This window comes from Microtus pennsylvanicus, chromosome 11, assembly GCF_037038515.1.
Source record: "Microtus pennsylvanicus isolate mMicPen1 chromosome 11, mMicPen1.hap1, whole genome shotgun sequence".
Classification (NCBI taxonomy): domain Eukaryota; kingdom Metazoa; phylum Chordata; class Mammalia; order Rodentia; family Cricetidae; genus Microtus; species Microtus pennsylvanicus.
In genome coordinates this window covers 29,309,946-29,382,034 of record NC_134589.1, presented here as the reverse complement: position 1 = coordinate 29,382,034, position 72,089 = coordinate 29,309,946, and positions in this window count along the sequence as shown.

The following is a 72,089-nucleotide window of genomic DNA, read 5'->3' as shown; positions in this document are numbered from 1 at the left end:
ACTTTACCACAGTTCCATGCCTGTTTCATACTTTCAGTCATTTCTGAATGAATATCATCAGTTAGTAAATGAATCCTGCTTATCATGGCAGCTTTAGTTTCTCTATCCAGTTTCTTATAATGTTGTCCCTGGGCCAGAAGCAGCAGCAATACCTTGAAATTTTTACAAATACTAAACACAGACATAATGAAGCATGAATGAAAAGTTTCCTGCGGTCTCCCAGAGACATGGAGATGAAGTAACAATTGGAAGCCAATGTTGACAGATAAAATCTCTGTATATCCATTAGAACCATCGGACTCATTTTAAAGAACACAGTGTCTATTATCTCATACTAAGTTCAGAACAATAAATTTTAAATATTTGTAGGTTTTTGGTAATTTAAAAACTTTAGTATAATTTGATTATGTGTATTATGAGCATGAAGCGTTGCTGCCATCCAAACTCTGTGGGGTTATGTGTGTGGGGGATGTCAATAGCCAGACCTCAAGGACTAGCAAGCAAGCCTAGTTTATTTCTGAATCTTTTTTTCTTCTCTTGTGATTCTTTTCTAATAACTTAAGAACTGCAATTTAATTTCTCTAGTTGAAAACTTAAAAAGGTATATTGATGAAAGATATGGACATCATGTTTCCCCTTCTTTTTGGCTTGATCACTAACTTCATCCACAGTCTTCTTTTATCAGTTATGATACCGGCTGTAATTAGATTTTGTTTATAAATTTCTCTACACATAGCACATCCCAACTGGTTCAATTCTGTTTCTGCGAATATTTCATTATGAAGTACTGTATGGTCTAAGTGTTTCATTACCTGCAAAGATTTCTAGAAATGCATGATCCTGTTACTATTAAATGTAACTAAGTTCCTAGAAGGTAGAGTAACTATTTTCTTTTATATATCAACAAAAATTACTACACAGTCATTTAACTTATTTTTTACTTACATTTCATTGATTAAAACTACCACAAAAATAAGGTCAAGCAAAAATTAGGGAAAGTTTGACTTTTCATAATTAAATTGCAATGAAATGGTAATGGGATCCTATAGAAACTATATTCAATATAAAAAAAAACATAATACAAAAGTTTTTTTTGTCAGCAACCCCATCCTTTCATTTTTTTCTCTTTTTAAATGGAGATGCAAGCTCAACCAGCTTCCCTTGCCTATCCCCAAGTCCCCAATGTGAGGAGTGACCACAGGTACCAGATCTTGGCTTGCTGATAGTACAGGTTTCAGAAACTCTCCTCCAGCCCTGCTGTTCCAGCTGTTTGTGTCAGTAAATCAGCACCCCTCCATGACCAGAGGGCTGGCTCCATTCTGAGTCGCAAGAATCTTGAGACAAGTGATAGTCTTAACTTGGCTGGAGAGGATCCTCCACAGCAAAGATCAGCTCTATCTTTACAGAGCTACTGCAGGCAAGCCAGCTCAGCTATCTGGAGAAAGCAGAACACAGACCTTCATTGGGAAGGACACCACCCACAGCGATGACGTCACACACACCTCAAGGCAACACTCCCTTCACACCCCAGGTGTCTGCAGTCAGCCTCAGACACAGACAGGCTGCTAGGTGGAAAAATGGAATGGAAGAGACTCAGCCACATGAATTTACCTTTCAGGAGACAGGGGAGCTCATTCACAAGGTCAGTTGACCATGACTTCACCCAGGGTTGCCATAGCCTTCAGCTTGTAGTCCTCAGAGTCCTCATTGATCTAGTTCTCACTCCACTGCTCCGCTGCCCACAGCTGGCATCTGCTGTCTGTGAAGTCATGACAAGGTAGCAATAGAGGTCAGGAAAATAAAATATTACTCTGGAAAATAAATTTTAAAACTTTAAGAAGTATAATACTTAGCCTTGCTTATCATTCCAATGACAGAGGATGATGAGGTGGAGGAAGCTGAAGAGAAGGGATTTGAAGAGAAGAACACAGTAACAGCTACTGCATTCTACACTCTAAACTAAATCTTTATGTCCAGTAGTTTGTTTACCAATAGTTTCCCCTGCCCTTAAAATATGAATGACTCACTTATTTAAACATTCAAGTCAGAAGCGCTTGGGTTATATTCTATTTCTGTTCTGGTCCTGCTATGTGACTCTGTGTAGGCTATGCGATTCTTGAGATATCTTCCACAGGTTTCTGTGGAATTTAAATAAGGCTAAGCAAATATTGTAAAATGCCCTGCCTATCGTCGATGTCCAAATAATGTGAGTTTCCTTCCTTCATTTCTGTTGACTCTGTGGATATGTACATTTAAGGAAAAATACTTTGTTTTATTTAAAAATATGACAGTAATTGTGCAGAAGCAAAGGTTAGAACATACTGTCAATCTTCTTCCTGTAACATTCCTATCACAGGGCTTCATGCACCTTTGTCCTGAGGAATGCCTCTGCTTTCTCTTCAGTTTTGTTTTCTCCCGATTGCTACGTCTCACCTGTCTGAGGAGGAGAGCAAGGCTTGTGAATTGAAGTGAAGCTGAACTCCACCTTGTTCATTTAATATTTGAGCGGTCAGGGCACAGCCATTATCACTTGCTATTTCCTAGTAAGTAACTGTAGAAAGCTTTAATCCTCCTTATCCCTTCGTAGAATATTGTATTTGAATAAGCACAGCAATTCAGAGTCAAGTAATTCCCCATTTATATTTTATCAACAACCCCTTTGACCTTCTCAACAGCATTAGTGCTCTGGAAGAAATAATTTCCCCTTGCTTTGATGTGTAGTACAAGTTGTCTCAAACAATTTGTCATGAAGGTCTTTTGGCAGGAACAAAGCCAACACCAAAAAAAAAAAAAGGCCATTTTCCATTATCAAGGTGGAATGACTGGCCCAGGAGATGAGAAAGTGATTTATATAAATGAAAGGACATACCTTGGCCTCAGAGGAAAAATAAATAAATAAAATAATCAGCAACCTTCTGGACAGATTATCAGGAAATGGTTGTCTGTTCGGTGTTCCAGAAGAAATAAAAAGTAAACTGTTTTCTAATTCTTAGCAATATTTAAAATATAAACTACAAAGATTTTCTTGTGCTTTGAAATAAAGAAAAGCACTTCACTGTATTCTAAATATCTCCACTTGGTCACTATTATCTGGACTTGGGAATTCAACACTTAAGAAGAAATTTAGACTGGAAATGAGAATAAGCGTTTTAATTGGCTCTACTCTATGAGCAGGTCACCTAGAACCTCATTTATATGGTTTCATGGATATGGAACTATATGACTATTTGATCTTAAACAGCACTTCTAAACTTTACCTGAAACGCAGTAACATTTAACACAACTGGCTCATTTCTGTGATTCAGTATTTTGATTTGACAGGCCATCAACCACTGATAATTATTTTGATATTTCACCACACCTGAAAACCCACCCTCAGGGCTATTAAATACTAAATCTACAGGTTTATCCTATTTAGAGTTACCATTGCAGTGATGAAAAATCATGGCCAAAGAAATTTAGGGAGGAAAGGGTTTATTTCAGCTAACACTTCCTGGTAAGAATATATCACTGTGGGAAGTCATGGCAGGAATTCAAACAGGGCAGAAACCTGGAGGCAGGAGCTGATATAGAGGCCATGAAGGAGTGTTGCTTACCAGCTTGAACATCATGCCTTGCTCAGCCTGCTTTTCTATAGAGCTCAGCACCGCCAGCCCAGGGTTGGATCCTGCCCCATCAATCACCAATTAAGAAATGTCCTACAGATTTACCTTCAGGCTGATCTTATGAAGTCATTTTCTTAAGTGAGATTCCCTCCTTTCAGATGAATTCAGCTTGTGTCAAGTTTACATAAAATTAGTCAGTTCAACTTTCATGTCTGAAAAATTGCAAAGCTAACAAACCTGTTTAACTTAAAATAAGTGTGTGACTGAATATCACTCACAACACTGAAGCAGAAATGAAAATGATGGTTCAATGATCTTGAACTCACCAAGAAGGGATTACATAGACTTTTCACGTGAAAGGATAGAAAAAAATCAATGTCCTCTTACCACACCCTCCAGAGAAGAAGAAAATGCCCTCCTTGAATGCTTATTGGATTCTGAGAGGTGAAGAGCAGAGGTCAAAGGATAATTATCAATGTCAAGACAGGAAAACTAAGTAGGTCTATTGAAGCATCGACATAAAGGAATGAAGACTCCATCCTAATAAGCATGGATGCCATAGAATAATTTCTTTGAGATAATAGAAGATTTGGAATTCTTTATTGATAGGTTATTGCTTTTTTACTTTCATCTTGCTTATGGGAAGGAAGGAAGAAAGAAAAATGCTTTTGTCTAGAACAAAAATTAAAAGAAGAGAAAAATGGCTATATATTAGAGTCCATAAATATTGTATGAATGTTCTGCCAAGACAAAGCAACTTATCATTCATTGTACAGTCTTACAGACATTTAATTGCACAAGAGCAAATGTAAGAGGTTGGTAAATTTCTCAAAAAACTCCAACAGTCTTTCTTTATTGAATCCATGAGGAAAGGAGATAGAGATTATAGAGATTCCTAAGGGGATTGTGAAAAAGAAGGGAAATGACATTGTGCAATAATTATGAAATTATTTGTATACGATGGGGCTAGTGGGACTAAACATGGAAAACTGAAGGATATCATTGACATTTCAACCAACATATTAGGCATTCAGTTAGTAGCCATCTCACCTTCTGAATGAGTTCCTTTCATACCAGAAACTTAATTCTCTTGAAGTCAGGTTAACATTCATAGAAATATTGGTAAATTGGGAGGCAGCACATAAGACTTGTTTTGCACTGCCAATGCCATCATCACTTCTCTAATTTATTTGCCTTCATTCAGTTCTAATGTCAAGAATGACCTAGAAGCCGGGCGGTGGTGGCACATGCCTTTAATCCCAGCACTTGGGAGGCAGAGGCAGGTGGATCTCTGGGAGTTCGAGACCAGCCTAGTCTACAAGAGCTAGTTCCAGGATAGGCTCCAAAGCCACAGAGAAACCCTGTCTCAAAAAAAACAAAACAAAACAAAAAAACAAAACAAAACAAAAAAAAATGACCTAGAGAGTTCAAAACTCCGCTACCTGTGACAAGGACAAATGTGAAAGTTCCCAACAAGTTTGATGATTTCTACTTAGCAATTATTCTTATCTCACCCTTTTTCTGAACGCATGTAGGAAGGGGTTGCTTCTGTCCCTTAAAAAAAAAATTCTTTTATCTTCATTCTGGTAGCAGTTACATAATACTGTTCAAAACCATTGAACTGTTCATAAAAACCACATTTCTGTACATTATACACCAATAAGCATGATGTTTCTAAAGTCTAGGAGTCTAAAATAAGCATTCAATTATATTAGTATATTTAGACTAAATAATTTATTTTAAAATTAGATCATTAAGAAAATCACATGCCACCAAGCCTATGACCTGAACGCAGTACAAGGTCTAACACTGTAGAAGGTATAATGGATATTTTTAAGTCAGTCTTCATAAATTATTCCCAACAAAGAAATAAAATATGAGATAGCAAAGAGCATTCAGTAAAATGTGTCTTTAATTTTATCTCCAACAACCTCTAAGAACTACAATTTTTTCTCCCTTGAAAATAATTATAGTTCATTCATATCACCTTAGAGAAAGTCTTCCTTATGGAGGATGGTTTATATAAACCCTTTCCACAAATGGACATGTGTGTGTGTGCCTCAGGAACACGGTGGGAACACACTCTATTCTCTCATTTCTCAATTCATTTGGGAAATGATTTTGTAGAACTATGTGCAAAGATTGTATTTCTTTAAATGGCAATTAAGTATTATATTTTACCAATCTACTAGAAAAAAATTATATATTCATTTTTATTTGGTATTTAATATTTTGTTTTAGTCCTCTGTCATTGCTACTATTATGAACAAACCCAAAGTGCTTACACTTAACGGCACTATATCTATCTGTCTGTCTGTCTGTCTGTCTGTCTATATATATATAATATATATATATAAGATATATATATATATATATATCTTCTATATACCTACCTATTTATCTATCATTACTCTCTCTGTGCATATGTAGAGTAAATTTCTAGTAGAGAAGTCAATAGCCATATACATACTTAATAATAATTTCAACATTACATCTCTCTTATAAGATTCATAGTGTTTTTATTACTACTCATAGTATCAATCACCTCTTTAACCATTTTCTTTTTTTTTTCATTTTTTTATTGATAAAAGGAGAATAAAGAAAAGAAAGAAAAAAAAAACAAATTTCCACCTCCTCCCAGCCTCCCGTTTCCCTCCCCCTCCTCCCATTCTTCTCCCCCTCCTCCCACCCCTCTCCCTTTCCCCCCACTTTTCTCCCCCCTCCCTCTCCAGTCCAAAGAGCAGTCAGGGTTCCCTGCCCTGTGGTAAGTCCTAGGTCCTCCCCCCTCCGTCCATATCTAGGAAGGTGAACATCCAAACTGGCTAGGCTCCCACCAAGCCAGTACATTGCATAGGATCAAAACCGCGTGCCATTGTCCTTGGCGTCTCATCAGCCCTCATTGTTCGTCATGTTCAGAGAGTCCAGTTTTATCCCATGCTTTTTTTGGTAACAGTCCAGCTGGCCTTGGTGAGCTCCCAGTAGATCAGCTCCACTGTCTCAGTGGGTGGGTGCACCCCTCGTGGTCCCGACTTCTTTGCTCATGTTCTCCCTCCTTCTGCTCCTCCTTGGGACCTTGGGAGCTCTATCCAGTGTTCCAGTGTGGGTCTCTGTCTCTATCTCCATCCATCGCCAGATGAAAGTTCCGTCCTGATGGGATTCCTCAGCCTAACCATTTTCTTGATAGTAACAGAATGCTATACACTCTTTCTCCTGTCGTGTGATGGGTAAGAATGTCACAGCATTCACTAAGTGTGATCATGCAAGAACTTTGTAGATAGAGGAAGAAGAACAGGATTCCAACTCGGCTTCAGATACTCACGGAGTTTGCAGAGAGCAGGGATATATGAGATCTTGTCTCAAAACAAACAAATATCGTAGCATGAAAATCATACTTCATATTTCTAGAGTTGCATGCATATCATGAGTAAAAATGAGTATATGTTCATGCTTTTAAAACAGGTAGAATGTCAAAGAACATTCTCCTGTTCTTTGAATAAAGAATGTCTTTATTCTCCTTTTATCAAAATTAAATTATTTTTTTTGTTTTTGACTTGTTTTATTTTGATTTGTTTTGAGACACTGTTTTTTCTTTGTAGTCCTGGCTGTCCTGGAACTTGCTCTGTAGACCAGGCTGATCTCAAACTCAAAGAAATCTGCCTGCCTTTGCTTCCCAAGTACTGGGATTCTAGATGAGTACCACCACCACCTGGCTAATGTTTCATATTACTTATCAAATTTTAAAAAATTATTCTTTAATATATTTTTATGATTAATAATTTTTAAGATTATATTTAGGTTGAAACTTCATATACAAGCCCTGCAAAGGTCAAATCATCCAAAGGAAGAGAATGGATAAGGTCTCACCCCCCCATACCCATGTACATAAAATTAGTATTAAGGCGAGTCAGTGGTTTAAGAAAATACAGTACATGAATCTAGGAGGGCAAAGTGATTTGGGGAGGGGATGAGAGAAGAACTAAGGGGGAGGGAAAGAGGGGTTAATTCGATCTAAACATACTCCATGCACGCATGAGATTCTCAAACAATAAAAACTGTTCTTAAATTATTTATTATGTTACATGTATTGTGTGAGGGTATATGTTTGTACATCACATGTATGCTGGAACTTGCAGAGATTAAAGAATGAGTCAAATCCCTGGAACTGTCATCTTAGGCACTTGGCAGAATTTTTTGTATCTTTTTAAATTTTTGATAATAGATTCTTCTCTCATACAAAATATTTCATTCAGTCAAATGTGTTTTAAGACAATAGTATGAAGATAGGAAATAAAAAGAGGTATGTTTTGAATGTAAAGTATAATTATAGAGACATTGAGACTTTTTTGAGTCATATTTATAATGGGGCCCAATAGTCATCCATGTTCTTTACAAGGAGAAAATTGAGAGTAAACTGGTTGAGGCCTCCTATAGAAGCACAATAGCAGTAGTTCTCAACCTGTGGGTCGCGACCCCTTTGGGTATTGAGCAAGCCTTTCAGATGGATTACCTAAGACTATCAAAAACAAATATATTTACGTTATGATTCATAACAGTACCAAAATTAGTTACAAAGTAGCAAAGATAATAATTTTGTGGCTGGAGTCACCACAACAGGGTCGCAGCATTAGGAAGGATGAGAATCACTGCACTGATAGCATTAGAGCAAGTAAGAGACAAACATACACATAGAGGGACTTAGAGTGAATAGTTTTACATGGATAATAACTTTGCATAGCCTACGTTGATCTCTCTGTGTGATGGAGAGTGAATGAAAGGGGGGGAGTTATAGAAGTTATCCCAGAATGAGCTATTTTCAGAATGTTTGTGTTAAGAGAATAAGATGTCAAGCTCTGGAGAATTTTCCAGAGCGCTGGTTGCAGTTACTGAGGACAGGCAAACAGCCTCCTGCAAATATGGCCTGACTCATAAATGATTTACCTGAAAAGCATTCCAGTAGGAATTGAATACAGCCACACTCTGCTGTATCATGAGCCTTAATAAAGAAGGCATGAAAGAACCAGCCTCGAGCTCATGATGCTGCCATAGATGGAAAACTATTGACCTCTTTGAGTACTCTGTGGGAAGACAGAGGGTTTTGGAAATATATGCCACCTCCACCTGCAACAAAAGGCTTTCACTTCCTCCTGTCTATTGGCCATAATCCAAAGAAAAAGATATCTGATAGTAGCTAAACAAATGAACCCATTCCTCTTGAGGCAGGGAAAGAAGAGAGCTAAGCAACAATTTGAAGTATTTCTTCCTTGGATTACTTAAACTCGAGAGTATAAAGTTTAGTCAAAAATGTCAGAAACAATTGATTGTTTGTTTTTGCTTCCTGTGTGCCATTTGAGGAGTGAAACCAGGCCCTTTATGCATTATCAAAGTGGCACTATGTACTTGTTCACATTACTGATTTGAGAAACAAGAATTTCTGAAAGAAAATCAATTTCTGACATGGAACAATGCTGAATCTTGCCACAAAACAACAAATCCTCAACCAAACACTTTAAATATCATCTTCTCTACTATTAATTCACATCACACTGCAGACTGCAGTTGGATAGCTTCCCTTTTACCTACTCCTCCAGAAATGGCCATTTAAAAAGTTGTCCAAAAGAATAACTCATTGACAGACATATTTGAGTTTAACTCTCATCTATAGAAAGATGGGAGGAGACTGTAAACTAATATGCCCTAACACAGAATTCATGGAAGTTTTTTCTTGATTTGTGTTAGTTGTGCATAGTAATGGGAGTTCAGAGTAGTGTGTAGGTATATACATTCAACACACAGTTATTAGATCAAATTGAAGCTCACTTTTTCCATCCCACGCATACCTGTCCCTAATGTAGGGAATACTGTTCACTGCAAGAATCATTTTGTTAGATCACTCAAATTAGAAAGTGTTTGTGGTACTTGTTTTCCTGTGTCTGACTTAATTGACAAAAGTTACTATCTTCTGAGTCCATTCACTTTTTTTTGTATGTGACAGGATTTTATTCTTCCTTTTAGTTTGATAATGTTCCATTCTTATTATGATAGGATGGACTCTTAGATTATGTCCCTATCTTAGTAACTCTTAATGGTGTTTTAAAATAAGCATGCATGTTCTTTGTGGAATTTCATTACGTTTCCTTAATGCAGGTTCTGAAATGACTTATGACACAATAGCTTTACCATCATCATGTTGTTCTGGCACTACTTTCTTCTGCAAATGTTGCCACCTCCAATCGGTGGTGACATTCCCGCTCAACACTATCTTGATTATAACAATATCCTCCCACCGTCATTTCTCTGTTGTCCTTCACCCCTATGAGTTCCTTTGCTCTGGTATGATTTAAGGACATGGTAATAACTACAAGGTATTTTTTCTTGCTGATATCTCTGTTAAGAGTTTGAATACAATGTGGTACAAATAATACCATATACGGGGGAGATTGCCTTGCAGCAGATGGGATTTTGGTAGTGACTGGATCTTGAAAGCTCTAACTAATCAATGGATTAATCTACTGATGGATTCCTATGTTCTCGCATTACTGCAAGGCAGTGAAAAGTAGGAAGAAGAATTGCAGTGGAGGAAATAGGTCATTGAGGATGTTGTTTGAGTGTGTGCCATCTTGTGTCTCCCTCTCCGCCTCCTCCCTCCCAGAGGCCATGATTTTAGTTCCTCTCCTTTGTCACACCTCCAATGCTGTGCCTCTAAAGTAAAAATAATTCACTCCTATCCTTGAGTTTTTTTTTTTACGTCAAGTATTTTGCCACAATGATGGAATAATTAAGATAATTAGTTAATAAAAATCCCCCACTGCTTTCTTAATATCTCAAGTCTACAGTTCATTCTCCATCATTTATGGGACACTTCTAGTGCATACCAAAGGAGGGATTGCACAGGGGAGGTTTGTGCATGGCACATTATAAAAGGCACCTATGATTTCTCTATTTTAAGCTTTAACTTTTCGTGTCCTTTAGTGTGGATATGAGAAAGTCAGCTTCTCCAGAACTCGAATTCCAGGTGTTTCTCCTTTATTCATTAATAGCCAGCTATTGCAACAAAGAGGAGGTTCAGTCTGCTTCCAATATTCACAGATAGATTCCCTGTGATTGAAGAGCCAATAAAATATACAAAAGCTTCTCCTGGGCTCTGAAATGGTAATGGGGAGCTGTGTTAGGTGATTATGGTTTTTTTCTGCTCTAACATTACACAGTCTTCTTTATAACCATTAGGAGTTCACTATGTGTTCAAGTATTTTGAAGGTAAATGTATAGTTGAATTCTGTTAAAGTCTTCTCCTTTTAAAACAAAAGGTTTCCTCGGACAATTATAGGTACACTTCAGAAAACTGCTGTCAGGATATTATCATCAATAATTAAGAAGTAAATATAAAACCTCTATAAAACATAAAATTCAAATATTTCTGTTAGGGTCTGGCATGTTTTCATTTCTTAGCACTTACGGGATTCTTCTAATAAAGACAAGAATAAAAAGCAAAGGTGGGAATGAAGTAATCTTTCTAAAAATCTGTGGTGAACCTTAGTTGAGTAGTATAGCTAGAGATAAAAAGCCCTGTAGTTAATGAAGACTTTTGTAAGGTTAAAGCAGAGAGGCTCAAAGTGAATGACCAGTCTACCTTAATTTTCTGATGATGGCCAAACAGTATTGCAATTAAGATAGTTTCTGTGTGATTATTTTGGGTCTGGGCAGCTGGGAAACAAACAAGTGGCCACTGACAACAGTAGTTTAAACCACACACACTAATAGTGGGAAACTTCAAAACCCAACTGTCACCACTGGGCATGTCTGTCAGACAGAAACTTAACAAAGAAATAAGGGAACTAATGAATGTCATGACTCAAATGGACTTAACAGACATCTAAAGAACATTCCATCCAAACATAAAAAAATACTTTCTTCTCAGTACCCCATGTAACTGTCTCAAAAATTGACCACGGACTCAGTAAGAAAGCAAACCTAACAGATACAAAAAAAATTTGGGACAACCCCATGTATCTTATCAGATCACTGGGGCTTAAAGTTAGAATTCAACAGAAGCACTAATTTTAGAAAGCTCACACACACACGGAAATTGAAGAATGTTCACTTGTATCATCAATGAGTCAAGGAAGAAATAATTAAAAAAATAAAGACTTCCTAAAATTCAATGAAAATGACTGTTAAAAGCTCTAGGACCAAAAAACAAAACAAAACAAACGAAAAAAAAAAAAAAAAACACTAACCCAGGAGGACTAGACTGAAGGAAATAATCACATTGAGAGCTGAAATCAACAAAATAGAAACAAAGGAAACAATACAAAGAATCAGTGAGACAAACAGTTAGTTTTTCGAGAAAAATCAAGAAAATAGACAAGACTTTCTCCAAACTAACCAAAAGGCAGAGAGAGAATATCCAAATTAACAAAATCAGAAATGAAAAATAGACATAACAACAGACATGGAGGAAAACCAGAGAATATTCAGGTCTTAACTTCAAAAGCCTGTACTTCACAGAATTCTAAAGCTTAAAGGAAATAGAAAATTTTCTGAATACACATCACTTTCCAAAATTAAACCAAGATAGATAAGCAAATTAAATAGTCCTATAGCCACAAAAGAAATAGAAGCAGCCATCAAAAATCACCCAATATAAAAAATCCGGGGCCAGATATTTTCAGTGCAGAATTCTACAAGATTTTCAAAGAAGAGCTAATACCAACACTCCTCAGATTGTTACATGATAGAAATGGAAGAAGCATTGCCAAATTTTTATGAGGCTCCACTATCCTGATAAAGACACACGTAAGAAAGAGAATTACATACTAACATCCTTCATGAACATTGATGCACTAATACTCTATAAAATATTCACAAACCAAAATTCAAGAATACATAAGAAGAATTACTCACCATGACCATGTAGGCTTTATTCTAGAGATGGTTCAGCATATGAAAATCTTTCAATGTAATCCACCATACAAACAAATTGAAAAAAAAAAACCCATATAATTGATGATGTGAGAAGCCCTTTTGTTTATGTGTTGCTTTTTCTTTTTTTTCTTTTCTTTTTTTTTTCTTTCTTTTTTTTTTTTTGTTTTTCGAGACAGGGTTTCTCTGTAGCTTTGGTGCCTGTCCTGGAACTAGCTCTTGTAGACCAGGCTGGCCTCTAACTCCCAGAGATCCGCCTGCCTCTGCCTCCCAAGTGCTGGGATTAAAGGCATGTGCCACCACTGCCCGGGTATGCACTGCTTTTATTGGTTAACGAATAAAGAAGCTACCTTGGCCTGTAATAAGGAAGAGTAGAACTAGGTGGGGAAAACTAAACTGAATGCTAGGAGAAAGGAGGCAGAGTAAGGAGAAGCCATATAGCTTGGCCAGAGTCAGACACTGAATGGAACTATACCTAGTAAACCACAGCCATGTGATGATACACAGATTAATAGAAATGGGTTAATAGTAAACCGGAAGTACACTTAATCTATTGGCGAAACAGTATTGCAAATAATATAGTTTCTTTGTGATTATTTCATAATCTGGACAGCAGCATTCACCTACACATGATGATCTCATTCAGTACTGAAAAAGCCTTTGTCAAAATTTAACACCCTTTATGATAAAAGTCTTGGAGAGAGCAGAAATACAAGGAACATACCTAAACATAATAAAGCCAATATACAGCAAGCCTACAGTCAACCTCAAACTAAATGGAAATAAACTCAAATTGATCACACTGAAATTAGGAACAAGACAAAGCTGTCCACTCTCTATATATCTATTCAATATAGTACTTGAGGTTTTAGCTAAAGCAATAAGACAACAAAAGGAGATCAAATGGATACAACTCAGAAGGGAAGAAGTCAAATGTTTGTTATTTGCAGATGATATAATAGTATAAATAAGTGACCCCAAAATTTTTACCAGGGAACTTCTACAGCTGATAAAAAACCTTCAGTAATATGGAAGGATGTAAAATTAACTGAAAAAAGTCAGTAATCCTCCTTTATACAGATGATAAATTGGCTGAGAGAGAAATTAGAGAAACATCAGCATTCACAATAGCCACAACTAGCATAAAATATCTTGAGTAACTCTAACCAAACAACTGAAAGACCTAATGACAAGAACTTTAAATCTTTGATGAAAAAAAACTGAAGAAGGCACCAGAAATTACAAAGATCTACCATGCTCTTGATAGTTAGGATTAACATAATAAAAATGCCAATCTTACCAAGAGATATCTACAGATTCAATGCAATACCCAGCAAAATGTTTTACAGACCTCAAAAGAACAATACTCTACTTCTTATGGAAAAAAACCCAGGATAGCCAAATAATCCTGTAAAATAAAGAAACTTCTGGAGGCATCACAATCCCTGGCTTCAAACTCTACTACAGAGCCTGCCACTACTACTGGAAATGCCTGATATTGGCATAAAAACAGAGCTGAGAATTAATGGAATCAAATCTAAGACCCAGATATCAGCCCACATACCTACAAACACCTGATTTTTTACAAAAAAGCAAAAAATATATATAAAATATAAAAAAGAAAGTATATTTAGCAAATCATACTGGCATAACTGGAAATCAACATGTAGAAGAATAAAAATAGACCCATATCTATCAGCATGCACAAAACTCAAGTACAAATGGATCAAAAATCTCAATATAAAACTAATTACATTGAGCTTCATAGAAGAGAAAGTGGGAAGTACACTTGAGCGCATTGACACAGGATGCTACTTCCTAAATATAATACTAGTAGCACAAATACTGAAAGCAATAGTTAATAAATGGGGCCTCCTGAAGCTGAGAAGCTTTTATAAAGTAAAGAACACCATCAACAAGACAAAACAGCAGCTTATAGAATGGGAAAAGATCTTTGCCCACCCCATTATCAGACAAAGGGTTGATCTCCAAAAAATATTAAGAACTCAAGAAACTTGACATCAAAAGAACAAATAATTGAACTTTAAAAAGTGGGGTACAGACCTAAACAGAGAACTCTCATCAGATGAATCTCAAATAGCTGAAAGACTTTTAAGGAAATATTCAACATTATTATCCATCACGGAAATACAAATTTAAACAACTCTAGATCCATCTTACACCAATCTGAATGGCCAAGATAAAAAACACTGATGACAACTTATGCTGGAGAGGTTATGGGGTAAAGGGAACACTTCTGCATTGTTGGTGGGAGTACAAGCTGGTACAGCCACTTTGGAAATCAGTATGGTAATTTCTCAGAAAATTAGGAAACTATCTACTTCAAGACACAGCAATACCACTTTTGGGTATATACTCAAAGGATGCTCAATCATACTACAAGGATATGTGCTCAACTGTGTTCATAGCAGCATTATTCATAATAACAAGAACCAGGAAACAACCTAGATGCCCCTCAACTAAAGAATGGATAAAAAATGTAGTACATTTACACAATGGAGTACTACATAGGAGTAAAAAATAATGACATCTTAAAATTTGCAGGCAAGGGGATGGATCCATATTGAAACCATATTGGGTGAGGTAACCTGGACCCAGAAAGAGAAATATAGTATGCACTCACTCATAAGTGGCTTTTAGAGATAAAGCAAAGAAAAATCAGCCTACAGACCACAACCCCAGAGAACCTAGACATCAAAGAGGACCCTAAGAGAGACATACATGGATCTACATATGAAAGAGAATAAGTCAAGATCTTCATAGTAAATTGGGAGTGTAGTGGTCATAGGGGAGAGGAAAGGAGAAGGGAGAAGGCAAGGGAGTGGAGAAAAATGTATAACTCAATAAAAACAATCGAAAAAATATGACTCTCCAACCCTGGAGTTCTTAACTTCAGGAGTCTTTACCTATTCTTTGGTATGTTTTTGGTGATATGACTGTCATTGATTTAGCCATGTTCCTGTAAGTAATCTTTAACCAATATTCTTGTCAGTCACCCCAATAAACTCATTGATTCACCAAGCTGAACTTTAGAAATATTGTTAATTTGGTGTGTAATTTTCTCACCTAGGGAGAGCAAATATTTTTTTTACATCTCCCCAGAAATGGTGTCACACAACACCAGCACACACTCATATTTGTTGAAGAGCAGACGTTTCTTTCTCCTGTGATGTTTTCTTTATGGGTATGGGAATTAGAGGCATGAGCCATACAAATTAAGGATATTCATCCACTTGTGCCGTGTACTGCACCCCCTGTGTCTGCACTCTGTGCACTAGAACCCAGTTACCGAGCTTTGGGCAAGGGAGCTGGAGGTTAAAATACACAGACACACACAGACAGACAGACAGACAGACAGCAACACGGGTCATCCTTGAATTCCCCAAGAATGCCCCCTTTATTGTGTTCAGGGGCAGATTATATAGAGATAGCCACGCCCCAGCCAAACCCACAAGAAACGACTCTCCAGCCATCAGGAACTCCTGAATGTCTCATGCTAAGAGCAGCTGTAGGCACTCAGATCAGGGGATTACAAGAAATTCAGGATCTGGGGACTCACTGCTCCCAACACACTTGTTCTTGTTAAATGATCCTCCGAGAAACCAGTTAAAGCAAAGAGCATGTTTCACATCAAGGAGTAAAACATCTTCCGAGGTCACATCTTTTCTTATCATTATCCATAAACATATTCCTTGCTATGTGATATGACCTTGAAGTTTAAACTTCTCTCTTTCTCATTCTGAAGCAACTAATTTCCCCATGTAAATAGTCTAAATCAAGTTAAAGGATATTATTGTTTATTTTATAGCTAGTGTCCTTTGAACTCCAGCTTACACCTTGTGCTGATAAAGCCTGAAGACATGAGATAGAGAGAAATGATAACTAGATACCTGCTGTAAGGGTCTATAAACTGAAAGGCAAGGTTTTCCTTAAGTCTAAATTATAGTATTGACAGTTCTAAAACCAGGAGGTAAAAGAGAAGTACCCTATTGAACACAAGAAAAAAAATGACAGCTCTTACATGAGGACTTATTTTCTCTCCCTCCAATCACATGGAGATGATGAAAGATGTGGATGAACAGAGAAAAATGGAAAGATGATCACAGCTCATAAGAACTCTAAACTACTGGACTAAAAATGCTTATAGATGAAAATTCTCCAAATCTTAGTGCCAAACATTATAAAAGCTCCTCTCCCTTCACACAATGTCTTGGTTGACATTTTTAACAGGCTACCAATTTTCTAGTAAGGTAATTCTCAGAGTCATAGATGCCTTCCATCCTTGGCTAGTTGTATTAGTCAGTTTTACCTGCAATAATGAAGCACTAAAGACTGTTTTTAAAAAAAAAAAGTGGAAATACAGTTATAAAGACAGGAGCGAGAGGTTGTGAGCATTGTTCTCACCCAGTGAAGAAAGGGATTTCTGAGCATCACAAGAGTGCTAATTTTATTGCCTTAGGGCATCATCGTGGCATTACTAGGCCTCACTTAACTTCAACTGTCTCTTAAGTGCTCTCTTCCCTAAAACAAAGCACTGTGGATGGAAACGTCAATATATTTCAATTTGAGGAAAGGGCAAGCAAATTGAGTCCTTTATGATCCTCAAAATTGTGGTGAAATGAAGAAAATAAAACTACATGTAAATGACATTATGGATCATCCCTAGACATGCTACCATTACCTTCATCATACTTCATTATTAGAACTCAGTTGTATAGCAGTAATGCAGAAATATAATTTATGGTCTCCCAGAATTATGAATCAAGTTTGCTTGGCGATATCTAGTTTGTCTCTATCAAAAACAATATCAAAATGACATAGACTAATGATAACAGACAAAGGACTTAAGAAAGAAGTTATAAAAACCTGGGAAGGAACAGGAGAAAAGAACAAATCTAGTAGAAAAAGCTTAAGCTGGATTAAATTCTGAATGGTCCTGAGGTTGGTGACATTCGGAGAGTAGGAACAGCAAATGTGAGGCTGGGTGGAGAAAAGCAAGACAAGATTTGCATCAGTAGGAATGAGCCTCTCCTTAACTGAAATTCACGCCTCATAGTCAACTTAATATTTTCAGCTCTAGAGAAATGAACAACAATTTTTTCCTCATGGAGTTTTTTGTATGCCAGAGATCAGAATAATGGTACTGTATAAATGAAAAGGACATGTCTGAATGTCAATGACATAGTCTTAAAAATGGCCATGGCCCCTTCCTGTTCCTTAATGTGTAGAACACTAACATGGTATGTTTGCCTACAATGAGACTACAAAAGGTTATCTTCTGAGCATCAGATTTAATGCCTGTGGATGTTGAAATATGAGTACTTTCTTCAGAAAATATTGTTGTTAAATCATCATCTAAATATGATGAGCACCGTCCTTAGTACTGTGCTCCTGGGAAAAATTTAATCAGTTTTTAGCATAATTACACATAAATTTCATCTGATAATCAAAATGTTAGATAATAGTAACAAATGTCAAAGTTATGCTCTAAAACTAATAGGAGATATAAACACCTTGGAAACATAAACGACACTACAGAGACTCAAAGGACAAAGAATATTTAAAAGATAGTACCAATTTGTAGACAGTCATGGTGGCATACTCAGCCCACTGGAAACAGAAGGAGAAGTACCTTCTGGCACTTTGAGGGAAGTCTACATGGCAAGTTCCAAGCCAGTCAAGGCTACATGGTGAGTTCCTGCCATCCTATAAAAACACAAAATAATAAATGCATAAATAAATGTATTTCATCTAAGGGCAGCAAAAGATAATGAGCATCTTAAGAAAAGGGTATGTATATGTCTTACAACGTTAAAAATAATATTTGACGAGGAAAATGGGAAGTGTAAAGCAAGTTGACTAGAAATGAAAGGCTAAGTGTGACTTCTCCACACTGCTTTTAACATCAAGTCTACAGACATGGACAGCAATCCTCTGTAGAGAGTCCTAGTCATTATTATAAAACTAGTTATAGAGGCAGATTATGTGCCAAACAGAAACCTTTTATAACAAGACTTCTGTTTTCTGTTTAGTCTTTGTCGTAGAAAATATATTTCTGTCTTTTTACCTATGCCCATAGATTGTGGTATAATGTAGTCAAAGGGCATGAGTCTAAAAGTTGGATGGATGTTTGGGGTCTCTCTCTGTGTTGGTATCCCATAACCACTTACTAAAGAAGCATTTTTCCAGTAACAAAATATTCAAAACACTCACTTTTTCCCTCTGACCAACATGACTAAAGATGTTTATATTATCCAGATGTTAGAAAACTAAATAAGATAAGGTATGTTCCTCTGTCTGGTTATGTAAAGCATGGTGATAAGCAACTAAAAACTGTCTTATCTTCCTGATAAGAAAGTGTGAAAATGTAAGATACAGTCAGCTGAATTGGAGACCTAATGTCATTTAGATGATAATAGGCAGACCTGTTGAAGGTTGACATTTCTTTCACTCAGCTAGTTTTTGTCCCCACAGAAAATAAGCAAGTAATGTGACTGCTTTATTTTTAACCAATTAAATTGTTTACTTGGTTTGAATTGTCCAATTGTAATCTAAATTAATCAGAAGTTAAGTGAGTTGAATGCCCGTCTTTGAGTCATTATGGGTTAAAATAGCTAACAATAAGATTTGTTAATAGAAAAGCCCATTCATTGACAGAGATAAGGGAATTTGGTTTCCAAGGACAAATCCAGTGTTGCCTTAATATAAATTAGCTTTCTGTGTGGCTTGTCTTCCTCATGTATACAGTGAGGACAAGTTGAATCACCCTCCTTTTGTTTGTGAATAATATTGAACTGGTAAATATTACCTTTATAAATCCCATGTCTAAGAAATGAAACTCTCCTTAGTGTTTAGAAGGACAGAAGTAGAATTTGTGAGCAGAGCTGTGTTCCTGCTTTCATCCTGGATGAATGGAGTCCTACTATTCATGGACTATCACCCTATACACTCTGGGGCATTGAACAAATTACTAAAACTTTGGAGAAAGTCAAAATGCAATTTTCTTTTCATTTCTAATGCTTGTAATATTAAGTTGGGAGCATTACCCAAGCCCCTGGCCTGGGGGTTGCATTGGTCCAGACTCCAACTCCCAGCCTTTCAAGCACTGACCCCTCCCCAGGGGAGAGAGAGGACCACTCCAACAGAGTATTGAGGCAGCTGCCCAGAGAAGGAACATGTGTGTGGTTTCAGGTTTTACATGTGCTCTCCCCCTGTCCCATCCATGCTCCCGGCCAACCAAGAACATGGCATTCATTAAACGTGGGCGTTTTTAATTTGGTCTAATCTGGTTTGATTGGAGTTCTTTGTGTTACTGGAGAGGCTCAGTTAGGAATATTCCTAACAATGCTTGCCTGAGAAACTCATTAAATGAGACATCGAGGTTGCTAATCCAACCCCACAGATCACGTGACAGACAAGGTCTGGTAACTACAGAAACCACTATTTCTTCTCTACTTGACAATCATGTAGTCATAGGCAAGAGCTCCATTTCTACAGCCGCTAAATACATAGTCAGAGATGATATATTTATAGAAGGAGCTTTAGGGTTTACCCTGAACATAGAGCCCTAGGAAAATAAAGTCTGACTAATAACTCCTTCAGTAGTTATAGGTAATAAGGATAGCCAAATCAAGACACACTGACCCTGAAACCAGGGCCAAAAGTTTAAAAGGAGTCAATAAAGCAAACACATCCTGGCCCTGAAACCACAGCCAAAGAAACACACCCTGACCCTGAGACCATAGTCAGTTCGCTGGCCCTGAAAGCAGAACCAAAAGCTTTTTTTATTTTATTAATTTTTATTGAGCACTTCATTTTTCTCTGTTCCCCTCCCTGCCTCTCCCCTCCTCCTTTAATCCTCCCCCAAGGACCCCATGTTCCCAATTTACTCAGGAGATCTTGTCTTTTCCTACTTCCCATGTAGATTAGATCTATGTAAGTCGCTCTTAGTGTACTCATTGTTGCCTAAGTTCTCTGGGATTATGGTTTGTAGACTGGTTTTCTTTGCTTTATGTTTAAAAAGCACCTATGAGTGAACACATGTGATAATTGTCCTTCTGTGTCTGGGTTACCTCACTTAAAATAATGTTTTCTAGCTTCAATCATTTTTCCGCAAAATTCAAGATGTCATTATTTTTTTCTGCTGTGTAGTACTTCATTGTGTAAATGTACCACATTTTCCTCATCCATTCTTTGGTCAAGGGGCCTTTAGGTTGTTTCCATGTTCTGGATATGACAAACAATGCTTCTATGAACATAGTCAAAAGCTTTAAAAGGACCATTTGTCCCTGAAACCAGAGCGAAAGAAACACACTGCCTCTGACCAGCTCAGCATAAAAACCAACCATTTCCTGAGCATGAAACTAACCAATCTCTGAGCATAAAACACAGCCTATCTCTGAAATTGTCCAAGTTCAGGGTTTGAAATCTGACCATTTCCTACTCTGAAAAATATTCACCCTGTAAAACTCCAGCCCTAAGAAACCCTATATACGCCCTGTACCTGTTCAGTTTGAAGCTGCCTTTACTACCCTGACAGAGGCAGCTACTCTTCTGGATTCCTCCCTCCAGATAAATCTATTGAGTGAAGATTGGGTGACAAACTTCTTTCACCAGAGTCTAGTGAGCCAGAGAAGTAAGAACTTTCTCCCCAGGGAGCAGAAAAAGAACTGTTCCATTTCTGCAGAGAAACTCCCTTAGCAGAGCAGAAGCTACAAGAGCTCATAGAAGAGGAGCAAAACTGCTATATCCTGCCAGGAAACCACACCCCGCCAAACCAAGTTGTAGGTATCACCTGGCTTCCGAAGACCCGGACACCTTTCCCTCTAGAGCTGTAACACTTACATGAGTGACTGAGTGTAGGGAGGAATCTTGAACTAGGCTGCATTAAGATCACAACCTTTCATTGTAAACAATGTAAACAGCTGGCAAATGAAGACATCCAATTTTAATTCGATCTTTCTCAGCTGTATGTCTTTGACCTATTTCAATAAATTGTTACTGACTGTCGTTTTGTTTTCTTTTTCCATCCACTGATGTGTGGGCTAAACTTACATGATATATTTGATTGACAGATAAACAGGTTGAAAGTGGGGATGCAGATTAACCCAAAGCGATTCTTTGTTAATTAAACCAATAGATTTAGGAATGTGATATTTACAGTATTTTCTTGTTAATTTTCTTTGTCATTGCAAATAGGCTTTTCTGTCATTACAGTATACCCCAACCATTCATTTTCCTTTCTCCGTTCTTCCTAACTGCCTTCTACCACCTCTCTATTCAAGATTCACTCACCCTCTGTTTCTTCTTCAGAAAAGAATGGGTCACCAAGAGCTGACAGCCAAACACAACAAACCAAGATGCAATAAGAAAAAGAAAAAGCTCTCATATCTAAGTTGAATAAGACAATTCAATAGAAGGAAAAGCATCCCAAGAGCAGGCAAAGGAATCAGATATTCATCTGCTCCCACTGTTAGGAGTCCCAGAAAAATCACCAAGCTTACAATCATACCATATACACAGAGGATCTAGAGCAGACCTAGGGAGGCCATATACTTGCTGCTTCAGTCTCTATGAGCCTATATGAGCCCTGCTTAGTTGATTTAGTGGATTATGTTCTCCATCACCTCTGACTCCTGCAATCTTTCCTCCCCCACTTACACGGATCCCCAACTTCTGACGGGTAGCCAAGAGACCTAGGGTAGAAGCAAACATGACTGGAAAAAAATCATTGAAATAATTCCTAATGATATTCTGCTGTATTCATAGATGTGTGTCTTGTCCAGTCATCATCAGAGAGGCTTCCTTCAGCAGCAGATGGGAGTGTATGTAGACACCTACAAACAGAAATGTTTTGGAGAGAGAGTATCAATTGTATATGTACATTCTAAGGCTTAGATTACGCTGCCTATAACACTGTTATTAAAATACTGCATTGACTTTTCAGTTGAAAGTTGGACACTATTTTCTTCCCTGTATTTGGAACTATTTCAAATCATTATGTACGAAATGATCTCAAATTCATAAGATCATAGTTAGATAGACATAGATATTCAATTTTATTATATAGGGTTCTCTATGTAGCCCTAGGTGTCCTGGAACTCTGTAGATCAGGCTGGCCTCAGACTAACCTGCCACTGCCTCCCAAGAGTAATTAAAATGTATGCCATCACTGTCCAGCTTTATAGTTATACTTAATAATGTAAGATAATTGCTCAGCAGATAACATACTTCTAGAACCTGAGTGCAGATTCCGCAAGTCTTGTAAAATCTGTGTGTGGCAGTGCATGCCTCTTTTAATAAGAGACCCTATTTTAAAAAATAAGATAAGAGTACAACAGATGGAGATACTCCAGGTTGACTTCTGGCATGTACATGCGTAGGCAACTGCACACTCACATGCACACACATACATACACATGTATATTCCACATATACACAATGCACATAATAAATGAATTAGTCAATTAAATTTTAATTAAGCAAAATTCCACATTATTTTCCATTGTATATTTATCTTTAATCCGTCTATCTTCTCTTATCGAACAATTGTGTTATTTAATTTTTTATAAATATGTGCAAAGCAATTATGGATTCTTGACAAATAATCACTTCATAAGAGAGACTAGACCAACAATCTAGAGTTGATATTTCAGAGTGGTGAATCTTCAACATCTCCTAAGGAGAAGGAGATAAACTTGATGTATTAAACATGTTTCTGAACTAGAAGAGTGACAGATGACAACTCCCTTTAAGCCAACTGTTTAAACTGATGGTTTAAACAAATGTATTGACATTTGGACATAGAGCCTACCTTGCCACCAAGAGGAGAAAAAAAACACAAGTTTAACACCAACATTGAGAATGACACCACCACACACATTTCTTAGCTGTCATAACTGTCTCATGTTTCAGGTTAGAGAATGATTGAATTTGCCTGCCTTTCCTCATAAGGCCATAATACCAATGTGTGATGTCTAGGATGTCATCATAGAAAAACTAAGTATAACAAAAGTAATAAGGTCATTAAATCAAGAACAACACAGATGTGTGATAAAGTTATGTTTATAGTTGATGGTGCCCATTACTTTTAATGGTTAAAACCGACTAAAATGTGTTCCAAATGAAGGAGTATTTCTGTCTTCCACAAGCGTTTCCTTAGTACATTAATTCAGAATGGATATAGCAGCAACAAAGCATCAAAATATTATACAGCCAGTTTCTTAGAGCTCAGCATTTGGAAATCATATTAACACATAAAATGTTTAAATGGGTTATAAAATTTCACAGAGTATAATTATGTATACACAAAGTACCACATAACACTAGACCACCTTTTTCTTTGTTGATAATATTACAAAATCTTTTATCTGGGAAAACTTCTTTCATATCACTGACTGAGAGGAAGTAGAATTGATAGGCCAAAGGGTATTAATGAGTTTTGATGGTATACAAGGCCAGATTGCTTTATTTTATGTTTACTGAAGATGAGTGGTGAGTATAAGGATTCTGCATTTTATGAAACTTTAAAAGTAGGTGTGGGAAATATCATGAATTGCATGTCCAACTTTGAAACTCCAGAAGGCTTCAATATCTTGCATTTCCCAAATGCCTACAAGGCGGTGTCTGACATTGATATCCACTTCAGTGTGCAATGTTCACTTCAACTTCCAAACTTTACACTGCAATTGATTTACAGGGTATAAAACAGATGGGTAAAGTATGTCCTTGTTTTTGTCTTGTATTTATATGTACATATTAACAACTGAGAGATTGGACCTATAGACATCTAACAATGGTGTTCATAACTTAGAGGTGATGTTTCTGCCTCTCTGCTTAGAGTTCAAGTCATCCAGGGCTAAGTGGGAAAGGCCTTGAACCAGTGAGTAATCTCATTGAACCTCCTTTTCTTCTTTAAAGCACAAAAATTCTTTCTTGAAATCGTTGTACTTTTGGATAAAAGTGAATTTATTGTTACCAATACAAATACAAACACTGACTTGATATGCACCATGCTGTATATTCTACATAAATTAATAGTATGCATTTGTATTGAGGAGTTGCAACATATACCATTGAACAATTTAACCCACAGCATTTATGTAGCTACAAAGGGACCACACTACACTTTTATTTTCCATAGTAATATTTAAAGAAATAAAACATGTAAATGAGAAGATATGCTAATTTTTAAAGTATTCTATGATACTCTACTACTATATATTGGCTTGTAAATCTGGATAAAATTTGAAATATGTTGACATAGAATATAGCATGAAAATGTATAAATGATTAAAATCTGCTTCACATATTTTATTATATATTTTAATTGTATTATAATTTCTTTAAAGATTTTCCCTTGATGATTTCAAAAATGTATATAATGTATTCTGATATAGTAGATTCTGTTGCTTTCACTCCCCCATATTCTCCTATCCCTTCATAACCTTATCATTGTTTTCTCTTCCTTAAAAGACCCTTCTCACATTCATGTATTTTGGGTTGGTTTTGTGACATGTTGAGTTTAAATTCTTCACATTTCGGTCTTCATTATGGTTTAGAAACTTTAAAAAGTCTTTCAAGGTAAACTGTGCAGAGTACCAGAGCATTGCCTTTTAGTTGTATCATTGAAAAAAAAACAGGGCTTGCAGCATTTGCAATCATGCACCCAAGTCATTTTAGGCTCAATAGTTTTATTATCATTACTGCTATTTTTCCAGTGGTTTATCTTCAACTACCAAAACACAAATGGGATGCAAAGAGTGGAACATTTCTCTATTATGTTGCCTTCCACTGTTAAGCAATCTTCTCTTTTAAAGCAATGAGAAATGTAACAAGATAGCTACTGTACGGTATCTATTTACAGATTTGTCTATTTCATCTAATGGCCACAAATGTGTCTTTATTTTATATGCTTGAGGCCTGCAATTTTATAATAACTTGAAACAATTTTCTATAGCAATGTGTGTTTTATAGCTAAGGATCAATTTAATTCAATAAATATTTCTGTGATTCTTTCACCATTTATTTTCTTCTAGTCAGGGCACTCTGAGGCAAAGAAAACACTGCTCCCGTCCTCAAGGAAGTTGGCATAAATGCCACAGAAAAGGTAAAAGCTACACTGTGATAGGAACACTGTACACATAGCTCTAAGGGAAGACGGAGTACATTGGCCACAAGATACAGGAGATGGGAAAGCTGTGTTTGGAATTCAATATTCTCCACAAGCATTATGGAGCAAACAAGGTGGTGTAAAGGTAATTCCATGGAGGGTGTTCTATATAGAGTCTGGTTAAGTATAAACATGGCCATCTATAAATGTTCACGGCACCTGTATGGCACAGTTAAAGAGATGTGGGTGGTTCTGCCTGGAAGTATAATACCAACTAGGAAGGCAGGAAAGGGTGAGTAGAATGTTTCTTTACGAGGATTCTTTTTTGTTTTTTTTTTTAATTTGAGTACCGAATGTCACCTTGTGCATAGGCTATGAGCATGAAATTAGAGTGTAGCTAAACTTTCCTCAAGATTCCAGAAATCCTAGTGTGTGCTGAATTAGGCTTTCCTTAATTTAACCCAGTCTAGTAATGTGTTGTAAATATGTAGATAGATGATCCAAAGATGGGCATTACACCTCTTGATGGCTTGCCTTTCCTTTCCTTGAAAATATTACCAACTTCTAATTTTATCTCTTATCATTCTCTAAATTGGAATTATGTGTGTTGCTGGACAGTAGTGGTGCACCCATTTAATCCGCACCTTTAATCTGCACATGCAGGAGGCAGAGGCAGATGAATCTCTGAATTCACAGTCAGCCCGGTCTACAGAGTGAGTCCAAAAACAGTAAGATCAACACGTGTGCTACCAAAAGCTATTTGATTGGACTAAAGGCCCATTGACTAGGGAATTCATGCTAGGTACTGTAAACTTAACCTACTACCCATGGCTAGTAAGGTATTGGACCCTAGAGATGAACCTGTTACCACCGCTTTGCTAGACAAAGATAACTTCTAACTGCATTCTAAATACTTAGCCTATACACAGGTATATCTCTCACTTCTTGGCAAAGAAATTTCTTTTTGCAGATGACAATTACAGAAATCTACAACTGGTCAAAATGCAGATAGCCACAGAATTTGGGGTGCCCAACCCCAGTTAATATGTCCACAATGCAACACCTATAGCTAAAACTGAGGGAATATCATGCAAGGGGGAACTTCAAGATGATAAGAGGTAGAAGACTAGGTCATCTACCTAGTAGATGGCTTCTATATTAGAGAGAGTATAGACTCTCAACAAGATGGATGCCTAAGGAGACTTGTAATATGACAACAGTAGTTGACAATCCAGTCTCATGGGGGAGATCTCACAGGGGTCCACTGACAAGTGAAGAGGTACAGACAGTTAATAATTGCTTGGGATGGAAGAATAAGTTTTCTCCAGGGACAAAACCCCTGATTGCTTTCACCACCAAGTGGTCAACCATGTGCACATAGTAGCAACACTAAACAAATTTAACAGAATGTGCATGCATGTGTCTATATTCTTTAGAGAAGTGTCAGCAATTTGAGGAGAGATCAGAGAGGAGTTGGAGGGATGAGAGGGAAAGGAGGAAATGATGTAAGTTTCTAAAATTGCCTGTCTGAATTTTTCAAAAATTAGTTAAGTTGAAAAAGGTTTATTATTGAGAATTTTTTAATATATTTATTTTTTATTGAAAATTTCCACTTCCTTCCCTCCTTCCACTTCCCTCCCCTCGCTCCACTCCCCCTCCCCCTCCCTCTCCAGTCCAAGGAGCAGTCAGGGTTCCCTACCCTATAGGAAGTCCAAGGTCTTCCATGTTTCCTCCAGGTCCAGAAAGGTGAACATCCAAACAGACTAGACTCCTTACTAGGGGATCTGATGCCCTCTTCTGGCTTCAATAGGTACCCACACTTGTGTGTACATATACACAGTCATAGACATAAACCTATACTTAAAGATAAAATGTATCTTTGAAAGGTAAAAATATGAATTATTGAAATGTTTGAAAAACATAGGACCAGAGGTAACACTAAGTCCAGGAAACTCACACAGTTCTTCAGTTAGAATGAAACAATAAAAAAATAATTTATGTATAGTTTGTAAAAATTTAAAGAAGAATCTAGCTCTTAGAATATTGAGGTGGTTAAAAATATTTATAGGTTTTAAAAAATTGGATTCAAACATTGAACTAAAAGTGCATCTCTGATATTGCTGTTTTCCATCTAGTTAATGACCATGTCATTTAAGCAGTTTGTTTTATTGATTAATTTCTTTTTGACAATTTGAGATATTTATATAGCATATTCCAATACCTCTTTCTTTCACCCTTTTCTTACTGTACTCACGTACCTATCAATATGCCCCATCATTGCCAGTCCCTTGCACAGAATCATTGCTTTCTGTTTGATTTTGTGATTTATTTAGCTTAAGTGGGGCCATTTTTGTTATCATTGGATCGGAACTACCTATCGGAGTCTGGTGGAGTTATAAGTGAGTGGGCCAATGAAGCCATTGATTCTGTTTCAACCAGAAACAGAAACAGCACAAATAAACAACCTAATGATGAACTTTAAGAGTTTAAAAAAAATAGCTGAGCATTGTGGCACAGGCCCTCAATTCCAGCGCTCAGGAAGCAGAGACAAAAGGATTTCTGTAAGTTCAAAGCCAGTCTCTGGCTTACCTGGAGAGTTCCAGAACAGCTAGGGTTGTTGTTACACAGGGAAATCCTAAAAGTCTCCAAAAACCAAAAGATTAAAAAAATGAGTTTGATCCAAAAAATCATAAAAATAAAGCTCAAAAGTAGAAGATGTGGAAAAAAGTCACTAGTAAGGAAGAAATTAGTAAAAACAAAAACATTAAACAGAAAACCTATTGAAGGAATAAAAAAGTTGGTTCTTTGAAAAGATAAACAATATTGACAAGGTGTAAGATGAATTAACTAGAAGAGAAACAAGCCAAACTACTAAAACATAGAACTGAACAGGAAGACATCAAAACAAAACAACAAATACTAAAGAAGTTGAGAGAATTATTAAGGACACACTTTAAAAGCAGTATTTCAAGGACTGAAGAGATGGCTCAGGGATTAAAAACAGTCTGTATTTTTCCCAAAGGACCTAGGTTTGAACCTTAGTACCTATGTCATGACCGACAATCATCTACAACTCCAGTCCCATGGAATCTTACCCCCGCATGAAGACAAAACCCTCATAAACAGAAAAATAATTTAAGTAAAAGAAAAGTAGATGAATTTCCAGACATCTGACTCACTCAGTTTCACTTAGGTAAAAGTAATCTAAGCATAAATATCACAAACACAGTGATTGAAGTGCTGGGGAAAGTCTCTGAATTTATGTTTTCTAAAAAGTCCAGATCCAGATACATTCACAGCAGAATTCTACCAGACTTTTAAAGAAAATACAACCAATGCTGTCCAAATCATTTAGGGGAGATAGAAATAGAAGGAAGACTTTCAAAATACATCCACAGAGCCAGTATTATTCTAATTCCAAGACAAATAAAGATACAACAAAATAGAAAACTATAGAGCAATATCCCTCATGAAGATATGTAAAAATCTAACAAAATATCTGCAACATCAAAAAGATCATTCATCATAACCAAACTGGCTTTATTCAAAGGATTTGCCATCATGGAAATTTAAATTTTGGGGTTTTTTTATTATAATAAGTATTTGTTTCTACTTTAACTTTTTATTATTTATTTGTGTGTGTGATATGGATGGACACATGTATGTTTACACTGGATGTCTTCCTTTATTACTGTATATTTTATTATTGTGAAACAGCATCTCTTGCTGAATGTGGATGTCATCTTTTAGGTTGGGCAGCCTGAGCCTATAAGCCCCAGAGATTTGACTGCCTCTGCTGAGGTTACAGATGCATGGCACTATGTCTAGCTTTATAGTGGTTGCTGGAAATGCACATACAGGTTCTATGCTCCTTTAGCGAGTACTTCACCTACTGAGCTATCTCCCCAGATCTAATGTGACATTTTTATTTCTTCTGGTTTTACCTAACAACCCTAGTCACATCCATATATTACTTGGACCTTGCAGCAAATTACACTCAGCTACTAGGGAATGATTAGAAACCTGAAATTAGGACTAAATAAGTTAAGAGTAATTTTGTATTTTATTTTATGTAATTGCAGAAAATTAAGATTTACACAAGGTATTACATTCATACAATATATAATTATCATAACGATACTCAATAATACAGAATTTTATTGAATAGTTGCTTGTTATCAGCGATCATATGAAGGTTCTAATTCAAAGAGATCATTTTGACACTCTAGATATAAATATGTTAAAACACCAGGAGATTCCTGTTTGTTCACAGCTTGCTCAACATAAAATGAAGATAACATTTAAAGTATCAATATTATAATTTATGCAAAGTCAAAGTTGGCAATAGTTCTGAATGGCTTTACAGGAAGACTTGTAGATGACCTTCAATACATGACAAGATACCCTGTAATGACACATTAGTTATTAGAGAAAGGCAAATCAAGTCATATGACTACCAGATCACAATGGCCACCACAGCTGTCATAAAAATAAAACAATTATGAGTTTTGGTAGAACTTTATATACTGCAAGTAAGGAAGTAAAATCATGTCTTGAAGAAAAAGTCTGGTCATTCCTCAAAGGTTCTTAATATTTATTTTAAATAGAACATTAACACATAACTCATTCTCTTCTATGCTCCTGTCAAACAAAAACATTCACTTACATAAAAATACATACATGAGTATTTATTGTGGTGTTAGTCATAATTGTTAAAATGGAAATAAACCAAAAGTCCATAAAACAGTAAGTTAATGAATAAAATACACATCTGTAGAATGAATTATTATTTGGCAACGAAACAAGATGTTAATACTATTATATGTTATAACAAGGATATAACTTGAAAACATTGTCTCATTGAAGAAAGTAAATACAATAGACGAAATATTGCATGAAATAATTAATACAGAATGATGTGGGAGTGTCATATGTCAATCTGTTGATTTCATTGGCTAAGCAATAAAGAAACTGCTAGGCCCATTGGATAGGCCCACCCTTAGGTGGGTGGAGTAAACAGAACAGAAGGCCGGGAGGAAGAGGAAGTGAGGTCAGACTCCACAGCTCTCCTCCCAGGCAGACACACGCGATGAAGCTCTGAACTAGAATCTTCCCGGTAAGACCAGTGCTCACAGATTATTAGAGATGGGTTGATTGGGATATCAGAATTAGCCAGTAAGGGCCAGAGCTAAGGGCCAAGCAGTGATGAAAAGAATACAGTGTCTGTGTAATTATTTTGGGGCATAAGCTAGCCGGAGCAGGCGGCTGGGGTGTTGGGGACTCAACCCGGCCGCCGCCGCTCTTATTACTACAAATGGCGCCCCACGTGATGGGCTAAACCCACTTAAAAAAACCTGAGAAGGCTTAAAAATAAGGGAGAGAGAGTTTAACACAGATTTTTGCTGTTTGTTGGTGGCGTGCTGTAGAGAGATTTCCTGATTCGGCAACAGCAACAGAAAAAACACTGTGTCATTTCAAAGCGTGGCTTCCTGGGGCTGTGCCGCCAGTGCAAACTCTGGCTTTATGTTTGTGTTCCCGCATGGGATCCGAAGGAGAGTGCTCTGAGACCGTGACGATGACTCAGAGCTCCCCGCCTGCTCCTGGGCAGAAGGCAGAATCAGGCTTAGGCAGGCGGAAGAGCATGGCGGATTCCTGCGGCCATACAGGGATGTGTTTTCAGACTGCGCAGTGCTCTGCATGTCAGGTTTGGATGTAACTTGGATGAAAAGAATTTCTGTGCTGCATGCTCAGTCTCAGAATTAAAGTGCTGAGTGCCGCTCCTACCTGGTAGCCTCATCTAAGAGAGGCTTCCTGACTCAGCTTTAGCTGCAAAAGCCTGCAGCTCATTAAGAGGTCCTGCCACGAAACACTTAAACGGTGTTGACGAAAAGCTTTTCGGTTTTCAGCCGTAGCAGGAAAAAAAGCTGCGCGTTTAAAAATGCCGGCTTTCTGGGCCATCCTGCCAGGGCAAACTCTGACTGTTTGAGGCAGGAGGGCCGGCTACCGAGAGAGTACTTGAGTGTTGTCTGTTGTAGCTCTCTGATTGGCAAGGACCTTGAAATGCCAGTTGTGGCTATAAACATGGCTACAGCCAGTACCTCAGCCATGAGGCTGGAAAGCTAAGGATCCAGCCGTCAAAGCCACGCCTTTAGTCCTACTGATATTGCTTGGTAAATTAAAGGCTCTTGTGGTCAGAAAAAGAGAGATATACAGTAAAGAGAGATTCAAAGACAGAGAAAATTTCTGAATGGTTTAAAGTGTGTTAAAAATATATGCAGACTAAAAGTTAAAATTCTTAAAGTAAACCTCTGTGACTTCAAGGTGTGGCAGCACACGCCTTTAATCCCAGTGCCTAGAAGGCAGAGATGAACAGATCTCTGTGAGTTCAAGGTGTAGTAGCAAACACCTTTAATCCCAATGCCTGGGAGGCAGAGACAGGCGGATCTCTGAGAGTTCGAAGACAGCCTGGTCTACAGATATACGCTCAAAAAGCAAAAAGTTAACCTAGGAATGTCGCAGCTTAGATTCTTAAGCGCCTAGTGATTTAAAGCCGTAAATCAAAAGTGCTCCTGGATAGTAAAAAATTGCAGATTCACAATAGGACAGATTCAGACCGCTAAACGAGTCACACTGTTGGATGAATGTACGTTGGCTTGGGAGAGAGAAGAAAAAGAATATAGAGAATAAAGTTAATGGTTTAAAAAGAAAAAAGTAAAAGTAAAGTCTTTAAAGAGACAGAGTACAGATAGTTATAGATATAAATAAAAATAAGCCGCGTAAAGATGGAAAATTCACAGAGAGTCTGGATTATGTACATTGTGTTTTCTTTAAAATTTTTGACTGTGAAGGAGCTAAGTACAGAGAGACATTTCATTATATGGACTGCCAAATGGAACCAGAACGGATATGATAAGGGTATTACGATTTCAGAATTTGGATCTAAGGATATGATACTTTGGAAAAGAGATTCTTCTTTTGTTTTCACAGAGGATGAGACTCTATGGATTTCTTCTATTCCGATTTGGTATGATGGACCACGTCCTCCTGAAGGGTTGCTGTGAACATCTTCAGAAAATTGCCTTGCTCAACTGCCAACTGAGATAAACCTGGCACACAGGTTACACCCTAAAATCATTAACGACGCCCCCATTCAGCAGGAAGCAGTTTGGAGAGAAAAAACTGCGCCCATGTTCCCAAATATGGTTTATAAACGTTCTTTTACATTTAAAGGGGGATATGATATAGGTATGAATAATTTGCATTAGTATAGATTTTGCTTTATTGATAGAGATTTACGGTCAATTTTGTTATATGTATAAATGTTTCTGATGTAACTTTTACTTCATAACTGTTTTGTTATATGTAATTTTGCTATGTTAAGGTTAAAGCCTTCCTTTTTTTGTTTAAACAGAAAAAGGGGAAGTGATGTGGGAGTGTCATATGTCAATCTGTTGATTTCATTGGCTAAGCAATAAAGAAACTGCTAGGCCCATTGGATAGGCCCACCCTTAGGTGGGTGGAGTAAACAGAACAGAAGGCCGGGAGGAAGAGGAAGTGAGGTCAGACTCCACAGCTCTCCTCCCAGGCAGACACACGCGATGAAGCTCTGAACTAGAATCTTCCCGGTAAGACCAGTGCTCACAGATTATTAGAGATGGGTTGATTGGGATATCAGAATTAGCCAGTAAGGGCCAGAGCTAAGGGCCAAGCAGTGATGAAAAGAATACAGTGTCTGTGTAATTATTTTGGGGCATAAGCTAGCCGGAGCAGGCGGCTGGGGTGTTGGGGACTCAACCCGGCCGCCGCCGCTCTTATTACTACAACAGAATATTTACAACAGGAAAATTTACACGAAGAAGCTGAGTTTGTGATAGTGTAGTCCTAATAGCAGGAGAGCAGGAGCTTTCAGGGATGGTGAAAATGTTCTGAAATGAGGCAATGCATTATAACATGGTGGATTTCATGTTTGCACATGGATTAAGATCCCATCACTAAATTATAAACATGTTCATCTAATGCCATGAGATTTCTATAGCTTATGTCAAAATATCTGGAGGATAGATAATTTATTAAAGGAGATTAGACATTGGTTGATAATTGTCAAAGTTATTTGAGACTACCTGAATTTAATATTATTCTTTCTTATTATGTCTATAATCAAATTTTTCAATGAAACCAATTTAAAAAATAATTTCCCTAGTAATTGCTTGAAGAGCATGCCCATGTGCTGGGAAAATTTGATTTGATGGCTAGAAGAAAATAATGTTGCGAAATACCTCTTTGATTATTTCAAATTAACAATTAGCAAATAGCAAGCACAGTTGAAATATCAAACAAAAGCCCAAGAGAAACAAAGTGAGAAAACGTATTCTCTTGGCAGCAGGATGACGATTAGGCCATCTGTTAGATCATCAGATATTTTGATATCAGAATGCAGTGTTGAGATGCTAATGTTAAATGCTAATTTTTACTATAATATATAGAAAATAAATGAGTCAATCCAGCAAACTGTAATTGTTGTTTTTTTTTTTAAATCTATCTTTCTTCCAAAGAATGCTTATGTGCTGATTAGGTGTTTCTTATCAACTTGATACAAGCTAGAGTCATCTGGAAAGAGGGAGCAACTATCAAAGAAGTGTCTCCATCAGACTAACCTATGGTCAAGTCTCTGATCTATATTTTTGATTGACAATTCATCTGAGAGATTCAGTCCATTGCGGGTGGTGGTTTCTCTGGATGAATGGCCCTGGGTTGTATAAAATTCAGGGAGAAGAAGATATCTGAAGCATGTTCCTCCATGAATTCTACTCCAGTTTCTACCTCACGGTTCCTGCCTTGATTGTTTTCTCTGACTTGTCTCAGTGATGGGGTGTGACCTGGGAGTTACAGAATGAAGTATATGCACCCTCCAAATTGATATTGTTTGTTGCTTTATCACAGCAACAATAACAACAACAACAACAAAGGAGAATCATATACAATCTCTGTAAGAAAACTGAGTAGTAAGTAGCTAACTAAAGTTCTTTTTATTGCAACACAGAACAGAGAGCTAAGACAAAGACTGGACAATGATTAGTACTAATACAGAAATGACAAGTGCTTGTCATGCATGCCACCACCCAATATTCCTGTATCAGGACCGACGTTGCTAACTCGTCCCTGAACTCTTTCTCACTGAGACTTAGAGTATTATGTAAGAGAGCTACCTTGAGGAATGTTACTGCCAAATATGTATGAGTTAAAAAAAATCTTTCTCGTTTATGTTCTATGATTATAAACCGTAAAAGGATATATCAGGGTAAGATTTAGCAGCAGTGTAAGTGTAAAAGTTCTCGGCACTGGCGAGATGGCTCAGTTAAGAGCATTTGCTGCCCTTGTAGATGAACTCCAGTTCAGTTCCCAGCATCTAAACAGCAGCTCACAACTCTCTATAACTCTAGTTCCAGGTATCTGATACCGTTTCTGACTAACATAGAAAACAGGGAAGCACATGGTATAAAAACATCCATGCATGCAACACTCACACACATAAAAATGAATTTAAAAAGAATATCCTCAAGTAAGCGAGTTTAACTACATAAATGGTATAAAAAACATTCATGCATGCAACACTCACACACATAAAAATAAATTTAAAAAGAAAAATATCCTCAAGTAAGCGAGTTTAACTAAATTTAACATTAGCATAGAATTTTGGTTGTTAACAGAATTACAATTATTATTTTTTTAGATGGCATGACTATAATTTCAGAATAGGATTATGTCTTTGGAAATTTTCCTTGATATTTGAAAAAGTAATATCAGAATTTGATGTGATTTCCTGTGAATTCAGAGCCAGGTGACCCCTTGAAAATGCTATTAGACTTTACAGAGTTTATATGCTTCTGCTGAATATATATTTTGAATAGTCAAAAAAGTGCTAAAAAAACCATAGAAGATACTAATATCTAAACTTTTAAACTGAAAATTTTATTTGATAGATGTCATATGTGACTCATAAATTCTGTAATTAATTTTAATAGTTTAACAGAGAAGTTTCCTGATCTGATACGTAGCGAGTTATTGGGAGACAGGTTTTGGATATTAGCACAATGGTTAAAAGTTCTCGGTGTACACAAGTGTGAGTATTGATACCATATGAGCTTAAACTGCTCAACATCCAAGTGAAAGTCTGTCATGTCTGCACAGACAACTTAACCGTGGTTCTTTGTGGATTGGAAAGGTGGAAAGGGAATCATTGGCCGGCTACCAGCCTAGCCCTAGAGTCAGTGGAAAGCCATGTCTCCAGAGAGCTCAGCAGAGTGTGGTGGAGTCCTACTCTGGCGCCACATGTGAGTGCACAGTCATGAGCCCCAAATGTGTGCACATACCCCAGATGTGTGCGCAAACCCAAATGTGTGCACATACACCACATATAACACATGTACACTCGCACAAAGTAAATAATTGCAAAATGTTTCAAATATCGACCTCGGACCATTCAAAAAAAATCTAGGTCATCAAAAGCCACTAAAGAGATGACAAGCACAAAGACAGACCAGCATCTGCCGTGAGATAATGAGTCAACCTTGACAGACACACATGCATCACCATCGATGAGTTGTTTTCAACCACAGTGTGAGATTTACGGCCCAAGGATGTATTTGAGGACATGGCAGCGACACATCACGGGGCACTGCTGCTCAGTTCTACCAACCTTATCCAATTTATCATTCTTATTCCAAAATAGAAAGCAGGAAATGCTTTGTAGGTATTAGGAGCCATGCCAAACAGGATAAAAAAAAATTTAATCCTTTTGAGAAATTCCTCAGTATAAACTGAAGAAAACAAAAACCTGATTGACACAGCGCTGTCGAGAAAATATAGCTTTCTTCTCATTAACTTGTGACTTGCCTATTTTTCTTCGGTTTTTGAAAGGATTCAAGAGATGGTAAAATAAACATAATTGATTATTGACAAGAAAGGACACTTACTGTCAGAAAGTCTTTTGTATTATCATTCCCATCAACACAAGATGTCAGTGATCTCTAAGTTCACGCACCAGATCCCCCTTCCAGCCATATTATATTTTAATAAATATTGCCTAACTTTGTAGATCTTTATCTGTAAAGGGATCCGATCTAAATATACTGCAGTACTTACATCGGGAGTCAATGAACTGTCATATCAAAAAGCATACCCGATTGTCCAATACATGTTCATGGACCTCATTATTTTTATATCTCTTTACATTTGCATTCCTCATTTCCTTTTAAGTTTTTGGAATTCCAACATGAGAAGAAATGCCTAATGCTGATAACTCACCATACTGTGCATGTTAAACTATACCACGGATCCATCAGAGTATTTATTTTTCCTAAATTTGGAGACCCCCAGACTTGGCATAAAACTATACATTTCAGGAAACAAACTCAGTCTTAGTTCCTCAAAGATGGGAAGGTTTGAGGAAATAAGGGAGCATACTTACAGAAAGATATATGTGTTCATTTCTTTTCTTGTGTGTTTGTGTGTTAATGCCTTATAGCAACTCATACATTTGATATGAAGCCTCAGGTCTATTGCCTTCTACAACCTAGCAGGGGAGTCCGTGGCCTGTGACCCATGATGGGGTTGTGTGCGTGTGTGTGTGTGTGTGTGTGTGTGTGTGTGTACGTGTGTGTACATGCAGTTAGTAGAAAGAAAATTCCTCTTCCACCGTGTAAAACTCAGCAGTAAAAATACATACCACTGAATGTTTGTAATTTGGTGTTAGTATTTTATTTATTTAGATCAAAAGTGCATCTTGGTTTAAAATCTGTGTTTATATAAAACTTACAGCAATGTTTCTAAGAGATGATAAAAGGCACCAGAGAAGTAGACCTTGAGAAAGGAGAGAATTCTAGTAGTACTAGCATATTATCTGCCTTCCTTGCAATGATAGTCATCCTCAATCCTCTTATTATGGGAGGCATCTGGATCTAATCAACATACCCTTGAGGCTGTAGCCTATACTTCCACCACTGCTAGGAAAATGTAGAGAAGGGTGAAGAGGGTGGATAGGCTGCCAATTTATTATTTTTCTCCATAATCTACAAACTACCAGAAGTTATTCAAGAATTAGCTAATTCCAGAAGCCAGGCACAACTAACCTGACCATCTTTCACCTTTACATGGGCATAAATAAAAAAAAATCAAAAGACAAAGCAAAACCAAAAAAAAAAAACCCACCTACTTCAATTCCATGACTCCCACAAGAAAATTTCAAAAGTTCTGTCGACTTTGATGTGCACTTCTGATGAGTTCTTAACTTTACCATTTTGTTATCGCCAAGACAGAAATCTGAGTTGAGGTCAAGGAGTTCTCTCTGATGATGACCATAACAGCCTAGACCCAAACAGACTTCTTTCATATCAATGATGCTCACCAAAAGTATTTTTCTTCCATCTGCCTCCCCTTGGTTTCCTTTCCCACATCCAATTCTGCTTCAGTGTTCCCATTTCTGAAGCCTGCCCTTGGAGAAGAGGAACTTTTGGTGCTAATGAGCGCACTGAAATTGTTTTTTCCAGGAATGATTAAGGCATCCAGACTTTATATGGTAGCAGTAATTGCTCCCCACACTGTCTTAGCAAGGAACGGAGCTGCTGGGAACAGCAAATGCTGCACTGTTATATAAGGTCTCATTACTCTGATACTCCACCTGCTGGTTCACAAAGCTGTAATGAGCTACCATATGCACATATGAAAGACTCCCAGTGCCATTTAAGGTTATGCTATGAGACAAGAGCTAGAAAAGAAATGAAACATGGCCTAGAAGAACAGACATAAATAAAAGTAAAGTTAGTGATATCATAAGCACAAGTGTGATATCCATACACAGTCATTGCCCCCTATACTTATAGCTTTTTAAAGCTATCCCATCACGACAGTGCAACTGCTCAGCTGATTTATATTCCAACAGTATTTAATTGAGCGACAAAATTCCCTTTACTACCATTTTACCTGGAGGCTCTGCTTATCAATTCCCTGCCTTTACAGATCTGTAAGACTGTGAATGAAAGGAGAGACATCTTGTTTTAGAAACTAGAAGGTTACAGTGGAAACATGCTGACACCATCTGTACTCAGATCCTGCCCACAACACGCAAGATTCTATGACACAGTGTCAGAGACCCCCCAGCAACAGTGAGAAGAGACATAGATGCTTACATACCCCAACATCAAAACATAGGACAAGGAAAAACAAAAAGAACAACAGTGCAGGTTTGGGGGTAAAATAACAAAACTTTAATTTTGAGTTTGACTGAAAGATCTGCCCACTGTGGTCATGTAAGAGGCTTTGAAGGTAGCTAATATTTTTCCAGATGAAGCAATGATAGAATGAGTTATTATATAACCTACCATGCGTTGGGTAATTTTGATTAACAGTTCGCGTTGTCCAGTCCTTTGAAATGTTTATGAATCCTCCAGTGAAAGAAATTTAAGATTTCAAGATGTGATTCGTTTACCCAAAATCAAACAAGCAAAAGAAAAAAAAGGTTTAAAGCTCTGTGCTGCCCCCTAAACACCTGTGACTGCCTTCATAAAAATACACTGCTACCTCCACTCTTCGGGACCATGGGAAAAGGAAAGTCTTCAGTTTACGGCACTTGCCATCTGTATCACCAGCTTGGCATTTAGAACTCAAGTGTGCCTTTACCTGGGGTTTGCAACTCTTTATTTTGTTTAGGTTACTGTCTCAAGAGTAGCTGACTGCAGCAGCATCTATAAAGTCACCTTATTATTTGTGTAATTTGCCTATTAAATGTCCCTAAAACCGATGGAGCGGTGAGACTTTTAAGATTTGAGAACTTGCAAGAGATCTTTAGATAAGATATTCCCTCCAAGGGTATAATAAGACTGCATCACATTTCCCCTCTTCTTTGCCAGTCAAGAAGTGAGCAGGTGAGTTTTGCACACACTCTTTTCATGATGTGTCGTGGCAGACGCAAAGCAATTAAGCCAACCAGTCAGTAAGGAAAATTTCTAAAACAGAACTACAAATAACCTTATCCTTTAGACCTGTCAATAAAACTTGGCATTTTACATGTGACCTTGGAAAGTCACATGATTTTCCTGAATTCTAGCTTTCAGATCTAAATCAATGATGGCACCCATTGTGCCTACTTTGTTTAGTTAGTTACGAAGCCTGGCTGAGTAAATACACAGAATGAAGTCAAAGCTCGCCAGAAAGACCATGCTCAATGGCTCAGTGATTCTGTTGTTTCCTTTGACCTCTTAAGAGGCTCAACACTTTAAAGGACTTGTGTTTGGTATTCTGTGTTCTCACAGTGTCTTGCACTACATCTACTTTCACACCTAACATATGAGGCAACAGTGTTAGTTATTGTTGTTTGCTTTTTGTCTATCTGCCTCATAAAACTCATAGTGCCCTGAGGATAAGAACTGTAGCTTATTGATTTTGCCTTACTGGTGTTCAGTAGAATGATGAAATGTCGTGAGTATAGGGAGTAAAAAAGTTAAAAGGCCAGGAGGCTTTCAAATCAATGGGGAGAGTGAACAAAAGAAACAGAAAAGTTTAAAAATGAGAGCAGGAGGTTCAAGAAGAAGGGAGATGAAGACAGAAAGTTCAAGAATAGGAAGAGAGAGCTGGAAGAAAAGTGCAGGGAAGAAGGGAGAGAGGCAGAAAGTGCTGAGAATCAGAAAAGGAAAGAAGAGGGGAGATGACACAGGAAGGAAAATTGGCAAAGGAGGAAAGAAGAGAATAGGAAGTGAAGGGGTGTAGGGAAGGAAGGGAAGAAAACAAGAAAATGCACATAGATGCGAGAGAGAAGGATGAGATCATTGACAAAACTCTGTTAATCTCTGTGCCTGATATTTTATTCAAGAACAACATTATAAATTGTGTCATAAAATCCTATACGAAGGACTAAATGCTAAATAATTTTTTTTAAACTGTTTGGGTTACAAATGGAGAGTAGATCTTGATGTAATTGCTCAATTCAGTACTGTTTGACATTTCTTCTGATTTTCCGTTAAACAAGTGGTATAGTTCTTATAAAGAAGACATGTGTGTTTATATGTAGTGTTTACTTATTTTTCTCTCCTTCTCACCTAAGAGCAAGAGAATGCGGCTATCTTTGTCTTGTCTTTTTTTGCAGTATTATTCATTTTTTTCATTACTTATTGTTAGCATGAAAGAGCAGAGCATCAGTGGATTAAATGTAAACAAAAAACCCTCCCATTTTTGCAACACAAACATTTTCACACATGGGGTAGGAAGTTAAGGTAGGAGAAGAAGGCAGTATGTTGGAAGACTATTTTTAATACGAAAGATTATATAAAAGGTAATTTATCTCATTTCGCAGATAGTTATTGATTGCCTACTGTGCATCTTCCCTCCAACATGTAAATGCATACATGAAGTTCTTTATCTTCCTATCTTTATGAGACACAGCCTAATGCTATATTAATATATAAAGGTAGTTAAATAATATTAACGGTAGACAGAGATTATTCTGAAACAACATAAAATTTAAAGCTACTAAAGAAAAACTAATGAGATGTAATATCATTAAATTTTCTAAGAAAATGATGTCTGGGATGAGATTTGGTGGAATCTTTGTAACAAGAGGATGAAATGTCAGAGAACATGTCCATTGGGGGAAAACGTGAATGCGTAGCATATAGAGTGAGGATGAGGACCTACCACAGATTAAAATTACTGTAATACAGACCCTAAGAAGGAAGCTGCTGGGAAAGCAGCTTCATCCTCTATGCCATGGATTAATCCAGGACATGGAGGAAGTAGGCCACAAATATGATTTTACTTCAGACAGCAATTACTGAATGCCAGCTACCATAAATGTTATCTCCATGTGTGTAAAATAAGATTTAAACTACACTGTCATGTTCTCAGTAAAATGAGTAACTTTTTTAAAAGTACATTGAAATAAAGCAGTGACATACACACAGAATCAGAAACCGTGTACTGAGCTTGTCCCTTAGTTGGTTTTATTTTTTAAACCAAGTGAGCCAGACTTGAACACTATTATTTTAAGCCCATAGTGCCTGTTCTCCTTAAGGAGAAGGGTTCAGTGTGTTGGAAACTGTGGTGAATTGAATAAGAATGGTCCCTACAGGCCATTTGAATACTTAATCATCAAGTATACCTTTGAATACTTAATCAACATGGAATGGCAATATTTGAGAAGGATTAGAAACATTAAGGAGTTTGGGCTTCTTGGAGTAGGTATGGCCTTGCTGGAGGAATGTATCTCTGGGGGTGGACTTGGGGATTTCAAAAGTCCTTGACAGGCACAGTCTGTCTGTCTGTCTGTCTGTCTGTCTGTCTGTCTGTCTGTCTGTCTCTCTCTCTCTCTCTCTCTCTCTCTCTCTCTGCAGATCAAGATGTAGTTTCTCAGCTCCTTTCTCACTACCATACTGCCGTGCCTGCCTTCATGCTCCCCACCATGATGATAATGGCCTAAGACTGTGGAACTGCAAGCAAGCCCCCAATTAAATGTTTCCCTTTATAAGAGTTGCTGGAGTCTTGCTGTCTCTTCCCAACAATAGGACAGCAACTAAGACAGGTGATACTTTGTCAGTATCAGAACTGCTGTCTTTACTCTGGGTAGAGACCATGAGAGAAATAGAAACTGATTTGATAATCCTTCCTTAAAAGGTCAGACAAGATTTCAACATGGGAAAGGTTCTATTTAACAGGCCCGCATGATCATCATGAGAAAAAAACATATGAAAACATTAATTAAATATAAAAGACAGCACAGGGAGAAAGGCTATGGCTGCATTACCGTTAACAGAGCTCAGGTGTAGCAGAAAACGAAAGAACGGCTGAGCACTGCAGTGTACTCTGATAAACCAAGGTCTATTGGAAGCAGAGCTAGAAGAATAGGGAGTTCAAGATCTTCCTTTCATTTGTTATATCTGGTGAGTTTGAGGCAAGTTTGGGCTGTTTGGGGCACAGTCTCAAAAAATAAAATAAAAAGTGGGGAGCTGAAAATATGGCTCAGGAACTATACTCTTACGGAAGCCCAAGTTTGGTTCCCTGCACCCACATGGTTGGCTCATCAATGCCTATAACGATACCTCCATGGGTAATTCAACGCTTCTGTCCTCCAATGACACCTATATTCAGGCACACACACATACACACATACACACACACTCACACACACACACCACTTAAAAATAATGAAACTAAATACTAAAGCATAAATAAATTGTGGCGAAAGAGTTGACTCTGTGCTTAATGATCCTAGTTGCTCCTGCAAAGCACCTGGGTTTGGGTCCCAGCATCTGCATGATAATTCACAGTTATTCTTCATTCCAGCTCCAGGGGATCTGACACCCTCTTCTGACCTCTACAGGCAGGTGGTAACATACTTCCAGGAATTCAAAACACTCATACACAAAATAAATCTCAAAAATATAATTAAATAATTAATTTACGTAAATTTAGTAAAAAGAAACTATGAGCTCCCAATCTGAGCATGCAGAAGTCGTACCTGTACCAAATGTAGTTTCTCATATATCTGAGTCCTGCTCTGCTCCTTCTGGTACCTGCCTGTGCTCTTTCTCCAGTGGACTATGAATGTATTGCCTTCCAACTGGCAGCAACTGAATTATCTCTGCTCATAGCCCTATTCCAGTGCGTGTGTGACATTCCCCATAAACCCTGTGACTCACTCACAAAATATTAACCCTGAATACAATTCATTAAATTTCCACACAGACTTTTCCACTATTAAAAAGCATTTCAGTTAATAACACTGTTAGCTTGCTGTCACTACAGCCAATGTCTGAATTAATCAAGAACAATGCTTATTTTATTTTAACTCACAGTTTTAAGACACTAATCCATTTCTTTGTATTTGGGGCTCAAAAATGAGGTGTCACAGTATTCCAGGTGCAGGTGGCAAAGCAGTACTGTTGTCTGAAGGACAGAGAGCAAAAAGAGAATCAGGGTTCCATGATCCTCTTCAAGACCACACCCAATGCCCTAAGAATGTCCTTTCAGGCTGCACATCCGAAATACACTATCATTCTCAATACTGTCACTATGAGAACCAAGCTTTCAACTTTCGGACAATTGGGAGAGACACAGAGATTAAAACTTGAGGAGTAGAAAGAAGAACATCATTGATGATATACCAGATTAAAAAAGAACATTACTGATGCTATGCCAGACCATTGGCTTCTGAATTTTACTGTGTCTGGGTCTCATACTTAGATACATATCCTAAGATATAAAACAAGCAAAATATACAAAATTATTTTATATTATAAAAATTGTGAAGTAAGAATATATTCATTCTTCCAGCCATTAAATATTGAGAGATGCTACATGTTTTTATGCAGCACTGCTTATAAGGATTTATAATAGCTAGGGTGATGATAACAATGTAAATAAGTCTAACTAAAGCATCACAATGGGGAAACAGTAGTGATACTGAGATGTCACAGCATAGGCAACCATCTACAGGATGTAGAAAAGTACCAGTTGCTTTAGGCACCAAATGGAAGGCTAAAACTGGTTACGTCAACAAAAACAAATTAAAGGCAAGAATTCACTGTGTGGCAATCAGCAATCATATTAACTTCACTTAAGCCACTCACTGACAGAAAATGCTCAACAGTATCAAATTAAAATATTATGCAAAGAATAAAAAATATGCATCAGCACTAGATAAACTGTGAGTGAAACACATCCCTGCTCCTTATCTCTTTTTATTCCTTTTGTACATAGATGTTTTTAAACATTTTAAAATGATCCCCCAAAAATCAAGCCCAGAAGAAAATGCACTTTGCATCATAACAGAAACTATTCTTACCTGTATTTTTGTATTTGTTCATAGGTCCCATGTGTGTGTAAAGCTTGATTTTTATCCATTATCACATAAAAGTTATTTCAGAAACGTGGAGATTAAAATGGCAATGAGCATTTATTTCTCAGTTTTGGCAGACGAGGAGCCTGGGAGAAACTTTCAACAATGCTTCTGGCTTTATCTTCTGTAAAGTTTCAGAGAATTCAGAGGCAGTGCTTTGATTGTGCAAAGGCAAACGTCATCCTTGGCATCACTCATAGGGAATGCTTATTGTTTTTGCAAAGGTAATATTGCAAAAATATTACAAAAGGAAATGCCTTCTAGTATAGATTTTAATAAAACCATGGCTTCCAAGAACACAATCAGTGGGGAACAGTTCTCAACTATTTTACTGTGTCTCATTCTACTTCAGGCACCTTAGTGCTTCTGAGACTGTCAAAATAGAGAAGGTATTGGAACAACCGAGTGTATAGAAAAGATGGTCAAGAACATAATTAATCTCAGTTTCTCAGACAGAAAGGCCAGACCTGGTTCATAGCATAGTTAAGCTTAATGCCCATCTTGTAGTTAGAGAACTGTACACATTACTGTCAAGTAACAATAATAATATTATGTAAAGAGAGTCGCAACTAATTGCACTGAGATACAAGAACCATCCCAGGCAAACTTGGATGTGTAGCTACATCCCATAACAATTTTAACTGAGCAGTTTGGAGAGACAGACGCAGAGTACACTAAGCACTGCTGCAAATAGCAATTACTGAGTCTTTCAAGGAAGAAAATTCTTCAGCATCCATGTGTAGGAAATATATGAAAAATTGAGTACAAACCATTTTTAAATTGCCCCTTACGCGATGAGCATTATACAAGTCCAAGGTTATCAGTTCTTAGATATTTCCTTCTTTGAAAAAACAAAACAAAACAAAACAGAGGATCGCTTATTCTTTGCAGTCAGCAACTCCTTCAAATCAAGATAACAGACTGCTGTTAGAGTCTCAAATCATCCATTCCTCTTAGAAAACAGTATGAAATACCAGTGGACATTTCACAGGGTCAACAGCTTCATATTTTCACAATAAAACTAGTTTTAATTATATCTAAGTCAGTATAATTTGCTTTTTCTTCAAACAAATGTATATAGAGAGTATAAGCTTTCACCAATTAAAACTTAGAAAGACTGAAGCATTCGTGGTTGAAAAAAACACTACCAGATGATATGCCAGACATAATTTGCTTTAACACAGGTTATTTTCTCTGATTTATGAACTGTGAGCCATGTCAGTTAATACAATTCCTTGAACAATCTGGAGGACTAAATGAAGCATGGGATATCTTTCTGTTCAATCAGCATAATTGCCGAAACAGAATTAACACATACCAGTTCACAAAAGGAATGAGAGGAAAAGTTCTCAGAGGTAGGTAAACTCAAAAGTGACTACAATATTATTTTTTTTTTTGAGAATCATCTTTGTGAAAGACATTTCACTAAGATGTGCACCCCTCACCTATTTTAAACGCATCCACTTTGAAATGCAGCCTACCCAGAGAGACAGCAGGCTGTAAAAGAGGTGAGATAATTTCAATAGTACATGATACCAGTGTGACCAAAGCCCCGATTTCCTGGTTGTCATGCCCACATTCTCTAGTTCCTCAGTAACATTCACTCTACCTTGTTTCTATCCACAAAATGTGGCTTCTAGATTATTGCTCATCTTTCATGCAGTTGGAGGTTAGTGATTCTGCTCCAAGTTCTTGTGCTTCAGCAGCAACAGAGATAGGACAAGTGTGACCCAGCTACAGTGGAAGAGTGGGACCAGTTTCCTTCCTCTGGTGTCAGGTTACAATTCCTCTGAAATACATAAATTTGTAAGGGATGTACTTGTGACCAGCATGTGCTAAGCCTAATGATAGCCACTTGGTATAAAATTGAAATAAAAATTATATCTTGTATTACTTACATATAAAAATGCCCAAAGGACCTATATTTCCCTCTTTACCCTCTTTGTGAATATGAGGTAATACAGGGTGGACGCAAGTGGGTGGACATGATGGTTTTCTTATCCACCAGCCAACTCTGATAGTGTAATGGATGAATGGAGGTGTCGGTAAAACTTTTCTCTTTTACCCTTACCATGGTACATCCTAAGTTTTTTTCTTACAGATGTTTTCTAGTTAAGTATGCACTCAATGCTCAGAGTCTCTACGCGTCCACCAATACTTGTGATTCGTTTATACCGTTTGATATCCTTTGCAAATGCAAGTTGCTTTGGGGGTGTTAATGTTATGATCAATAATTCTGAGAGAAATAAACAAATAAACAAAAAACCCTACAAGTTACAGCTCAAAATCTGTACTCATTTGGAATCTCTGGGTCTATTCTGGGAAATGTTGCCTGAATGATACAACAAGAGGAAAACCCATTTACATCTAGAAATAAGCATTGTTCTTGTTTCTATACTACTGAAAAGGTGAAGTGAACATCATGCAGTGATCATAAAATTTTTATCAAGAAGCTGAAGTATGTTTAATAATTTATCCTTTTACCTTCTTGCAAGATCTCTATATGCTTTTAAAAGGTTTTCATTATCCTGCAAGAAGCGGCTTTGGAAAAGGAATCTGTCTCTAACTATATGGTGTCACATCTTTTATCAGGAGGTCATGGTTAGTATACACTAATTTTATTCCTTTTCTTTAAATATCTTTCAATCTCTAGGATCACGAATTATAGGCTCAATGTCCTTTATTTATGGCTAGAAACCAATTATGAGTGAGTACATCCCATGTTCCTCTTTTTGGGTCTGGCTTACCTCACTCAGGATAGTGTTTTCTATTTCCATCCATTTGTATGCAAAATTCAAGAAGTCATTGTTTTTTACTGCTGAGTAGTACTCTAATATGTATATATTCCATACTTTCTTCATCCATTCTTCCATTGAAGGGCATCTAGGTTGTTTCCAGGTTCTGGCTATTACAAACAACGCTGCTATGAACATAGTTGAGCGTATACTTTTGTTGTATGATAGGGCATCTCTTGGGTATATTCCCAAGAGTAGTATTGCTTGAAGGTGAACCCAAAGAAAACATATAGTCATCCTCCTGGATATTAACCTTCATCAGGTGATGAAAGGAGACAGAGACAGAGTCCCACATTGGAGCACCAGATTAAAACCCCAAGGTCCAAATCAGGAGCAGAAGGAGAGAAAGCACCAGCAAGGAACTCAGGACCGCGAGGAGTGCACCCACACACTGAGACAAAGGGGATGTTCTATCGGGAACTCACCAAGGCCAGCTGGACTGGGTCTGAAAAAGCATGGGATAAAACCGGACTCGCTGAACATAGCGGACAATGAGGACTACTGAGAAGTCAAGAACAATGGCACTGGGTTTTGATCCTACTGCACTTACAGGCTTTGTGGGAGCCTAGGCTGTTTGGATGCTCACCTTACTAGACCTGGAAGGAGGTGGGAGGTCCTTGGACTCCCCACAGGTCAGGGAACCCTGACTGCTCTTGGGGCTGATGAGGGAGAGGGAGTTGATTGCGGGAGGGGGAGGGAAATGGGAGGCGGTGGCGGGGAGGAGACAGAAATCTTTAATGAAAAAATAAATAATAATAAAAAATAATAAAGAGTAAAGTCCTGTGAAAAAATACAGATATAAATAAATAAATATCTTTCAATCAATTGGATTAACAGATGTCTTCTCTTTCCTTCCTGATTCAACTTAACGGAAATATAAAATTACATATTCAAATCACCCCGTGAGAATAAAGCACTAGGAAGTAAGAATCTTTAAAGTGATTTCAATACAGTAGCAAACTAAATTCTATACATTTCATAAATATTTACATATATATGTAATTGGCCAATAATTAAGACAAAAACATTTCGGAAAAATATGCACCTTAAGGCATAGGAAAAGTGCACGGGATCACATTGATCCAGAAGAGTCCATGACCTCTTTTTGAGCACACAGATAAATAATAAAATGTGGACAAAGTAGCCAGTCATTCTTGGATGTAGGAATGTTACAAGTCTTTTGTCAGATATAATTTAATTGCGTGTCACATCCTCCTAGCTGTCATGCTACCCTCAATGTATCTTTTCAGATTCTATTTTAAGGCATTATCTAGCCACTGAATTAGTTGGTGCCACAACATGAAAACACAGTTTACAGTAAGGAAAAAAATAAAAATTTAACAATTTATTAAAGTAGAAATTCCTAACTGAAAGCTTGACTCCATAATAAATGGCAACCTCATCTAAACATTCTGAAATTAAACAAACGTCTTCGTAAAATGCACTGCAGGATTCCAGCATGTGTGCCTCGTTTGATAATTCCCAAATTCTAGATTATAAAACTTAATTAATCTGAGGAATAACAAAAAAATAATGCAGCAAAAACAGGCTTCTTGCTTCTAAGATTGGTGTTATCCATAATTAGCAAACATGTTTATGAAAAATAATTCTTTCTTTTAGATTGCTGTGTACAATCAACTAAAAGGGTTGAAAGAATAAGGGTCAAGACAGTGTTCCACTAAAAATGTTACACACATTTATAACATACAGGTTTAAAGACTTTTCCCCAAGATGGGGCCCAAATAATTGGGACAGGCAGAAGTCAAGGAGGACCAGAGTAAAACATTGTCTTCTTGGTGTGAAAGGAACATTATGCTCATGAACTCACAACGGGTGTGCTTGCTTTCAGAACACACAAGATCAAGCTATTCAATGTCTTAGCATGGAGTGTGGAGGGTTTTATGAGCATACATCCATAACTGAGGAGCTAAGGACTATCGATGGCTTTTGGAGGAGGAAGAAAAGGGTTTGTTTGGTTTGTTGTTGTTTTGTTTTTGCTTTGTTTTGTTGTGTTTTCCTAAGGTGTGGCCATGGTAGGTCAACTGCACTCCAGGGGATGGCCCCACAGGCATGAGTGTAACTGGCTTGCTGGGGTCGGGCTCCAGTCAGTCCAGGGTAAGTAAAGAAATCCACAAAGGTGGCCAGGGCTAGACTTTTCTATCTGAGGGGAAAATAAGGAAACACACATGCTTTCTGATAGTAACTTCCTCTTCTCCTTCATCTTAAAAATGCTCTCTGGAAATCTGTCTCCACGCAGCCGCATCTCTCCACACAGCCACAGCTCTACATCTTGTTGACAGAGTTCTCTCACCATATAGCACGTTAGGCAGTTCTAGGTGTCTCTCCTCTACGTCATAGCACTCTTTAGCACAACTCTCTGTCTCTCATGCACATATGTCTACAATACTCACACAGTCTCTACTCACTCCCTCACTCATTCACTCTCTCACATATCTCTCACGCTTTTTCTGCTTCATCTCTCATGTTTCTTTCCCCCACAGCAGCCTTCTCCTGCAGAGCCTTAGACAGCTTCCTTGTCTACACAACTGCTCCTCTCTCTCTTTCTCTTTCTTTCTCTCTCTCTCTCTCTCTCTCTCTCTCTCTCTCTCTCTCTCTCTCTACCTCACCACTGCCACCCTCATAGCCAAACTCCAGACAATTATAAGTTACATTTTCAGGGCCGATCAATTTCCACAACACATGATAATTCTGGGTAGTTTCTTTTAGGCTAGCAATGTTATATTGACCCATCATGCACTAAATTGGTTAGGGTTCCCAGACAGCAAACCACTGGATAAACCTTGAATCTGAGACGGGGATTACATGGGGAAAAAAGGGGGTCATTTACTGAGAAAGCTATGTTTAATAAAGCTACTACTATCTTGACCTTGAATCAGCAAAACACTTGGGAAAATGATTTCACATGTGTATTTGGCTCTAGGGTAAACCAGATATTCATCTCCAGAAAAAAACCAACCTGTTTACATTCTGCTCTGAAGTCCAAATTGAGCTGTCTGTGTAAAAGGTTTTCTGAGTAGTGTAGACTATCCTAGTATTATTTCTATTCATCAGAATTATGCAACTTGTGCAGAAATCATCTTCCTGACCATCCACAGCTTTATTTGTGCCCAATAGATGGAATATTTACATGAGATAAACACACAAGCAGTGGTAATATACCTGAAACTGTTCTTAATAGTCTTCTTTTCCACAAAGGCCCCGGAATTGTGAGGGTAGAGAAAGATTATAAGAGACAGAGGGTATGGGAGTCTCCAACAAAACAGTGTCTTCCAGACACAACGGGTCTGATGCACATATGAAATCATAAAGATTGTCACTGCATGAAAAGGGCATACAAAGACTCAAAAGCCAGATGAATTTCCAACACTATTAGACATGTGTTTCCATCCCTAACCAAGAGAGTGTCTCCAACTAACATCTGCTTGCAAAGAAAAACTTAATTCCAAAAAAAGAAAAAACCCTCTCACTGGGTATATTAAGCATACTTAGAGTAGGTTCATGCTTAGGAGTAGATGACCAACACAAAACTAACTCACTGGTGTTTTTGTAGACTCTGTCTCATATTGCTTTATTTGTTTGTGGGTTTTTTTTTTTTGCTAATGTTGGCCTTTTGCATAGATTCTGACTTCTGGATTTCTATGGATTGTTGTATATATACATATCTATGGGTGATTCTGATGGCTTATGATCATCAATATTATTGTTGTTGTTTGATTATTTGTCTACTAAAGAGAGAGAAAGAAAGGGAATGAAGTTAGGTCAAAGGGTAGATGTAAAGAATCTGGAAAGAGGCTGGGGAGGGGAGAGACCATGGTCAGAATATATTGTATTGAAACATTTTTTGTAAAAAAAAAAAAAAAAAGAAAACAGAAGGAGGAACAATGTGCCCTTTCTAAGGCAGAGCTGCAGAGCAAGGCCACAAGCACCTTGGTACATGTTTCTTTCAGGTGCTCATGCGTACCCAAGGTTGGTCCTGGATGTGGAAACAAGGTGACTTAAGTCAAAGAGCAAGCTGGAAGCAGTGTGTGTGTGTGTGTGTGTGTGTGTGTGTGTTTATAAAAATGGTGGGAGGTATTAAGAATCCAAAAAAATTTTGTATGTATTCTTACATACAATATACCTTACACATGATTGAAACACACAAAATTTTCTGTCTCTCTGTTTCTCTGTGTGCATGTGTGTGCGCGCACGCGTGTGTGTGTGTGTGTTTATAAAAATGGTAGGAGGTATTAAGAATCCAAAAAAATTTTGTATGTATTCATACATACAATATACCTTACCCATGATTGAAACACACAAAATTTTCTGTCTCTCTGTTTCTCTGTGTGCGTGTGTGTGTGTGCGTGTGTGTGTATACATATATGAAGAGAGAGAGAATAAATCAGCTAACTGTTAAGTATCCGTAGATCACCTAGATTCAAGAATATCTTTGTCACTGAGCCACTTCACACACAACTGTAATAGGAGGAAACATGACCAACTATTTATTAGCCTGTTAGGAATCCAAAAACAGCTACAACAGGCAAGTTCCTAATAATTTTTTATCTTGCATTTAGTACTAAAAATGTCATTTATTACAAATCTTTCCCATCATTTAATAGCAATAACATTTTAAAAATAAATTATTTATTCACTTTACATCCATGCTACAGTTCCCTTTCTTTCTCTCCTCCCAATCCCTCCTTGACTTCCCTCTGTTGCCACTAATACTTTTTAGTTAAAAATTTTTTTGTTCAATTTTGTGTTCTGCTTTCAGCGTTCAGTATCTGCTATAGGCCAGACAGTGCGTAGAGAACTGAGAACATAAATATGAATAAGATAATAAGTTTTTGATGCTCTTTAGTCCTTTAATTTAATAAGTTACAGCTAATAAGTAGCTGGGTCTGGCATACTGAAAGTGTTCAATATATAATTAATCATTCAGAAAGAATGTAATATAATAACTCAGAAAATGGCTTGGGGCTTGATCTAATCTATAATGAAACTAGAATCATCATTTGAAGTACATATTTAGAAAAGATATAACGATAAGTCATTGCCTCACAGAGAGAAAATAAAGATGTTTGAAGAGAATAGAGTTTGTATCCATGTTCTGCAGTGAGGAGAGGACATGGCATTGAGCACAAAAGATTTTAATGCTGAACATTACCAGTAACAGCTGGAGAGAAAGCCAAACTGAACTTAAATTAGTAGGAATTGATCTTAAGAGCTCAGGTAATTTATAAAGGTTTTCATCTTTAAAGTGCCCAGGTTTTGGTGCTTGAGAGATTTTCCTTGTTTTAATTTAGAAAATAGATTGTTTGGGTTATAAGTTAAACCAGGTGACTTAAAAGAACCCAGGGCTGCCTTCATGGAGTAAGAAAGTAGTGACAAGGACAGTCATGAGAAGGTAAGAGGAACAAAATAAGGCGGACCATGTAAGAAGGAGTTAGAAGCCACCCACCCTACTGTGTCATAGTGAATACAGACGCTTGTGGTAGCAGATGGATATGTTTGTTCAAATAAAGGTTGCAAGATTTATTTGTTTTAATGTTTTTCCTGCATGTATGCATGCACACTTTGTACATACCTGCCTTATGTCCAAGACGGTCAGAGAGTACAACACATTGTTTTAAGCCACCATATCAGCACTAGGAACTAAACTCAGGTCATCTGCAAGAGCAGTAGTGCTCCGACCCATTGGACCATCACTTTAGTATAGCAAAGCGAGTTATAAGTCAGCCCCAGAGAAACAAATGGAATTCTCTGGAAATTCCTGATCTAAGAGACGGGTAAGAACTGAATAGATATTCCAATAAACTTGGCATTGGTCAATTTCCAGGACAAGATCCCTGATCCTCTGAAAGATCTAGAGAGCACCACAAAGAACAAGGACAGAAGTTAGTTTGAAATAAAATCAAAACTGAAGGGCAAGGGAGTGATCAAAGTCAGTTCCCTGTATGTTCAGACTCTCCCCACCCCCCTCAGTGTCTCAACTCCACCGTCTATAAAATCAGCATGATAATCAGGAGTCTCTTATTATTGCTGGAAGGATCAATGGAGCTTCCCCTTCCCCACCATCTCCTCCAAAAATTAAAAAATTAAGTGAACATCAGCCCTTGTTCATGGTTTCACCCTAAGAGCTGATGGATCTGAAATAGCTCTTTCTGACTGAGAAGGAACTCGTCAACTCACAAAACTGAGCATGTTGATGCAGACAGAGTCTCGAGGCCATAGCAGAAGGGGAAGCATCAAGCTACAGAGACAAAAAAAAAAAAAATGTCCCTGTAGCTGAACCCAGATTCAACACAGAGACCATCAGAACGCTTCTAGTTCTTTGGAGGAATGGAGTGGGAGATAGTGATTGATGTAAGAGGCAAGTCGGTGTCTCTAAGTCTACAAGAAAAGAGAGCTTGAGTGAGGAGAGGAAGTGGTAGGGCTGCTTTTGCATTCTTTTACATGGAAAAAAAAATTAATCTCTTACAAAAATTGATTTCATTTCCCAAGTTTCAAAGAACTTCCAATTACCTTGTATTTCTGCACACTATAAAATGCAAGATCTCAAGCTCATTTATAAAAAATGCAATTTTAATCCATTCTAAGAATTTTTGCAAAGGTACTGCATGCCAGGAGGGCAAATTAACAAAAGAAGAATGATGTCAGGGTAAAACCTGCAATTTTCATTCAAAAGGCATAGAGGGGAAAAAAAAAAGAACCCTACTTTTATTCTGATCTTTCCAGTCTACAAACTGAAAACCCCATTTCTCTCCATTCTCAAAAGAGCATTTCTGTTTTCGTTTGTTTTCAAACACTCAGAAATTTAGCATTTTGTGTGTGGCTCATTTTGTAGTACAGGACGATGGTTGTTATTGTTTGGAAACGTTAATTAAAGTGACAACATTTTCTGTAAATCTCAGCAAGAGATTTTTATGGCTACCTCATAGCTGTGGTTTGTCTTTGTGCTTGGGATGCAGAGATAATATCTGGGCAGCATTAAGCCGAATCTGTAGCCACTCTTGTCACAATGGATGACTGTAGGTGCTGGTAATGGGGCTTCTGAGCCATCCACTTTTGGGTCATGAGTGCAGATATGGCTCTGGCTAAGAGTGAATGAGGCTCATTATTTTCCCAATGCCATGAAAAATATTTGTTTTTAAAGATGAGCCTGCAAAGCCTGGCCAATATCTAGGACAAAGAGGTGTTAGTTACCCTGCTATACTGTATGTTAATTAGCTTCATTTTAAACAGCAATATCAGATTTTTTGGAAGGTGAAAGAAATGACCCACATGCATCTTTCCATGCAGTGGGACTAAATGTGTCGGTGTTTAGTTTCCAGGTCGGCAGAAGGAAGGCGCTCTGAGAGCAAAGCAGTTTTGTGCTTGCTGATTCATCCGTCAATTGTTTTATCTTCTATTCACTATAGCCAGAGAGAAAAGGACACATTGAAAAAGGCCCAAATGCCATTATACAAGAATCACAGTCCCTCAGTTGACTTCCCAAATTTTGCTAGATTCAGATCATGGGGACAAGGAAATAAACTGTGTCCTATATAATCACAGCCACGTGCTGTATAAATCAACAATGAGTCTCTTAAGATAATAATGTATCTTTTTTTTAAAAAAATAAAACTTCATATCCCCTCAGGGCGTCACAGATATCATATCATCATAGCACCATGCATTATTCACATTTTTGTTGCAGTTGGTGTTTTTAAAAAAACCAATTATACTGCCAGTCATGAAAACAAAACACATACAATTACATACAGTACTCATCACCTAGATAATATTGATAACTCATAGTCCTCAGTGTATGCATTTACCACACTTTACTTTTAATGTTTATTTTAGTGAGAACTCAATGCACTTATGCAAAATTTACTCTAAAATAGTATTCCGTACTTTGTCGTTAGTGCTCTCGTGTATTTCATGCTTGCCATGTGTGTTGATTGCATAATGAAACACTGTTGAGTGGCTGACACAAACCATTTTGGTTTCCGTAAGTGTTCTGTGACATTCCCACAGAAATAAAAACACCTAACACATTTCTCACCGTATATCTCTTAAGCGATACATGCCTATACTGCAAGTTTTTCATTATTTGCCTCACTATGCCCATTTGCCAAATGAGAATAATAATGACACCACCTCCTAGACTTGCATACTTAAGAGAGGAAGACATTGTTTGTCTTGAAGGTTAAGATCAGTTACAGTCCAACATGACGGAAGAAAATGGTAGCAGATTCATGAAGCAAAGCAGATGTCACGTTGAGTCTACAGTCAAGAAACCAAAAATGGACAAAAGTATAAAAAAGTATAAAAGTCTCATGGGCTGTCCTATTAATAGACTTTCACTACTCACTAAAACAATACCACAAGGGAGCACCAAGTCTCCACATGTTTCTCATCCCAGGAACAAAAGTATGTTGCATCAGTTTGTTCAAGTGTTGTAGAAAATTTGGCAGAGCTATATGCTTGAGCTGCACACTAGCATGTAAGAAGACAACAGTCTGATCTACAAAGTCATCCAGCAACTCAATGAGCAACTCTCTCCTGGTTTCTGCAATCGACACATACTAGGTTCTAGGTAAGGTATATCCATGCAGTTCTGAGGGAGTCACCTTGTAAAAGAAGGACACTAAGTTTTCAGTGACAGTCAGTCATGAATATAAACTCTTCTACTATTTGAAATGTGATAACACTTGAAAAAAAAACAAAGAGAATCACTACAGAGGCATGAAAATGAGAAAATCAATAAAAGTCAATTTTTAGTTTTCCTAGTATCTTGAGTTTATTATTCTATTTTTGAAATTATCATATAGCTACATCATTTCTTCCTTCTCCTTCCTCCCTCCAAACCTTCCTCTGTACATCTCCCTGCTCTTTTTTCAGATCATGGCCTCTTCAAGGAGTAAACACAGGAATTGAAGCTTTTCTAGTTCACTTCTTTGCAGTTTTACATTTGGAGTGCCAAACATTTACAAAAAATACACACAGAAGAAAGTAATACAGGAGTAGACAGAAGGAAGGAATCAGACTCAAGTTCAAGTGCGTGTTCCCTCCAGTACCTCCAGAGCAGCTCAGTCTAATAGAACTGTGTGTGATGCTACAAGCATTTTGTATTATATCTGTTCTTTTTTTTTATTTTGTTTAAACATTGTTTTTATTTTACATACGAATCTCAGTTCCCCCTCCCTCCCGTCCTCCCATTCCTCCACCTTCCCTCCTCCCACTCCTCAGGGAGTCCACAAAGTCTGGCACATCGCTGTTCTTAATGTGTGACCCTCTGGAAACACATGTCTAATGAGCCCCTGACATGCGCCAATGTAACCAGAGAACTGACTTTTTGGTTTTATTCGATTTTAATTTATTTACACTCGAATGGTCACAAGCTATAGGAAAATCATCACTAGCATGCATCCCATAATTTAGAATTTATTATCTGACCTCAGGCAAAGAAACTGATCTTTGGAACTATGGCCCTATCTCCTTTTGGTCTTACTGTGTCACATGTTGGAGGTTCTCAAATGGCAATCACTTGAATGTTATCTTTACAAATTCCACATGTGCATATTGATCTAATATTGTGTTTATAATTATTTTAGAAATAATTAATAATTTAAGCAAATTTCTTTTAGCAATATGGCTTAGGTACATTTTTCTTAGATTGACCCTACAAATGTATATTCAGTTTAAATTGCCTTATGCATAAGGAAAGTCAAAAAAGTATAGATATCTTAAGCTCGATATTATTCACTGTCATGCAACCTAAAGTCATGTCACATATCCCCAATGTAGGTTAGACTACGGATCCATCAATACAGACAAATTAAGAAATACCTCCAAAGACAGACTCAATCTAATTTCTAATTCCATCTGAGTAGAAAGAGCTCAGAGTGTGTGGCACCTGTTCCTGGTTTACAAGGAAGTTAAACATTTGGCAAAAATGGCAGAAAGCCCAATACAGGTTCTGGGCTCTCCTCCTGGCTGCCTCTGAAAGCACTAGTCCTTGCCAGGCCAAGCTATCATTCTGGGTGAGGGAGTGTCAATACAGGAAAATGCAATTAGCAAATGCAATTAGCTCAACACCTTTAAGAATGGCCCCTTCTTTTCCCACCTTCAAAGCTACATAAAGATTTGTGCATAACCACCTAAAACAGTCTTTACATTTTCTTGTTTCTCCTCCTTCCCTGCTACCTTCAACATTCTGATTTCTTCAAGGTGCTATGGCATAGGGAAACATCATGCCCATGCCGTCCCTCCCTATCCCTTTCCTCCAGATGATTTATCGTATGCCTCTGCATCTCTAAAGATGTGCATATTTCTGTCCTTTCTTAACAGATTCCCTAAGAGCCATGCCATTTCTCCCCAGTGCTGTTGTTTAATGGAAAATCCCGCAAGGGTATTTGTTACTAAAACTTTTTTTCTACCAGGACTCATCATAGACTCCTAGGAAAATGCTTCCCTAAATCAGTATACGGATCTTAAGTTCATAGTTTGTAACAATAAATGGGACAAATGTGCTAATTCTATTCTCTTATCTCCACTGATGGGAAATAGGTTCATAAAAAATAAATACTTATGTGCAAATAGAGACAGAACCAACATGCTGCTTATGTATAATAAGCACATTTGAATAATTAACCAACTCCTGCTAGCTTCTGCATAATTCACGTAAGCACTGAAGAAGCAAGGGGATAAATATTTTTCCAGAGTTAAAGGAGAAAGAAGGAACTCCATAATATCAGACTTCCTTGAAGGTTAAGATGGGTCACATTGTTCAAGAAGTGAGCAAAACCTACCATTTACATGTGGAAGCTTCTCTGCATTCATGACATGCTTGTACTTGATCCTAGTACAGACCTGATAAACATTTGCTCAACCTATGACTCCTAACATAAATCAAATCATCCTTGGAAAACAGTTGAGATAACAGCGTCCAGACGATCCTTTAGGGCACAGCAATACATCTTCCTATGTATCTATCAGGTCTCTTGCTCTTTTCTTGAAATATCTTGGATTACAGATTTACTAGTCCTGGGCACTAATCATTCAACATCTGTATACTTTGTTGATCCATATAGACCACATTTTCCTCCCTTTCCTACCCTAGTTTCCCCAGCAAAATATCTTGATTTTGTATATCATATTTTGAAAAGAAATAGGACTTTTACTATACTATGATAGCATAGATGTGGTAAACTGGGATTATTTCACAAATGCGATCTAGAAGGAATCTAGAGATGAGAGTGCTTACAATCATGACTTGGGAAGTGCCACGTCTGTTCTAAATGACCGCATCAAGAAGGGTCAGTAATTGATGTGAAGTTTTAAAAAAAAATCACAAATGAAAGGGAGAATCACACTTCTGCCCAATGCATTGTCGGGTCATCTACTTGACTCCTTCAGTTCCTGAGGGAGGAGACTTGTGACGCAGGCAGCAGTGAATCATGTGCTAATAATAAAGATTAGCAGGTAAAAACAAAAGAAGATGTAACAAACTGTAATTCACCTTGGAAATCCCAGGTCAATTCCTAGCACACATAAAAAAAGAAAGGAAGGGACGAAAGAATAAAGGAAAGAAAGAAAGCAAAAGAGGAGTCCACAACATCTGAAATTGTGATGGCATAGACTTCTAAGGAATAATTAAATAAATAACATGGATACCTTCAGGCTGTGAAGTTTGTAGACTATGAAACAAAAATTAATTTCTACTCACTTAAACATTGGGAAATATTAATTAGTCAATCATAAGAAGGGTTGTAATTGTTACATTTGGGGAAAATTTTTGAAGAATAATTTTTACACAGAGTGGAAAATTGTGCAAAAGTCTAATGGTATAAGATTAAAAACATATCAATTAGGGAGACTTGGGCTTCTCATTATGGTTGAACTAAATTGTATATGGCACAGTGGAAGTCTTTCTAGTTAATACAGACTTCCATTATTATTGAGTATGGCTCAGGAACGACCAGGATCCCCATATCGAAGAGTTTAATAGAAACACAGAGCCGTAAGTTCTAGCCCCAAACTACTGAACCCATTAGCCAATACCTCTAAGAAAAATTGTGGGGAAAATAAAGAAATAAATCAATAGAAAAGATAATATAAGCCTTTTGATCCTAGCATTCCGAGCAGTTAAGAACTTTCCCAGAAGATACAGTACAAACCCAACTCTTCATCTTAGCTGGATATCCTAGAGCAGTTCTCTCAAAATTTTTCCCAGAAGATGAAATTGATATTGATTTTTACCTAGTATATGTATTATAAGGACCAAATATCATGATAGCAATATGATTATATATATATATATATATATATATATATATATATATATATATATATATATATATATAATCAAGTGGTTTCTTTGACTTCTGCTTACTCTCATCATTCCTTCTAAGGTATCTGGATCAAGAAGGCTCAGTGAGTCCCTGCATTCCATACTGTAAATAAGACCATCTAGGTTTCATCATTCTACCCTGTAGAGTTTTTAATGACAAGGTTCCTCAGAAGGTCACATATTTAAAATTTTGATCTGGGTTGGTGGAACTATTTGAGAAGGATTAGATGTGATTTTGTTAGAGGAGCTCACTGGGAGCCTGCTTTGGTGTTTTAAATGTCCATGCCATTCCCAGTTAGCTCTCTCTCTGCATGGCAGTTGTTTCAAGATGTGAGTTCTAAGCTACTTCTTTTCCAGCACCATGCGTGCCTATGGGCTGCCATGCTCCCAACTATGACTGTCATGAAGTCTAACCTTCTGATATTGTAAATCCATAGTAAACAATGATGTCTTACCATAGCAATACAAAAGCAACCAAGCTACCCTTTCTCATTGTGATCATGAAGGAAAAATCATAGGAGTGCAGATGGGCAGAAGGAAGACATTAAATAAACAAATGTGAGGCTGGGCAGTGGTGGTGCACACCTTTAATCCCAGCACTTGGGAGGCAGAGGCAGGTAGATCTCTGTGAGTTCGAGGCCAGCCTTGTCTACAAGAGCTAGTTCCAGGGAAAGCTCCAAAACTACAGTGAAACACTGTCTTGAAAATCCAAAAGATAGATAGATAAATAAATAAATAAATAAACAAACAAACAAACAAACTAATGTGGAAGAGATTCAAATACAAGAACAAACGCAGATCTCTGAAAAGTTGGTTGTTTTTCTCAATTAAATATCCAGTATATGTTTAATAAATTGGTTCTTCAAAGCTGATCATTGTGTTTTGAAACATATAGAAAAATATCTCTTCAATAAAGTACCTTTGATCCTGTTGGAAACACTATTTCAAAGATCATGTCTTTGTGGTAACAGGATACATCCTTCAACCTAGATCCAAACCTGATGGAATTAAGGGAACCAACGTGGGAAGAAGATGTTTCCTAAGTAGAGGCTTCCTTAAAAAATATGTTTTCTCTGGATTTCCTCTTTCTGAACAAAATGGTACTACAGTAAAATCTCACTGTTGTTATTTAATATTGGATTCATGTGATTGGTTACTCAAACATTATCAGCCTCAATCTCCTGCCAAATAAAATCGCAATACTCATTCCTACCTATTAGCAGTGTTAGACTCATTGAATGAGATTGTAGATATAAAGACTCTACCCCATTAGATTTGTAATCAATGTGATTTTTTTCTGTTGAAATGTATTTTGGAAGACACAGACTGTCTAAGAAACCTTCATTAACAAAATTACTTATTAAAGAAACGTTTTCTTATGACATTTTAGTCATCATGTTAACTCTTAGGTTACAGTTCTTTGACATTGATACCACTACTTTTAATAGAAAATGTCTAGATTAGAAATAGAATAGTCAAAGTGACAGGAAGTTAGTGTACTATCTAAAGGAGCTAAAGAGACACAACAGTGTTTTACAATATTCTTACGGTCAAGTTCAGGAGACAAACCAACTGACATTCATTGTACTTCACAGAGCCTTTGCTGTCCTTTCAATCATAAGATACCAATTTTACTTCTTCAAATGAAGGAGTTTTTATTAATGCTTATTCTCCTGGCTTCTCTCTCTTTTCCAACTCCCTCTTTTTTATAACAAACAAAAAAATAAATCTATAAAATAATATCTGCAGTTGAGATCTATTTTCTCTTATATTTAGTTTATTTAGTTTTTTTTTTAGTGATGTGAGATCGAGGACTACATGTGTTTGTGGAACAAACTGGTCATGGGGAGAAAAGAGATAGAAATATGCATGATTGCAAAGAAACAATTGTGGAGATTAAAAACAAATGTCTGGCGATACTGTTAAGAATCAAAAGAATAGAATACTAATTTTTTTTTTCTTTTCAGAAGAAAATCTCCACTCAGCATTCAGAAATGATGCTTTTCAGAGGTGATGGAAATGACCAGAAATCTTTACTGCAGCCATAGTGCAAATTGTGCTTTGTAATACAAGAGAGAGGTCTGTGTACATTAAGAACTGGTGCCATTTAAATGTCAGCTCATAAGACATCAGGATTGTCCACGGTTCCAATGGGAATAACAAGCAAGTAGATTGCAATAGTTCTTTGGCTAAAAGTTCTGGCCTCTCAGGACATATGTTCATGTCAGAAAGTCATAGCCATGGAGATTCATTTTAAAGCCATCAACAGGATCCTAGTACTTTGTAAAAAGAAACCCCCATACCTCTGAGGGAAATATGCCTGGTACCCAGATGTTATGCTGCTACTAAAACCTTGGTGGATACATGCAAATGAATAAAATAAAAAGCACTCATAAGGCCTGCCTCACACAGGTGTCTCACTAGTTTGACTCAGTTGCCTTCACAAAGCAAAAGGCAATGTGGTACAAGTGATTTCAGCAATAGAAATGTCTTTTCTCAAAATTCTGAACTGAAGGGGTCCTAGAAAGAAATCAGAAGAATTGATTATTGATGTGGGATGTCCTTCCATGTATGTGTTGCTTTTATTGGTTAATGAATAAAGCTGTTTGGGCTAATGGCATAGACAGGAAGAAAAATCCAAGCAAAGTGGTGTGGGAGAATTGTCTGTATTCTGTCAATCATGTTATAAATAAATGCTGATTGGCCAGGCAGGAAATATAGGCAGGAAAACCAGACAGGAAATAGAAATGATGTAATGAGAACAGGAAAATTCTTGGAAGGAGGAAGTTGATTCCTCCCACTCCTGCCCAGACCACCGAAGCAGCAGGATGTGATCTGCCTCACTGAGAAAAGGTAATGAGCCACATGGCTAACATAGATCAGAAAAATGGGTTAATCAAGATGTGGAGAGTTAGCCAGTGAGAGGCTAGAGTTAATGGGCCAATCAGCCTATAATTTATGAAGACCTATGTGTGATTTTCTTTGGGGCTAAACAGTTGTGGGGTACTGGGTGGGACAAAAACCACAAACAACAAGCAGGCCCCATCTTGTTACAGCAGAGACACTGAGAGAAAGAAGGAAGAGTCAGAAAAGATGCCAGACAGACACCAAGGAAGCAAGACTTGTAGAAATAAATTAGTACCATAGCCACATGGCAATATATAGACTAATAGAAATGGGTTAATTTAAGATGTAAGAGATAGCTAAAAATAAGCCCGAACCATCAACCAAACAGTGTTGTAATTAATACAGTTGCTGTTTGATTATTTGGGTCTAGGAAGATGGGAAATGTAAGTACACTTTCTGTTTATATGTTACTTATATAGACTCCTCTTAAAGGTGATCTCCTTCTTGTAGCTAGTGTCTTATACTCACATCCTCACCTCCTATTCAGGTAAGAATAGCCCTTGTCCTGAATTAGATCCCAAGACTGATGACATGATATTACTTCTTAAGATAATTTCTATCAAAACAAAAAGCACATTCTGAGATAGAAAATGTGAAGTCTTTAAGACATGAGCCCTAGAGACACAATGCAGCCTATAATATTTTAATATTTGTTATGTAAATATTTATTATGTATTATGCATGATTTAATATTTGTTATGTTTCAGCTGTGATTTGAGCATTTCCCCCTATCGTGTATGCATTAAAACTTAAATTCCTAAATCTGGAAGTTTGGGAAGGAAAGTACAGTAAAAGAAGTCTGAGGTCTGTGGGCAGAGTCCTCATGAATAAAATAAATACTTTTCACACAGAAATGAGTTCCACCTTTGGTAGGTTAGAGTGGGGTACAATAAACACATCCACATCTATGTTCTGTCTCTTCATCATTTGCCCCATCCTCCCATTTCCCACTATAATTTAAAACAGTAGAAAAATGTCACAGAAGCAGAACAGATGACAACACTTGCAATTCTAAGTTTACAGAATTATGATCTTAATACACCTCTATTCTCCATAAATTTTCCAGGCTTGGGGATTCAGAAACAAATGACAAATGAGTAAAAAACATTTATTTCTTTGATGTTTTCATAAAAGTATTCTGGAAAATGTATATGCATACAAACAAGCAAACATAGACCCTGAAATACTCAACTCTTTTCCTCTAATATTACATACTAATTATTTCTACATAATTCAAGCATTCTGTGTAAACAATTTTGATGACTGTATAATGTCCTCTCACATACCCACACCATTTCTCTAATTACTGCTTAAATTATAAGTATTTGTACTTTATGAGCAAGTCCATAATAAAATAATATGAACAAATACTTAACTGTAGCTGTTAATAAGAAAGTCCCTAAAAATAGATCTCTTTTTAAGCAAAGGTATGCATTTGTGAAAGCTTTTGTATCTATTGTTAAAAGGCATGACTGTCATTTCACATACTTAATAACTATGTATAGATAGAGACATGATAGATAAATAGATAATAGATGATAGATAGATAGATAGATAGATAGATAGATAGATAGATAGATAGATGATAGATAGAGACATACACAAAGTAAGATAGTAATAAATTTCATTTAGAAATACACCAAAATGCAGCTGTCACAAAAGTAACAGGTATGTTGATTTCAATAAAGAATAAGCAAGTAACTTTATCATCAGGAAAGAGTATACAGTTGACTACCAGGGAGCATTCACCCTAATAAATTCAAAGAGAAACAAACTTGTGAGCTTAATGTAGCCAAGTTATTCAATAAATGTAGATAAATTATTCTGTCAAGTATTAGAAGCCAGGAATCCATCTTTTAAGGGATAGTTTATTGACATACTCAGGTTTGATCTTAGTAGGCTAACCTGAATTGCATACTGGTTTATTTTGATTTAGTTTCCAAAGTTGCTTTCCTTGTTTGCATTGGATGAGAATTTCTGCTCCAAATAGATTAATTTAGAACCCAAGCCCCTGTCTACCTTGCTAATTTCTGCTTTATGCAGTGGATAGTGAGGATATCCTTATCTCATCTTTTATATGTCTTTCATGCTTTGCAAATACCAGAGAAAATATTCTCAAAGCATTTTGACAAAGCCTTTATCTTTTTATTGTTGTTGTTGTTGTTTATTTGGGTTTCTTCCCAATTGAAATGAATGAAAGTTCTCCATAGGTCTGACTGCCATTGTTATATTTGTCACCCAAATTTGTGAAATCACAAAATTTCAGGCATTCAGACTTCTGGTGTCTGGTAACTCAAGAAGTATAAACTAAAAAGTAAAAGTGCATCTTTTCAAGACTAAGGATATCAAATGTTATTTAATTTATTTAAATGTTGACAGCATTACATAAACAAATTTAACTAATCTCAGATCATATTAGTGACAACTTAAAATACCTCCTACATTTATAGAGTTATCTTCAATAAAATTCTATATATAAAAACAAAAGGCTAGTCCAAAATGATTTCAGTTTCTACTTATTAATTCATTCAGTTAAAATTTTAATCAAGCCCCATTTTTTTGTTATTGTTGGTATCAGTATGGGAAAGTCATTCTCACTCCTTTTTATAAAGTAAAGCCATTACTATCATCTTGTCAGAAAAAAAATGTCGTAGCAAAGTAGGTGTCAACAGCAGTGACAGAAATGAAGAGTTTGTGGGGTAGTTCTGTATTTTATGAGACTTGGTTATAAGCTGAGGAGAATTTTCTATTGCCTTTATCGGCATTTTTCCAGAACATAATGAAGTCTTCATTGACTAGGTAGGCATGTAATTAAATTAAATAATTAATTAGATCAAGACTGTTGTTGGGGTTTCTGTCCTGCCAGGTTCCTGCAATTGTTAAGTCCCAAAGAAATCACACAGAGGTCTACATTAGTTGTAAACTGATTGTCCCATTTGCGCAGGCTTCTTATTAACTCTTATAACTTATATTAGCCCATTCATTATTCTTGTCTATGTTAGCCCCATGGCTCGGTACCTTTTTCAGACAGTCACATCTTGCTTCTTCTGTGTCTGGGCCAGGACTGTGTCCTTTTCACAGAATTCTCCTGATCTCCTTGACCCACCTCTATTTCCTGTCTGGTTGTCCCGCGTATACTTCCTACAACTGGCCAATCAGCATTTATTTAAAATATAATTGACAGAATATAGACTATGGTCCCACACCAATGAACATATTCAACAAACTAAATACATCTTTAAGTAACAGATAACACCTATAAATAGCTCTCTATAGTACCAATAGAATGTTGTAAGGGTTACCTTTAATTGTCAACTTAAAACAACCTTGAGTCACCTGAGAAGATAAGTATCAGTGAGGGACTGTGTAGACCACTTTGGACTGTAGACATGTTCATGGCAAAGTACGTCAATTGCTTTGATTCATGAGGGAAGACTCAGCCCACTATGGACAATACTACACTACTACCAGACTTTATAAGAGGAAATCTAGTTGCTCAATAAACCTGCAATGACTTATCTTTGTTCTTGGTTTGTGAACAGCAGCTTCAGGTCCCCTTCTTTACTTCCCTACACTGAAGCCTTATAACATGCAGTTGTGAGATGAAATAAACCATTTTCCCCCTCTATTGTTCTCTATCAGGGTATTTTAATACATAAACAAAAATAAAGCTTTGATAAACATGTTTCTTTAATGATGACTGAAAGGCTTTTTGGTAAATTAGAAACATGCTCATTCAATACCTATCCAATCAATTTGAGTCTTTCTTATAGAAGTGAATGTTGAATATATATGTGCTTATTTGGTGTGACATTAAGAATAAGAGAATCTTAGCTTATATTGCTTATAAAATTTTAATAGAGACTCACCAAATTCATATTCTGAAACTACTATATTCATTCTTACAACCCTATTCACATATAAGAGGCCTTTTAAATCGACAGTTTACAGTTATAACAACTAGCCCATTGATGATAATATTTCTAAAGACTAAAATCTATGGAGCAACTACCAGTCATGAAAATTGTATTTTCTGTCTATTGCTAGTCCTGACATAGAATATATGAGGTCAACAACCCTTCTCGTTATTTTTTTATTTATTTATTTATTTATTTATTTATTTATTTATTTATTTATTTATTTATTATACAATACTCTGTCTGTGTGTATGTCTGCAGGCCAGAAGAGGACACCAGACATCATTACAGATGGTTGTGAGCCACCATGTGGTTGCCGGGAATTGAACTCAGGACCTTTGGAAGAGCAGGCAATGCTCTTAACCACTGAGTCATCTCTCCAGCCCCCTTCTCATTTTATAAACAGGAAACTGAGAATTAGAGATAGCAGAGACTTGTCTAGAATTAATAGATGAACAGGCCATCTTTGGTCTGAATCCCATATAGATTTGAATACAAACCATCATTGGTCTGTATCGCATATAGAACTGACAACATCTAGGAAGTGATCATAATCTTCTAGAATCTTCATCATTGTATTTAACCTGCTAGAAGTTTTGTTTGGCTTAAGTCTTTTCTTTCCACTGAAAAAAATGTAATTATTCATTATATATACATATATCATATATCTAGATATCAAAACATATCCTAAATTTCACTATAATAAGCTACTAAAATTTTATGCCTGGTTGATTTGGCAATTTTTGATACCTGTGTATCTTTTTCCTGAAATATAGTTGACTTACTAAAGAATTCCTCTTTGATAGCTTTCTTATCGTTTTCCAATCAGAGAAACATAATGTTGCAGGAGAAAGAAATCAAGTGTTTGTGCAGCAATTACCTTTTGAAAGGCTCCTTATATAACATTTCTACATGGGTCATTAGAAAACCCTAATGTTTCCAGCAGATGATCCCATAACCATGGTAAGCACTATTTGGACTTCACGGGCTATAAAAATAGGAAGTTATGAAGATAAAATTATAGGAAGATATATGGAGGGAGAATCAGAGGGAGCTTCACAAAGGCAGTAAGGAGTTGCTATGATTAATTATACATTGTATACATGTATGAATTTTTAAAGAATAAGTTTTAAAATGAAAAAAATTACATGGCAGTTTTTATTTCTATCCTTCATTTTATCAAATGAGAATAAAACAGAATTTGAATAACAACTAATGTTATAAAACTGAATGGTAAAATTATATTTAAATTAGTTCAAATGGATTCCGATTTAAAAATCCACCACCCCCCTTAATTTTTCCAGGGACAGACTTTTAATATTTTGTGAAGACTCTTTTATTCCATACTTTCCCATTCATTTTAAATTATATACCATATGTTTTCTTCTGTAGTCAGATTAAGCCAGGCTATGTGGCAGTATCAAATTCACTAAGTCTCAGTCAGTATTTAGCTTAACTAAGATTTTCTTCTTTTTCATGTTTACACAAAATGTTAAATGAGATTGGGTATAGAAAACTGTTACATATAGTGCATCAAGGGAAGAAATTGAATGAAAATTTTACCCTTGGAAATGACACTGGCCACATGGCAGAAGATGAAAGTCTTAACTGGATTCTGCATCAGCCAGCACATCCCTCTTCACAAGGCCTCTTTTTATTATGGAAGAAATACTAAAAATATGTCTATAATCTTTTCAACTACAATTGGTTCTTGTGATCATCCAAAATCTCCCTTCTTCCTATACCAAGAACAAACTCTCTCTCCTCTTAACAGAAAGAACCCAAAGCTTTTTTCCTTGCCACCATTTCACCCTAAAATTTAAAATCAAGCTAGCTCTTTGGAACCCATTACCTGTGGTGGAATGCCTATCCCAGCCTTGATGGAAGGGGAGGATCTTGGTCCTGCCTTAACTTGATCTATCATGACTCTAATAAGAGGCCTTACCCCTTCTGAATGGAGATAGAGGAGGTGGGGGTAGAAGGGAAATGGGGGGAAGGAATGAGAAGAGGGAGGGGAAACTGTGGTTGATATCTAAAAGGAAGGAAGGAAGGAAGGAAGGAAGGAAGGAAGGAAGGAAGGAAGGAAGGAAGGAAGGAAGGAAAGAAGGAAGGAAAGAAGGAAGGAAAGAAGGAAGGAAAGAAGGAAGGAAGAAAGGAAAGAAGGAAGAAGGAAGGAAGGAAGGAAGAAAAATTTAGTATCTCTTGATAGAACCCAATAGCCTCTATTTTAAAAATGGATCACAATACCCTTCTATCTAGGAAACTATTTTCACTCTTCCTGCTTATTACTTAATATATTGTGGAAGACAACTGAAGAAATACTAGAATTTAGAGCCACTCAGTAGTCATAGCTACCATTCATCAGTGACCACTACTTGGCAGACAGTGTAAAGAGCAGATGTAGAGGTGCTTATTTGATTCACAGTCTACCTTCTTGGAGGAGCACGTTGAATTTTTCTAAAACAGAAGGCAAATTCCTCTTAATATGGCTTTTGCCCTGAAGTGTTTATTAATGGAAATACTTTCTTGGGAAACACATTTTTAATCTTATATTTGCCATGTTCTATATTAATTTATGAAAGAATTTTAGCATTCAAAGCCCAAATCTTTACTCTAATATTTCATACTCTTGTTATTATCATTCAGAATAATATGTTTCAACTGTACCTGATTATAGATTTCTGAATAATTTTTTTCTGTTCTCTTACATTCTTACTGAAATTAGGCCATTGTTTCATAGATTTCTTTTAGTCTCAGTAAAAATGTAAAAAAACCAATCACAAAAGCACATCACCATCACGTTCTCTGTCCTGATAACCCGGGACTGAAACCCAACAAACATGTAACTTTTCCTTACTACAGAGAATAGTTTTATCAAATGATTTTTAGTTGCAAAGATAAAGCATTTGTGTTACTCCAGAACTTGTTTTCTAGCATTTTTAGTGTTTTTTGATCACATCACACCAGTGATACTAATTTTATTAATCAATTCAGGCAAGATGCAAGACTTAGCAATTGTATTCTAAACACCCAAACCTTAACAGAGCAAAAGTTTATTCCTTTCACATGCTGCATGCTCAACACAATTTGGAAGAGAACACTTTCTGCATGGCCCCTTAGATACCTAAGCTAAGTAAAGATATGTTGTATAAATCGTGATTTTCACTGCTGCAGGTGAAGAGGAGCCTTAGCGCTGATAATACGTGTCCATTCTTTACACCGGAAGTGAAGCTATCCATGTCAGATCAAAGTGAGATATTTGTATATTCCTAGCAGCATGCTGATGAAGAAACATAGGGGTCAAGGAAAATATTTGGTATGCATATAAATTTTGCACCACATTTCTAAAATTCCCAAATCAAGACTAATTACTGGAATTTAGGTTATTTTGGTGTGCACAAGAAAATTTTCACCTATATTTCTTCCCATCATGACCTCATAACAAAACCTGAACATTTTTTTCAAAATGCTATATTTGGAATAGATTTGCTTTCTCCTTCATTGAGTAATACTTCAATAAAAAATGAATGGTTTCGTATATACTGTAAATGCGACTTAGGTCTATTTGCCTAAATCTTGAGTACAATCCCCAACATTTTATGGAATTTCCTCCTCATCAACCTGCCATATTTACTGACATTTCCACACCCACCCACCCCACTCCCAGGGAATCTGGTTCTCTTGTTTATTAGAGCTTCAGAAATAAAAGTTTGCCACCTGATTAATTTTAATAGTTTAGCCAGAAACCTGTGGATAATGTATATTGGCTGCCAAGCTTGGGATAAATTTTGCTGGCGCTGTTGCAAAGATTTTGGCAGAATTAAAGTCTGCCCTTTGAAAAGGAAGCACGGAGGAGCTAAAGAGATGGAATTTCAAAAGAAAAAAATCTGTTTTGTCTTTCTTTGTGGCTTCCCACTGCTGTGGGGATCTGATAAACGCTTTCAGCAATTCAGTTTCAGGCCATACATGCTTTATTTATTTAGTATTACAGTTGAGGAAGAGATGGAAGCTTTTGTGTAAACCTGGGTCCAATCCAAAGTCAGAATGGTTTTAGAGGTACCTTGCGATTTTTTTTTCTTTTAGAGATCTGGACAGCTAAACAACTACTTAGGGCATCAGAAATTTACCAGAGGAGATTTGCATAGGAAGACTTCGTAGTGTGGGTCATTCTTTCCTATTCTATAGCCTTGTTCAATGCTAGTTCATTCTTAAGGGTGGCCACAGAACTTGCAGAAACCAATACAAGGTAAAAATGCAAAGCCCTTTGATCACAATGGAAGGGAATATACAGCTGAAAGTACTATAAAATACAAAACTGTCTCCTTTCTTTTGACGTCTTTTGTATTTGGTCAGGGTATTTTGTATATTAAAAATTAAATGCAAGCCGGGCGGTGGTGGTGCACGCCTTTAATCCCAGCACTCAGGAGGCAAGGCAGGCGGATCTCTGTGAGTTCGAGACCAGCCTGGTCTACAAGAGCTAGTTCCAGGACAGGCTCCAAAACCACAGAGAAACCCTGTCTCGAAAAAAAAAAAAAATTAAATGCAGATTGCTGCATGGGTCTTACCATCCTTGTGTATACTATACAGAGCTGTGGTAAAACAGGAATACAGGATATTTAGCTTGTGTCCTTGAAACACCCTTCAGCTATGGCAATAATGCTGGGCTGAGTCAAAGTCTTTCAGGTGTTCAGTGCTCCAGAAAGTGCCATGTGGTCCTGACAGCGTTCTTCCTTGCTCTGGCTATCAGCTATTGAACTACTGACAATACACTGGGCAGGGCCACATTAGAGAAGTCCAGCACAGCTGTTGTCGCGTGACCCAGGCCCACATTTCGTACTTTGTTCCGTACTGGTAATTCTCAAGGGTGGAACATGAACACAAATATCTTCTGAATCTAACTGTGGGCATTTGGGAGGTTCTTCACCTACTCAAACTGACTGTAAAACCAAGACAAGGACACTCATAGCCCTGCCTCACTCTTCTAGAGATTCGGGGATCTGCTCATAATTCTGCCCTCTATTATCATAACCCCGCATAGAGCAGAAAGCAACATGGTGCCAGGAATGCAGGACATCAAGTTAAATGAATCAGGAGCTAGTATTCATGCAGGACAGGAGTAAGAGACAATCCTGTGAGCAGTGAGGAAAAGCTTGGATTCTTACTGTATTGCTCATCAGAATTTGTTCTAATGACAAGATCCAGAGATAAAATTATTAGACATTTTAGGACAACAACAAAGAAACGTTGCCTTTCAAGCAAGGGGCTGGTAGGAGCAGTCCTTTTGCAGTCATGCCATCTAAAAGTGGGATCTCTGAGATCACTGTAGCTGAGATATAAAAATAAGGGGGGAAATAGGGGTCAGTGTAAGAAGCTTCATCACAGGCTGCTTCTGTTTGTAAATTATAGCTACCCAGATAGGTAAACTAACATTACAATGCCGGTTCCCTAGTTTCCGATAACTCGGTGGGGACTTCCAATTGCTGCACACCGCGCTCCTGTGTCTGCGCTCGGTGCATTTGAACCCAGTTCGCAAGCTTCGGGCAAGGGGGCTGGAGGTTAAAATGCACAGACACACACAGACAGAGGGA